Consider the following 72,089-nt stretch of genomic DNA (forward strand, 5'->3'; position numbering starts at 1 on the left):
AGTTACAGGACGCGAAAGTAAGATGGCATGATTAATATATAATACACAACACAAGCCTGTCAAGGGAAGACATGTAAATATCGTATCGTGACATTGCCCTGTTAAATTGATGTTAGGAACTTTATCATTTGGTGTGGTTTTAGGCGAGTATTTTCTTTTGCAAACAAAATATAGGTAAACTTATGTAACAACACATATATATAACAACATCCATAAATATGACATATATTTCCATGCTGTAAAAACGCTAAAAACGCTAAAAATATGAACGTTAAAATAAGAAATAAGTATGGTCCGCACAATATCACCATCGTAATTTTTTGTATGTGAAATACTTAACCATAAATATTTCAGGTGTGAAAATTTTAAAGTGGTGATATTATGCGGACCTATTCAAATATCTTTAAAAGTGGTTAAATGTTATGAAATTTTCCGGAAATTTGTATTCCGTACGTATTTTGGCTACGTCAATGTAGTAGAAATGTGACACATTTTCAAAGTTTCGTTTTATTTTTGAGACAAGTGTATCTCCGTCAGTATTTTGCAATATAGAAGTTTGATTCAACATGTACTAATGGTCATCAATATTAAATTTGATCAGTGATAACAATACATACTTGTGAATCTATTCCCCCTCCTCCAAGGGGCCATTATATTGAATGTACTCGTAATAGGACGTTTCTGTTGAGACAGTTTGCCACAAAACCCTCGTGATCATTGATGCAGGACACGCCCATTCCTTCAAGCATCGGTACAATCGTACTGAATGTACATTTAGACTCCCTTCTTGTGGGCAATGCTATGCAATTACCGCACAAGCACCTGTTAGAAACATAGCAAAATAGTTTTACAAATGAAAGCACTATTGAGCATTGAATACTCGTTTCTTTACTATTTTAAAAGAGTTTAATAGAGTACTTGTGTAAATTAACAAACCAGTGCATATCAGATGGTGAAGAGCATTCGTCCGATCGATCATCGCTGTTTTCTGACTCACTATCGATTTCCAGTAGTGGGTATGTGTCGCGCAGTACAACTGGTTCGTACTAGTAGGGCTGTAGATTAACTCTAAGTGATATATCTATATCAGGAACACTATCGTCCAAATCGCTTTCATATCGTACCGCCATATTGAAATTTCAGGCTCCCCTAAAGGGCAGATAACTCATACAATAAAATTTTTCGGGTTGAAATTAACGATGTTGTATCTACCTGGATGATCGAAACAAAAATTATTTTTATGGAAAAAAAACATTTAAGGAATGGTATTTTCTAACTAAATTTATAAGAAAAACGAAAATCGTTTCAGTTGACCTTTAACGAAATACATTGTTGATGAAAGGCAGAGTAAGCCGATGTGTGACTCATGACTATGTATTGACGTATGTCATAATAACTCCGGCAGTGGCGGATCTAAATGCTTGTTATTTCTTTTTGTAAAAGTAGTGCTATCGGGACACTGAATGTAAGTATTAGGCATGCGCAATATATCATCGAATATAAATTGTGTATAATCGTTTGCAAATCACAAATCTGATTTAAATAATACAATCAAAAGGAATTCATTATTCTAACAAGAAGAAAACAGAGACTAATTTGCTAAACTGCATATGTGAGGGAGCACAGGTACTGAATTTGAAAAAAGACTGATATAAAACTGCATCGCAGACGAACTGTCAAAGAAAAAACAACCTATGTACATTCAACACCAGAAACTTTTCCCGCGAATATTGGGATTCACATGTTTTTAAAGTTATTATGTCAAACTATGAAGCTACATGGACTGCATTTTCCACTCTAACAAAATAAATAATACATTGGTTAAACTTTTTTTTCAATATCAAGGCTTTTATGACACATATTAACACAACTAATGCGTCTTTATATTCCATTACTTTAAGACATTTAAAGAGATTACCAATAAAGCAAAGAAATTTGCCAAAATTATATAGTTTTATTAAATTGTTTGTTTTTTCCTAATATGAAGCTATATTTCCTTGACAAGTTCGGAATCACACATCACGATTACCCCGCCCCCATATCATGATAACCAATCGTGTTGCTTGCTATTAACGACTGAAAATAATTTCATAATTCTAGTTTTGTGAATAAAGGTTTATTAATTTATTTTTACAAAGCAGTGGAGAGGGGTTATTCATTTATTTGATGCAATTTATTCAATGATTACATGTGATGCTGAAATATTACAGCATTATGTTAATATTAGGATTATGTATAAAATTATAAATATTGTTCTAAGTTTCTTTTCTGAAACATGTCATTGCTACAATGGGATCTTTAAAGAAATATTCTGGATTCGCGCATGTATGTGCAATAATGATGAATTTATCGATTTATTCAAAATTATCACTATATTGAAAATTCGTTTTATGTTCAAAGGCAGTAATGTTCACACAATTCTACACATTTGAAAGGTTTGCAATGCGATACGATTTGGATATTTCATCACACAATTAGTGACTTGACTGAGGGTAGAAATAAGGAAAGCAGAGGCATTAGAGAACATTTCGTGCGTCAAATATTCAGCAGGTCACATTGAAGTCAACAGAAATGAAATGTATACAGTAAAAAATATTTCAATCACATTCATGTATAATATGTTTCAATGCTATAATAAAAAAAAATTCCGGGAGAAAACTAAATGGGTGCCTAATTTCATTCATGTACTGAGTATTTGGCAGATAAATATTGTTCAGACAGAACCTGATCAAAGCATGAACATTACAAAATGTGTGTACATGTAGATGCGCTCGCTCAAATAGTGGAATACAATATAAAACTTATACGGTACCAATTTTGTTGCACCAGATATCATTCCCCAGAAAATAGTTTCTGTAAAATTAAGATGTATGTATACTTTTGTTGTATATTATTAGATATATCCTGTTAGTATATGAAAGGTGATCAATGTAAAACTTATACCTGTACACTGCCATCTAAAGGTGTGTTTACTCGAATGAAATATACATATATGTAAAACTTATACGGTACCAATTTTGATGCACCAGATGCGCATTTCGACAAATAATGTATCTTCAGTGATGCTCAACCGAAATGTTTGAAATCCGAAATAACTATGAAGTTTTAGATCTAAATATAGCCAAAAACAGCGTGCCAAACAAGTGGAGCCAAATTCGTTCAAGGATAAGAGTTATGCATGAGGGAGATATTCCTTAATTTTGAAATGAATTTCTCTCATACCTCTTATAAGCAATACAAGAACACGGATCTTGGATATACCAAGGGTGGAATCAGGTGCTGATGAGCAGTAAGCATCTGTTGACTGGTCACATGGTCCACCGTGCGCCCTATATCTTTATAAGGTAAACGGAGTTATCCACAGTATCCACAGTCAACAGCAGCGTCCCAACAACGGTCTAACAAACGGTATGTTATAACTATACTATTGAATAAAGAATTTACACATGCATTATGTCAGTGGGTTACAGAATAAGTTTCACTCTTTTGATTTAATGACATGTTTTTGAAAGTTTAATGAACATTAGAATTACAAATTAATGCTTTAAAGTAAAGTAAAGTAAAACGTAGTTGTGATGCTTGTTGTCAAAATCATATTTAATTGTCCACTTTATCAGGGTAAGGATAGCATTCTTTCGCTAGTGAAATTAAACTAAAATCATGAGATGCTTACTACTTCTAGGCACTTGATCCCATCTCTGGTATATCCAGTGGTCCGTATTTGCCCAACTTTCTCTTTTGCATTTTGTGTACGAGTTGTGAGATTGATTGCTGTTCCTTATCTTCATCTTTCATCAAGGAAGCAATAGTCTGAAAGCTAAATTTTAATCATCGGTGTGTTTGCCTTGTAGGGTGACTGTCTAGGTTTTATCTGGATTTTCTTTTTGGAAGGGGTGCACTACAGAAACTATTTGGCAGAAGTGGGGCACAATACGTGACAATAGATTTCTGCATTTAGGACAATTACTGTGTACGCAATTTTAGTCACAATATGTAATTCTTAACAACAGCGTACAACCTCATGTATTTTTATTTCATCACATCCTGATGAGGCATCTGATATTCATTATTTTGAGTTTTTCTATTTCCCTCACATTACGTTGTTTTATCATGTGATTTTCCGAAATCTAGATGACTAATCATACAAATTGTTCTCCAAAACGCAGATTTGTCTCATCATGTTCATTTTGATACAGCATCAATCACACATCATTATCTAAAAACATTTAAAGACAATTTTATTGAAGATTTTGCAATTTCAATTTTAAAACGCTTAAACATATATAGATAAACCTTATGTATATATTTTGTTTACATTTGTATATATTCCAGCAGAAAGGTTTAATATTTTCAATCATTTGTGATTACTAGTGTAACATTTCAATCGATACTTTTTACATATAAACACAGGTAAATTCCACATTCAAATATTTGTAAGTTCCAACACATGGGTTTCCAAAAACATCATTCGTTGTTTCCAAGAGACGTTTCCTCTTTAGGTGACACCTTTTATCTACTTCTGACTTTGATTTAGATCAATGACAGTTCAAATCATTCATCAAATGGGAGCCTGCTGGACATATTGCGCTGTTCTATGTCCGTCCATAGTTTGCCATTTTGATATCAACAACTGCTCAAAACGGGGCATCGTAGGTAGGTGTTGTGTTACAATTCCCCTGCTCTGCACCACAATATAAACAACATGATTATTAAAAGTATAAGGTAGAGGAAAAAAGAAATGATACCGTGATATATAGAGGAAAAGTATGCATTGAATGCATGTGAAGATTTGGAATTTTCTAATACGTTTCCTTTTTGAATGATATACAACTGTCTTTCAACATACATTCGATGCAATAAATAAGGATAACGTTATAAAAATTTAGAACGAAATTTCCTATTACTTCTCTTACCTGAAAGTGGATCTGATATTGATATGATTGCCAATATAATTGACCAATAATTCTCTATTTTCATTTTTCTGACGCAGCTTATGCTTAATAATTATGCTATGATTGAATGTTGGGCATTTATATAGTTATAAGTGTCACGTGTTACAAATGTTAGAACAAATATTTGGGAGAGTGTCTAAAATGACGTTCACCGTATCTAAGCAACTGCACATCATTCTTAATAAGGTTTACTGAAATTGCGTCTTCCAACATTCCCATAATTTTCAATAATGTTTTTGTATCCGCAGCGCCTTTTGTGGTTTTTCTCCTGTCTTTATTTCCGATTGAAATATATTCATTGTTTTATTGTGTTTTGATTTCTTTGATATTTAATTTTTTAAATTTGATATTAGACTATGAACATTGTGTTTTCATTTCTTTGGTGTTTAAATTTCTAAATATGATATTAGACGATAAATCTTGGGAAAAAAAGATCAATAATGTACAACTGTAATACTTACAAAATGCGGCACACTCTATAATAGTCTCTTTTTTTGAATGTGTAGTTTTACTTTGGTAAGCAGATAAGTGGAAGGCTATTGTCTTCTAAAATATTATTGAAAGACAGTTTTAAAACGCATGTCATTTAGATTAATGTATTTACAATCATTATAGGCAAGGAACGGTAACACGATATGAGTTATAAGTTTATAATATTTTCCAGCATTATCTATACTTAATTAATAATGATTAATGAAACCGTGATCAGGAAGATAACCAATAAAATAAAATGAATTGCATGATACTGGAACAGGAAACAAATAGTGAGAAATTTGAGGAAAGTGTACATTATTTTCAAGGGGAACACATTCAGTGTTATATCCTACCTGCTTTTAAACTATATTTCAATGAGTTGATATAACTGCAGAATGATTTTAAACCACCTTATAAAATACTCGATAATTTGTATTCTTTTCAATCAGATGAAGTTTTCTGGATTACCAAATTGTGGAGGGTAAGTAGAGGATAAATTCTCATTATTTTTAAGAGTTAGCAGATTCACATGTAAAAAATGTTTTACTATTCATTTGAAACTATGCATTCTTTATTAAATAATCAGTGTTTAATATCAAGTGAGACTTTCTGATCAAACTTCGTTAACTGTCTGTATATAGACTGTTCTTGTGCTCTATTTTCCTCTGAAGAAAGAAAAAGTAATCTTGACATAACGCATTCATTGATAAAGGCAATTCAGGTATTCTCACATAAAGAACAACTCAATTTCCGACAGGAAACGAGGAATTATCTGCAAAGCATCAACGGGTGTTTAAAGCATCATTTTCGTGAAAGTTGCCGCGAACAATGAATTTTTTTTACATCTCCATATCATAATCGCTAGAGCTAGACGGAGATCAAATTAAAGTCAAAGAATGTACAAAGACCCGGGGAGGAAATGTTTTGAAAACCTTCCTCTCGATCACTACAAGGATGCATCCCATGCACAACAAAAGATTAAATAGATAAATTCATATACTTAGATTAAGATGTATCCACTGTGTGGCCGCAGGAGTTCTCATAGAACCATGCACAGGCGGCGTTTTAAATTCTATATTATAAGAATGTACAGTTCCTTTAATTTGTTTTGTTGAGGTTCAATGTTTGTGTGAATATTTGTTAATCAAATTGAAATAGGCAACTTCTCTGAATATCTTCTCATTATGACACACTCTGCCATTAGTTACATATACATTTGTAGATATCACGATATTTGAGATAGTTTTATCAATACCCTCATGTATAATTTGTTCCCACCGCTATTCCAAAGATTTAAAGTGGTAAGAAAAGGGCGTTTGATTTTTTTTTTGATGGGGTATCGAAAACAATGTCTAGAAATATCTTTTAGAACAGCATGGTACATTCGCTCAAAATATGTGCAAGCAGATGATGTGTATATATATGGTTTGCTCACACCATAACTAGCAAAATCTGGGTACAGAAGGGGATTAATATTTGACAGAAGAATTTTGAGAATACTCTTGGAGAAATTTCCCAAGAAACTCAAAAGTGCAATCCAGTTAATTGATATGCAGAAGTCATTATTCAATATAATTTCAAGTTAGTTGATATCGAGGTTTTCTTGGATACAATCATGTCATAATTGATGTTCAACTTTTTACAAAATCTATTTTATGAGTTGCATAAATTACATGAAAGGTGAAGATAACGAACAGTGATTAATCTCAAAGCTCTTAACAGGAATACAAAATAGAGAGGTGGGAAAACACGAATTATTGGAAGTCCATGTACTACGTTTTAGATGTGTATTGATTAGCATTTCATTAGTGGTTAGTGTTCGTTTCTTGACCGGGATCAAACCTTGATTGATTGATTCAATATCGTTTAACGTCCATCTCGAGAATATATCACCCATATGAAGACGTCACCACTGCCAGTGAAGGGCTGTAAAATGCAGGGCTATGTTCGGCGTTTATGGCCTTTGAGCAGGGAGGGATCTGTAGCGTTCCACACCTGCTGTGACACGGGACCTCAGTTTTTCAGGGTCTCATCTGTAGGACCGACTCTTACAACAAGCATGGGGTACTGAGGACCTATTCTATCCCGGATCTCCACGGGATTCAAACCTCGATCGTACATTGGCCTACATCAAACTTAAGAGGCAAACATGACAGTGTCTACTCCGTCGTGAACTGCTCCCATATAGAAATAGTAGTGACTGATGTATTGAACGTGATTTTAAACCCCCGTGTTGCAGCAGACGTTGACACGTTAATATACCCTCATCGCTGTGGCCCAAAGCAACATGAATAAGTCTAAATTATACCACTCCTTTCAATACTGGTAACGTTTTAGTGTAAGTGCGACGGAATTGAATAGACCAAAACAAGCACACAATCTTTAGTGACTGCTTTTTAAATATTTTAGGGCAAACGGATCAGTTTGTTGCGTTGGATACGCTTGGAATAAACTTCTAAAGAAATGTACACGTACGTAGCACTCGGTCACGGTGATCCAATGTTGATATTGTAGAATAATAAATGAAGCTTTATAGTGAGATTTTTTATCTTAAACAGCGTGCGATATCGGGTTCCATGGACCTAACTGCTCTAGGCCCTGTCCGTATCCAGCATTTGGGAAGGACTGTCGGTTTATTTGTAACTGCAGTATACATTATTGTCATCGTCAGCATGGTTGTGGAGAATGTGAAAAAGGTACTTATATTGTGTTCATTAAACATAGTGGGGCATTTAATGCACAATAATGAGAATTTACAAAATTTCGACCGGTTATAATCCGGTGAAACGGTGTTAATTTGGGAGAAATCATAATCCTTAGATAAACTGCATGCTGTACTCCTGATGTTAAAATAAAGTTAGGCACCATAGTATGAATTTCTTAAAGGTTATATCCTAATGAATTTTCCCCAGTTTACTTTCAGAAGGTCGGTGGTCTCATCCCAGGTACATTGTATCTGGGTTCCCTCTTCCACCAATAAAAACGGGCACCACCAGATAACTGAAAAATTATTGAGTGTGGCGGAAAACTTCAAAACTATTTTAATTAATTCATGTACATTTTAAAATGTTTTTGATTGATATATTTTTTTTTCTAATTCTTGTCATTCGGATCTATTTCCGTCTGTTGTGTTGTTAAAATTGTATTTCGTAAGATTTATGTATATATCAAAATTGTTGGTCAATTGTTTTCATCAAATACTAATATTGCCATGGGTGTTTGATGCGATATAGTGTTCCATTCGAAACGTATGGTGCCTCTATAGACAAAATGTCCAAATAAATTATCATGTTTAGAAATCAGTTTAACTAATTGTGATATCTGAATTCAGTTTGTGAAGCTGGTCTGTACGGATGTAACTGTGAAAACCCTTGCCAATATCCAACCTATGGAGAAGAATGTCAACAAAATTGTGAATGCGAACAGCAACTGTGTAATTCGACAACGGGGTGCAAAGGTATCATATGCTTGTTAGGCTATATAAATGTACCATTTCTTGTCTCCCTCTTACTCTTTGCATTGTATTATTGATGGTATCTAAGCGCTGAATGCACCAAATATTTACTTTTAGACAACAATGGAACTAAAGTAGCATCCACATCAACAACTGTAAAGAATATCCAAGTTAATGAGCACACAGTAGCTGTTGAACCTTCCACACTAAGAAGTACAGGTAATTATGGTGAATAAACAAATAGCCACTCTCAGTCGGTATATCCCTATAAAATTCATATGTTAATTATAGTATCAAATTTATACTATAATCAAACAGTTCACCTTTGTTACATGTGTGGTGGTTTTACTACAGTCAGTCATAGAATCAAAGGATACTCTTACAATTTGTACTAAGTTCTACTAATATAATCCTTTTAAATATGGTCAAGCGTATGCACAAACTTTCGTAGGTCATTTCCGTTGATAAGATGCATGTAAGTATCATTTCACCTTTTTTTTTTCTATTGGTAAATCAAGTTTCCATATCTATTTATTATCAATTTACCATGTCTTTTACTTGATTATATACTTGGCAATGGTGATACATCTTTTGCATGTGATATACGGATCAAATGTCAGATAGGTGTGCAAAAATGGATAATTATCAAATTAATAAAAAGAACATATGCTACCTATAGTTACTCGGAATCGAATTGATTAGATATTTGAAAATGTTCGATATATCCTTATATCCCTTACATAAATGTATCTGCCTTACTAGGCCTATTGAAAGTACGACTTATGGGTGATGATGGATGCAATTAATGTATAGATTCAATTCCAAAAGGAATGACACGGACTGATATGACATATGATCTGTATTTCCTCATGTGATAATCTCTATTCAATTAAGAAATCTGTTATTTTGTATTACATGTATGTAAAACTTATACGGTACCAATTTTGATGCACCAGATGCGCATTTCGACAAATAATGTCTCTTCAGTGATGCTTAACCGAAATGTTTGAAATCCGAAATAACTATGAAGTTTTAGATCTAAATATAGCCAAAAACAGCGTGCCAAACAAGTGGAGCCAAATTCGTCCAAGGATAAGAACTATGCATGAGGGAGATAATCCTTAATTTTGAAATGAATTTCTAAATTTTATAACAGCAATTAAATATACATCCGTATTTTCAAGCTAGTAACGAAGTACTTAGCTACTGGGCTGTAGAGACCCTCGGAGACTAACAGTCCACCAGCAGAGGCCTCGACCCAGGGGTCATAATGTAAAACTTATACGGTACCAATTTTGATGCACCAGATGCGCATTTCGACAAATAATGTCTCTTCAGTGATGCTTAACCGAAACGTTTGAAATCCGAAATAACTATGAAGTTTTAGATCTAAATATAGCCAAAAACAGCATGCCAAACAAGTGGAGCCAAATTCGTCCAAGGATAAGAGTTATGCATGAGGGAGATAATCCTTAATTTTGAAATGAATTTCTAAATTTTATAACAGCAATTAAATATACATCCGTATTTTCAAGCTAGTAACGAAGTACTTAGCTACTGGGCTGTGGAGACCCTCGGGGACTAACAGTCCACCAGCAGAGGCCTCGATGTTAGACATCAACACATATCACATTTCGATTAAAGAAAGGCGGTTAATTTTATTTGTACTTGAAGGAAATGTGATTTCAAACCATACATGAGAGTCAATTACTTTGAATGGATATCTAGAATGAATATTTTCTCATTTCTACGTTGCAAGAGAATGTTAATGCAAAAGGAAAGTATAGGCAGTTGTGTTTGTTATTAAACTGCAATGGGACTTGACAATTTCAAAATTACATATTTGAAAGACTTATTTATGTATTTGTTTCCTTTTAAACACAGCATAATGACAAAATGTAAATAATTAGATAAACACACCCTTATGCTTTCCAACAAAATGCATGTAAAACATTTAAATGCAGTTGACTGAAAATAAATATTGATCTATTGACACATATATACCCAAAAAGAAAACATCAATTAAAAATTCAGAGTTTAAAAATATAAAGGAAATATCTCCTAACAACATTACCATTTCTATAGCTTACTATGATTTGATTTATAATTAAATGTGAAACATGAAACGTCAGTTATGGATATAACTGTTTTAATGAAATGCTCATAAAACAAGTTGTGTTAATTCTTATACTAATAATTAATAAATAACCAAATAAATTAATTCACATGTTTGGACTGTAAGTATGGAGAAATTCACAATTTATGTCATCAATTGCAAAAATGGCATTGGGTATAAATGAGGTATAAATGTTGACAATACATTACGTGACATGAGAACGGGGGTGCAGTATTATTGGTACACCCTTCTGCTTCCAAAACATGTCCAAATAATTTGGATTAACAAAAATAAATGCAACTACATGGGGTTAAATATCAAGCAACGTAATATGATATACCTAATATAACATTGAATTTACTAGAATATGTACCTGCTTGGTTAAATTATCTTACCCTTTGTCATGAAATAATGAGGAATGGTGGATTCCCTTATAATAAAACAGTAACAAAAGGGGTAATATTCCATAAAATATATAATAGGTTTTGTTAATTGAATGTATGGAATGTGTAGCGATGTTCAAATGATATAGTTGTATGATATAGTTTAACAGTTTTAGAAACATATTTTCTACCCTATTATACACTTAATACCAATCTTATTCATTTTCCAACAGATTCGTCATCACCTGTAAGTCCGTTAACGATAACCGACACGTATCCATTGAATAAAGCTGATGAACATTTAAGTAAGGCATCATACAAAATTGTCTTGATTCCATTTTTCCTCTTTAAAAAAAGCCACCACAAACATTAAGTACCCTTGATTAAGAAAAAAAAAGATTAATGATGGAATAACTCCCCTTTATCGAAGCTGGGAAGTGAGTATATAAATTCTACTAAATATTATGCGGATTCAAAGGGCTTATGCAATGTTTGTGACTGGGTCAATCATACATATGAATAGTTTCCTCCTTTTAGATGAACTAGATGTAGAGAGTAACTCTTGTAGTGGATAGACGACCACTGATAAAGGGAAACACAGCAACTTTGCAATATGCCATTCTTGGACTTGGAGTGGTCTGTTGTGTATTTCAGATCTTCTACATAGGACTATGCATTGTTGTCCACAGATATAGACCGAAATTTAGGAATAAACACGGACACGAAAGACAAATGGGTGTCTAAATTGGTGTCTAAATTGAAAGGGAAACAATCATAAGGAAGTTGCGGAAACTGTTTCAATGACATATTCACGATATATGATGCATTTCTCATAAAGTTTGAAAACACGGAAATCATCAAATTGAACGCTACGTGGACTTTACACATGCTTTCTAGATGACAAAATTAAAACTATTTCGCATATCAGTATTCATTTGTTGCGCTCGCCTATCACTACATAACTAATAGTAAGACACAGTCAGTAATTCAGAAAAAAGTTTGATATTAAACCTTAATATAAACAATGCAATTCTATTAAAATCATCTTAAAAGACAAAGACAACATTCATAAAGCACTCTCAAGGTTACATATGTTTAGATTTAACGTGTTGTTACGTCGAATCATATTCGGGAAATAGTGTCTTTAGAATGACTCTAAACAAGAACTTTAACATTGAAAATGGAGACATGCGTCCATTGAGTCGAAAAACAGGAAAGCGAAATGGAATTCTTTAAAGGTATGGATTGACGTCATATTCTATACTCAGCTGTTTTGCGGTGTCAAATAACATCACTGGTAAACAATCCTTCAAAATTATTATTTGAGTATGTACATGATGATATTTACATTCCCTAAACCATATAAAGATCTGGGTATATCAGTGAAGAAAAAGGTTAACGAGGTTTTGTGTGTGTGTGCTTGAAGCAGCAGATGAAATAACAAGATTCATTTCTGTTACGAAATAAATACAGTTATCATATTGATGGTTAATGTTGCGCCTAAGATTTAATGCTCGTAATGTCATACTGTAAACAACACTATTGCTGTTGAAGTTTGACGTCACAGTATTTGTATCAGTTGGATTGAGAAGTGGGTGTATTTTTCCTGTATCTAAAACATTTATGTAACTTTTAATTTTGGGAATGTTATATCCCGTTGTTTTTATAAGTCAATAGAATTGATGTGTATACCATATCATTTCAAAATGTAAACATACTCATATACCTATATTGTCAATTGCTTAGTATCAATAACTTTATACATTTTATTTTGTTTTTCTACATCAGAATTTACAATGTTTATATTTTACTATTTCAACAATATATAACCTCGACAAAAGTCACATTCCATTGACCAAGGGGGAAGGCATTGAAGAATAAACGCAAATTCACTGGGAGGACAGGTTGCCGGGCGTGAACAAAATGTGTCAAAGGAGTAGAACACAGCGCCACCTCAAGAACCGGATCCTGGGACAAACAGTAAGTCAATCAGCTTATCATAACTGGATGACGTTGTCTCGTCAGTAGCGAGAAAATGCTACCAGAAATCAACGAAAGGATAGAGACAATTATTTCTCAACGCATTGATATTTCCTCGTTTAAACGTAGCAAAACATCAAATAGTACAGCAAATACACATGTATCAAATTTATCTGATTCATATCAAATCGTTTATTTTGACAAAATTGCCCCTTCATATTCATCATCTCAGAGCATAACCATCGTGCATGAGCGTTCGCCCCGCATGTGGAAGGCCGGGGTTCGAATTTCGGCCGCGACAGACCAACGTCGTTACAACAGGTAGTGGCAGTTCCATCAACAAACGCTCGGCATCAGGTGTGAATGTCACGGGTCCTTGGAGATGACCTTAAAAACGGATGCCCTGTGTCACAGTAGGTGTGACACGCTAAAGAACCCTCGTTGTTCAATGACCGTAAGCGCCGAATATAGTCCTAAATTTAAAGTCCTTCACCGGTCTTGGTGACCTCTGCATATTTGAACAGCAGGCAACGGAAACATCGAAAAAGCAACGCGTAAATATGGTGTTATGTGCGGCCCCAAACTGCAATGTTCAAAATGGACAGGGATTAGCAATGTTCAATTTCCCTACAGACACAAAGAATTTTGAAGTTTGGGTAAGAACATTAAGAACAGTGGATTATTGGCCGTCGAACACTCCAAGCTGTGCGAACGTCATTTTACAGAGGATTGTTTCGTAGTTGAGCCGTTTAAGGCACGGTCTTTGGGCTACTCAAGACTGCAACTAAAGATAGAGGCAATTCCAACTGTATTCAATTACACGCCGTTACATGTACCTAAAGACCAAAAACGGAAAACGGATTCAGACCCTCCCCTTCCAAAACAAAAAAGCAGAACCTCCAGAGCTGTGGAGAAAAGAGGAACCATGAACGTATGTTTCAATATAGATCATATTAAACATATTGGCTATTTTATTGACATTAATACAGTAATAACTCGGTTCATTTTATTTGTTCTTTACACACAACCTTACTACCACGGAATTCTTTTAAAAGGACTACAGTTTACTTTTATCACCCCCCCCCCCCCTTTGCCAGTCACACGAGTCGTTCTTCACCGAAACTTACTTTTATTAATGTGTTTGTAGGAGTAAGAGATTGATGAGAATGTACAAGTCATTCTTCCTCCACCTCCCCAATTCCAAGATAACCAAGACTGCATCTACTGGTGAGTCTACCATTGACGATGACATTGGGACAGACACATATGAAATGGCTACACAAACCACATATGGATCGATTGTAAGATTTGTTGAGCTATATATGCCATGAATTATAATATTTTATTTGTTTTAAACAGATTATATGTAATTTGGTGTAAATTGAAATGGATACCTTGATTATAACATAAAACACACATATCCATAAATGCTAATATATATATATATACATGTGCCATGTGTATATTAGAAATTGATTTGATACAGTTGTAAATAGTTTATCAAAATCAGAATGACATTCTTTAAAAGGCAATCGTTTACTGCTAGTGCATATATCACATTATACGGATGTATATTTAATTGCTTGGCACGCTGTTTTTGGCTATATTTAGCTCTAAAACTTCATAGTTATTTCGGATTTCAAACATTTCGGTTGAACATCACTGAAGAGACATTTATTGTCGAAATGTGCATTTAGTGCATCAAAATTGGTACTGTATAAGTTTTACATTATCAGTTATTTAAAACTTAGAAAATATGTCTGGTTTATTTTGTGTTGTTTTTTTATTCAGAAACGCAGCATGTCTCACTACAGACATATATAAGAGTCGCTGTGACATCTACGGGTACCCAAACAGAATCTGAGGCAGACTATTTACCTGTCAATCTGAATGAAAGCATGGACTCAATTTCTAGCCTCAAGTCAACAGAGTCAGAGTGGATCCCAGAAGAGGAGATGGACATAACAGAAAATGATGAAAACAATAATCCCCATCATATAACCGTACTACCACAAAATCACCAAAGCAGAACATTTGTTGTTTTTGAAGAGTGCCTTGATCAGCTTTTGAACCAATGTGTTGCATGTGGACAGAAATGTGTGACTAACAAGACTGTTGTTCGGAGTATGCTGTCTGTGTCAACAATATGTGCTTGTGGTGAAAGTTTTACGTGGGAATCTCAACCTCTCATTGGATCAATCCTGTCGGAAAACTTGTCCTGTTTGCTACAATTCTGGTAAGTGGGAACTGTATAGTTCAAAGTTTGATGATGTTTAATCATGCGAACATAGCGTGCTTTTCAGAAAGGAAATTTCATAATTTCAACAACGTTACTTGGTGCCAGCCGTGGAGCATGTATGGAACGCTCATTATTTATCATTTTTTAATGTAAAAAAAATCAATAAATACGAATGTTTTTAATACAGAGTAATGAAGTAAAAAGTTTCCACTGTATGGAATTGGAGGGCCTAAAGAAATGTTTTAACACAGTGGAGGATGATGTCATTACATACTTAATTACTGACAGACATTCATATGTCCAGGCTTTCATGAAGAGAGAAGTGATGTAAACCACTGGTTTCATGTGTGGCATGTAGCCAAATGTATCTACATATATAAACATAAAGATGTAATTATGGTTAAAAGATGTAAAGCATGGAAAATAACATGTATACAATTTCTTAAAAATATGAAGTAAATAATATTAATAAGGCTAGAAATATGTATCAGTAGTACATGTGTTTTAATAATATTTATTTATTTAAAGAGTATTCAAGAAATTAGAGACCAGTGGCAAGAAATGCAAGAAAGTGGCTTACTGGGCTCGATCAGTTTCGAATCACCTATACTGGTGTGCTGCTACAGTGTAGTATGGGGAGTTGGTCTTGGAGAAATGGTTGTCTGTACTGAACCATGTTGCCAACATTGATGAGGGTTATGGAAAGTCGTTTCTTTCCTGTTTACTTGAGGACAGAGACTGGATTAAGCAAGGTTAATTATTTAATTTAATGGTTTTATTACTTTATCAGCTGTCTTGTAAACAGTAAAAAATAAAAATGAACATTGAAGAAAAAAGCTTATCATTTTAAATGAAAAGTAGTTGATAGGTAGTTTGGCTTTCATCGAAATGGAGAAAGTTGTCAAAGGCAGACTTTTGGTGAAGGATATTAAGCAGATATCTCCAGCTGAACAAACTTCAGCACTTGAGGCCTACCAAAAGATAGTGTGTCACTTTGCATCCAAGTCCCTCCACTTCTTTTATGCACCAATGAAGGCCAGGTATGTATTATGTTGGTTAGGAATGTATTGTAATATTGCGTTTTGTAATTCACATTAGTAGAACTAATACATCTATGCAGTCAAATATGCATGTAGATACTTATAGAAAGAAAGAGACCCAGATTTAGTAGATATATATTTCCTAGGTTGTACATAGCAGCTTTGTATTTCAATGAGAACTCTTATCGTGATCAGGCCAAAAACAGAAACGGAGAACCCATATTTGCTGTGTCCTACCCAGAAGGAAGACATAGAAGTGGTGTTCCTAAGGAAGTGAAAGTGAAACAAACATATAGTGAGTAAACATGTGACTTTATTATTCATGTACATGTATTGAAATGTTGTACATGTGACTGGATTATTTATAATACTAGTAAATGACATGTACCTGTATTGAATTGTTGTGATTTATTATTATTTTGAATTATCAAATGCATAAATGATTGCGTATTTCAGATTATGCCGTTGAATTGATGCAGGAAGCGATCAATGTGAAACTAGAATTTGGTTCCCACATAAACTCCAGGAAGTTTATAGTGGATATGATTGGTAATTATCCTGTTCCGATTACGAACTCCTATAAACATGTGTCAAAGTCTGATCTTCTTACCAGCCAGGTCAGCCGGTTCAATAAGAACTGGTGTTTTAGTGTTTTTGAAATACAGTGTACATGCATGTCCATACAGTCTATTTTTGATGTCCATGTATTTTTTTTTATACATGTTTGTAACTTTTGATTTTGTTGTCACAAGCCACTCAAGTGACCTATTGCATTTGGTCTGTGTTTGTCGTTGTTCATCAACAATTGAACATTTTTAATTTTCCTTGATAACTATCTTTCCAATACTTTTCAAATTCTGTATGAAGTATATTTTGGATGTGTGGGACAAGACAACAACTGCCAAAAATTTACTAATTTTAAAAATCCCTGTTCTCTACAACCTCACATGTGTAACAGGTTTAAGAATAACTGGAGGCATAGCAGAAAAACCTCTACCAAAGTTTTAAATTTCATTATCCCTGATTAGGTAGATATGAAAATTACAACAAAAAAAACTATAGATTTCAAAGCTCTTGGGGCTAGTAATACTTTTAATTAAAACGCAGAAGACTGATGGGGCCTGTGGGTCTTTTGTGTTTAACCCAAATTAAATCAATGATGATTTATATACATATATGCACAATATAAAAACTGAACATCAAACCATGTTGTTGATATATATTTCTATCAATTATGAAACATGTATCAAACATTTATGACATATAAAAATCAAGTAGGGTGTTTAAATCCACAAAACTGTTGTGATGGAAAGCAATTTCTAATCTTAGTCACAACACAGGATGTAAGAACTTTCCGGTTGTTTTTCCAAGCCGTTGCCAGATCCAACGAACGAATCTCCTCTATGCTAGATGTCTGTAAATTCTGCTTTAAAAAAATGACAAAAATTTAGATTTTTCAAATGTAAATTTTGAAATTTTATCTTAAAAAGGAATACTTTGAATATGAATGCTTTTTCAAGAACTAACTTCGGAAACATTTGCTTAAACATAATATGACATAAATATCATAAGATAAAAGTAAACCTGGTACATGTACTCTTACTCAATTAGTTCCATGTACATGTTTATCCAGTAGAATATGTAAAGGACAAGAAGAAAAGAATTCAAATAGTTAAGAGAGAGAGGGAGGGAGATGGCTCCCACAAGTTTAAGTCGTCCGACATCTATTACTCTGGTCGAAAAGACAAGTGAACCCCCCCCCCCTCCCTAATGGTCAACAATATTAAATTTGATCAGTGATAACAATACATACTCGTGAATCTATTCGCCCTCCTCCAAGGGACCATTGTATTGAATGTACTCGTAATAAGACGTTTCTGTTGAGACAGTTTGCCGCAAAACCCTCGTGATCCTTGATGCAGGACACGTCCATTCCTTCAAGCCTCGGTACAATCGTACTTAATGCATGGCAACATTTAGACTCCCTTCTTGTGGGCAATGCTATGCAATTACCACACAAACACCTGTTAGAAACATAGCAAAATAGTTTTACAAATGAAAGCACTACTGAGTATTGGATACTCGTTTCTTTTTTATTTTGATACAGTTTAATAGAGTACTTGTGTAAATTAACAAACCAGTGCATATCAGATGGTCAAGAGCATTCGTCCAATTGATCATCGCTGTTTTCTGACTCACTATCGTTTTCCGGTATAGTGGGGATGTGTCGCACAGTACAACTGGTTCGTACTAGTAGGGCTGTACATTAACTCTAAGTGATATATCTATCTCAGGAACACTATCGTCCGAATCGCTTTCATATCGTGTCGCCATATTGAAATTTCAGGTTCGCCTAAAGGGCAGATAACTCATACAATAAAATTTTCCGGGTTTAAATTAACGATGTTGTATCTACCTGGATGATCGAAACAAAAATTATTTTTATGAAAAAAAAAAAAACATTTAAGGAATGGTATTTTCTAACTAAATTTATAAGAAAAACGAAAATCGTTTCAGTTGATCTTTAACGAAATACATTGTTGATGAAAGGTAGAGTAAGCCGATGTGTGACTCATGACTACGTATTAGCGTACGTCATAAGTCTGGCAGTGGCGGATCTAAATCCTTATTATTTCTTTTTGTAAAAATAGTGCTACCGGGACACTGAATGTAAGTATTAGGCATGCGCAATATATCATCGAATATAAATTGTTTATAATCGTTTGCAAATCACAAATCTGATTTAAATAATACAATCAAAAGGAAATCATTATTCTGACAAGAAGAAAAAAGAGACTAATTTGCTAAACTACATATGTGAGGGAGCACAGGTACTGAATTTGAAAAAAAGTCTGATATAAAACTGCATCGCAGACGAACTGTCAAAGAAAAAACAACCTATGTACATTCAACACCAGAACTTCTCCTGCGAATAATGGGATTCACATGTTTTTAAAGTTATTATGTCAAACTATGAAGCTACATGGACTGCATTTTCCACTATAACAAAATAAATAATACATTGGTTAAACTTCTTTTTTTTTCAATATCAAGGCTTTTATGGCACATATTAACACAACTAATGCGTCTTTATATTCCATTACTTTAAGATATTTAAAGAGATTACCAATAAAGCAAAGTAATTTGACAAAAATATATAGTTATATAAAATTGTTTGTTTTTTCCTAATCTAAAGCTATATTTCCTTGGCAAGTTCGGAATCACACATCACGATTACCCCGCCCCCATCTCATGATAACCAATCGTGTTACTTGCTATTAACTACTGAAAATCATTTCATAATTCTAGTTTTGTGAATAAAGGTTTATTAATTTATTTTTACAAAACAGTGGCGAGGGGTTATTCATTTATTTGATGCAATTTATTCAATGATTACATGTGATGCTGAAATATTACAGCATTATGTTAATATTAGGATTATGTATAAAATTATAAATATTGTTCTAAGTTTCTTTTCTGAAACATGGCATTGCTACAATGGGATCTCTAAAGAAATATTCTGGATTTCTGCATGTATGTGCAATAATGATGAATTTATCGATTTATTCAAAATTATCACTATATTGAAAATTCGTTTTATGTTCAAAGGCAGTGATGTTCACACAATTCTACACATTTGAAAGGTTTGCAATGCGATACGATTTGGATATTTCATCACACAATTAGTGACTTGACTGAGGGTAGAAATAAGGAAAGCAGAGGCATTAGAGAACATTTCTTGCGTCAAATATTCAGCAGGTCACATTGAAGTAAACAGAAATGAAATGTATACAGTTAAAAATATTTCAATCACATTCATGTATAATATGTTTCAATGCTATAATAAAAAAAAATTCCGGGAGAAAACTGAATGGGTGCCTAATTTCATTCATGTTCTGAGTATTTGGCAGATAAATATTGTTCAGACAGAACCTGATCAAAGCATGAACATTACAAAATGTGTGTACATGTAGATGCGCTCGCTCAAATAGTGGAATACAATATAAAACTTATACGGTACCAATTTTGTTGCACCAGATATCATTCCCCAGAAAATAGTTTCTGTAAAATTAAGATGTATGTATACTTTTGTTGTATATTATTAGATATATCCTGTTAGTATATGAAAGGTGATCAATGTAAAACTTATACCTGTACACTGCCATCTAAAGGTGTGTTTACTCGAATGAAATATACATATATGTAAAACTTATACGGTACCAATTTTGATGCACCAGATGCGCATTTCGACAAATAATGTATCTTCAGTGATGCTCAACCGAAATGTTTGAAATCCGAAATAACTATGAAGTTTTAGATCTAAATATAGCCAAAAACAGCGTGCCAAATAAGTGGAGCCAAATTCGTTCAAGGATAAGAGTTATGCATGAGGGAGATATTCCTTAATTTTGAAATGAATTTCTCTCATACCTCTTATAAGCAATACAAGAACACGGATCTTGGATATACCAAGGGTGGAATCAGGTGCTGATGAGCAGTAAGCATCTGTTGACTGGTCACATGGTCCACCGTGCGCCCTATATCTTTATAAGGTAAACGGAGTTATCCACAGTATCCACAGTCAACAGCAGCGTCCCAACAACGGTCTAACAAACGGTATGTTATAACTATACTATTGAATAAAGAATTTACACAAGCATTATGTCAGTGGGTTACAGAATAAGTTTCACTCTTTTGATTTAATGACATGTTTTTGAAAGTTTAATGAACATTAGAATTACAAATTAATGCTTTAAAGTAAAGTAAAGTAAAACGTAGTTGTGATGCTTGTTGTCAAAATCATATTTAATTGTCCACTTTATCAGGGTAAGGATAGCATTCTTTCGCTAGTGAAATTAAACTAAAATCATGGGATGCTTACTACTTCTAGGCACTTGATCCCATCTCTGGTATATCCAGTGGTCCGTATTTGCCCAACTTTCTCTTTTGCATTGTGTGTACGAGTTGTGAGATTGATTGCTGTTCCTTATCTTCATCTTTCATCAAGGAAGCAATAGTCTGAAAGCTAAATCTTAATCATCGGTGTGTTTGCCTTGTAGGGTGACTGTCTAGGTTTTATCTGGATTTTCTTTTTGGAAGGGGTGCACTACAGAAACTATTTGGCAGAAGTGGGGCACAATACGTGACAATAGATTTCTGCATTTAGGACAATTACTGTGTACGCAATTTTAGTCACAATATGTAATTCTTAACAACAGCGTACAACCTCATGTATTTTTATTTCATCACATCCTGATGAGGCATCTGATATTCATCATTTTGAGTTTTTCTATTTCCCTCACATTACGTTGTTTTATCATGTGATTTTCCGAAATCTAGATGACTAATCATACAAATTGTTCTCCAAAACGCAGATTTGTCTCATCATGTTCATTTTGATACAGCATCAATCACACATCATTATCTAAAAACATTTAAAGACAATTTCATTGAAGATTTTGCAATTTCAATTTTAAAACGCTTAAACATATATAGATAAACCTTATGTATATATTTTGTTTACATCTGTATATATTCCAGCAGAAAGGTTTAATATTTTCAATCATTTGTGATTACTAGTGTAACATTTAAATCGATACTTTTTACATATAAACAGAGGTAAATTCCACATTCAAATATTTGTAAGTTCCAACACATGGGTTTCCAAAAACATCATTCGTTGTTTCCAAGAGACGTTTCCTCTTTACGTGACACCTTTTATCTACTTCTGCCTTTGGTTTAGATCAATGACAGTTCAAATCATTCATCAAATGGGAGCCTGCTGGACATATTGCGCTGTTCTATGTCCGTCCATAGTTTGCCATTTTGATATCAACAACTGCTCAAAACGGGGCATCGTAGGTAGGTGTTGTGTTACAATTCCCCTGCTCTGCACCACAATATAAACAACATGATTATTAAAAGTATAAGGTAGAGGAAAAAAGAAATGATACCGTGATATATAGAGGAAAAGTATGCATTGAATGCATGTGAAGATTTGGAATTTTCTAATACGTTTCCTTTTTGAATGATATACAACTGTCTTTCAACATACATTCGATGCAATAAATAAGGATAACGTTATAAAAATTTAGAACGAAGTTTCCTATTACTTCTCTTACCTGAAAGTGGATCTGATATTGATATGATTGCCAATATAATTGACCAATAATTCCCTATTTTCATTTTTCTGACGCAGCTTATGCTTAATAATTATGCTATGATTGAATGTTGGGCATTTATATAGTTATAAGTGTCACGTGTTACAAATGCTAGAACAAATATTTGGGAGAGTGTCTAAAATGACGTTCACCGTATCTAAGCAACTACACATCATTCTTAATAAGGTTTACTGAAATTGCGTCTTCCAACATTCCCATAATTTTCAATAATGTTTTTGTATCCGCAGCGCCTTTTGTGGTTTTTCTCCTGTCTTTATTTCCGATTGAAATATATTCATTGTTTTATTGTGTTTTGATTTCTTTGATATTTAATTTTTTAAATTTTATATTAGACTATGAACATTGTGTTTTCATTTCTTTGGTGTTTAAATTTCTAAATATGATATTAGACGATAAATCTTGGAAAAAAAGATCAATAATGTACAACTGTAATACTTACAAAATGCGGCACACTCTATAATAGTCTCTTTTTTTTGAATTTGTAGTTTTGCTTTGGTAAGCAGATAAGTGGAAGGCTATTGTCTTCTAAAATATTATTGAAAGACAGTTTTAAAACGCATGTCATTTGGATTAATGTATTTACAATCATTATAGGCAAGGAACGGTAACACGATATGAGTTATAAGTTTATAATATTTCCCAGCATTATCTATATTTAATTAATAATGATTAATGAAACCGTGATCAGGAAGATAACCAATAAAATAAAATGAATTGCATGATACTGGAACAGGAAACAAATAGTGAGAAATTTGAGGAAAGTGTACATTATTTTCAAGGGGAACACATTCAGTGTTATATCCTACCTGCTTTTAAACTATATTTCAATGAGTTGATATAACTGTAGAATGATTTTAAACCACCTTATAAAATACTCGATAATTTGTATTCTCTTCAATCAGATGAAGTTTTCTGGATTACCAAATTGTGGAGGGTAAGTAGAGGATAAATTCTCATTATTTTTAAGAGTTAGCAGATTCACATGTAAAAAATGTTTTACTATTCATTTGAAACTATGCATTCTTTATTAAATAATCAGTGTTTAATATCAAGTGAGACTTTCTGATCAAACTTCGTTAACTGTCTGTATATAGACTGTTCTTGTGCTCTATTTTCCTCTGAAGAAAGAAAAAGTAATCTTGACATAACGCATTCATTGATAAAGGCAATTCAGGTATTCTCACATAAAGAACAACTCAATTTCCGACAGGAAACGAGCAATTATCTGCAAAGCATCAACGGGTGTTTAAAGCATCATTTTCGTGATAGTTGCCGCGAACAATGAATTTTTTTCTACATCTCCATATCATAATCGCTAAAGCTAGACGGAGATCAAATTAAAGTCAAAGAATTTACAAAGACCCGGGGAGGAAATGTTTTGAAAACTCATATACTTAGATTAAGATGTATCCACTGTGTGGCCGCAGGAGTTCTCATAGAACCATGCACAGGCGGCGTTTTAAATTCTATATTATAAGAATATACAGTTCCTTTAATTTGTTTTGTTGAGGTTCAATGTTTGTGTGAATATTTGTTAATCAAATTGAAATAGGCAACTTCTCTGAATATCTTCTCATTATGACACACTCTGCCATTAGTTACATATACATTTGTAGATATCACGATATTTGAGATAGTTTTATCAATACCCTCATGTATGATTTGTTCCCACCGCTATTCCAAAGATTTAAAGTGGTAAGAAAAGGGCGTTTGATTTTTTTTTGACGGTGTATCGAAAACAATGTCTAGAAATATCTTTTAGAACAGCATGGTACATTCGCTCAAAATATGTGCAAGCAGATGATGTGTATATCTATGGTTTGCTCATACCATAACTAGCAAAATCTGGGTACAGAAGGGGATTAATATTTGACAGAAGAATTTTGAGAATACTCTTGGAGAAATTTCCCAAGAAACTCAAAAGTGCAATCCAGTTAATTGATATGCAGAAGTCATTATTCAATATAATTTCAAGTTAGTTGATATCGAGGTTTTCTTGGATACAATCATGTCATAATTGATGTTCAACTTTTTACAAAATCTATTTTATGAGTGGCATAAATTACATGAAAGGTGAAGATAACGAACAGTGATTAATCTCAAAGCTCTTAACAGGAATACAAAATAGAGAGGTGGGAAAACACGAATTATTGGAAGTCCATGTACTACGTTTTAGATGTGTATTGATTAGCATTTCATTAGTGGTTAGTGTTCGTTTCTTGACCGGGATCAAACCTTGATTGATTGATTCAATATTGTTTAACGTCCATCTCGAGAATATATCACCCATATGAAGACGTCACCACTGCCAGTGAAGGGCTGTAAAATGCAGGGCTATGTTCGGCGTTTATGGCCTTTGAGCAGGGAGGGATCTGTAGCGTTCCACACCTGCTGTGACACGGGACCTCAGTTTTTCAGGGTCTCATCTGTAGGACCGACTCTTACAACAAGCATGGGGTACTGAGGACCTATTCTATCCCGGATCTCCACGGGATTCAAACCTCGATCGTACATTGGCCTACATCAAACTTAAGAGGCAAACATGACAGTGTCTACTCCGTCGTGAACTGCTTCCATATAGAAATAGTAGTGACTGATGTATTGAACGTGACTTTAAACCCCCGTGTTGCAGCAGACGTTGACACGTTAATATACCCTCATCGCTGTGGCCCAAAGCAACATGAATAAGTCTAAATTATACCACTCCTTTCAACACTGGTAACGTTTTAGTGTAAGTGCGACGGAATTGAATAGACCAAAACAAGCACACAATCTTTAGTGACTGCTTTTTAAATATTTTAGGGCAAACGGATCAGTTTGTTGCGTTGGATACGCTTGGAATAAACTTCTAAAGAAATGTACACGTACGTAGCACTCGGTCACGGTGATCCAATGTTGATATTGTAGAATAATAAATGAAGCTTTATAGTGAGATTTTTTATCTTAAACAGCGTGCGATATCGGGTTCCATGGACCTAACTGCTCTAGGCCCTGTCCATATCCTGCATTTGGGAAGGACTGTCAGTTTATTTGTAACTGCAGTATACATTATTGTCATCGTCAGCATGGTTGTGGAGAATGTGAAAAAGGTACTTATATTGTGTTCATTAAACAAAGTGAGGTATCTAATGCACAATAAGGAGAACTTACAAATTTTCTACCGGTGAAACGGTGTTAATTTAGGAGAAACCATAATCCTTAGATAAACTGCATGCTGTACTCCTGATGTTAAAATAAAGTTAGGCACCATAGTATGAATTTCTTAAAGGTTATATCCTAATGAATTTTCCCCAGTTTACTTTCAGAAGGTCGGTGGTCTCATCCCAGGTACATTGTATCTGGGTTCCCCCTTCCACCAATAAAAACGGGCGCCATCAGATAACTGAAAAATTATTGAGTGTGGCGGAAAACTTCAAAACAATTTTAATTAATTCATGTACATTTTAAAATGTTTTTGATTGATATATTTTGTTTCTAATTCTTGTCATTCGCATCTATTTCCGTCTGCTGTGTTGTTAAAATTGTTTTTCGTAAGATTTATGTATATATCAAAATGTTTGGTCAATTGTTTTCATCAAATACTAATATTGCCATGGTTGTTTTATGCGATATAGTGTTCCATTCGAAACGTATGGTGGTTATTTGATTAATAATGCCGGTGCTTCTATATACAAAATGTCCAAATAAATTATCATGTTTAGAAATCAGTTAAACTAATTGTGATATCTGAATTCAGTTTGTGAAGCCGGTCTGTACGGATGTAACTGTGAAAACCCTTGCCAATATCCAAACTATGGAGAAGAATGTCAACAAAATTGTGAATGCGAACAGCAACTGTGTAATGCGACAACGGGGTGTAAAGGTATCATATGCTTGTTTAACTATATAAATGTACCATCTTTTGTCTCCCTCTTACTCTTTGCATTGTATTATTGATGGTATGTAAGCGCTGAATGCACCAAATATTTACTTCTAGACAACAATGAAACTAGAATAGCATCCACATCAACAACTGTAATGAATATCCAAGTTAACGAGCACACGGTAGCTGTTGAACCTTCCACACTAAGGAGTACAGGTAATGGTGGTGAATAAACAAATAGCCATTCTCAGTCGGTATATCTCTACAAAATTCATATGTTAATTATAGTATCAAAGTTATACTATAATCAAACAGTTCACCTTTGTTACATGTGTGATGGTTTTACTACAATCAGCCATAGAATCAAAGAATAGGCTGAAAATATAACTGTTAATACATGTATTACAAAATGGTTCAAATAGTAGCAAATTCTGCTAACTACAGAAAAAGTTAAACAGTAGTAAATTACGTTTTGTAAATACAAAATTTCTCAAATTCCTTTTTGATAAAATGTTAATTTACTGAAACTCAATATGAAAGTTTGGCTACTCAGCACAATTCAATTTAACGCCACGTCACACTTGGCACCACCAGACCTCCATACACAACATAGCGTTAACAGCCCCTCTGCTTCCAGTCCCGGACTCACAGATATCCTACTGGACAACGAAACTGGGTAATGCCGACTTCAACTAATGCGAACACTAGGCCCACAAAATAATTACCGAGTCCACCACGTGGAACACCCATGTACAGCACGGCGGCACGTGTTCTGATTCCCACGCCAAGCACCTTCTGAAACGCTGAGAGTACTGCCTGATATGGCCCAGATAGCTTCTTAAATCCCCTCTGCACTGAAATAGCAATTGCTTAACCTAAAACCTATACACAAAGCGACTTGATTAACAACTAAATTGAAAACTTAATACACGAGAAAATTAACCCGAAACCTCGCAAATAATTCATACAAAATATAGCTTACCGGCTGGGGAAAACCAATGCCCACACAGTAAAATGTTTGTCTCTCTGGCTACCCATTTCCCAGACTAACTTCTGGAATTCGCCAAGAAAAGACCCCTGCTGTACAGTATGAAAACGTGGCCGCACCCTTGACAAACAGTCGCTACTCTGCCTGACCAAACCGGTATACTAAAAATAGCCTTATCGACCAACATTCACACTACGAAAACACCTTACAAGCATAAACAACTATTTACAGACAACACCACAAAAACTAACTAAAATGATAATTAACTTCATCACAGCATGTAAGTATCATTTGACCTTTTTTCTATTGGTAAATCAAATTTCCATATCTATTTATTATCAAATTACCATGTCTTTTACTTGATTATATATTTGGCAATGGTGATACATATATTGCATATCATATACGGATCAAATGTCAAATAGGTGTGCAAAAATGCATAATTATCAAATTAATAAAAATAACATATGTTAACTATAGTTACTTGGAATCGAATTGATTAGACATTTGAAAATGTTCGATATATGCTTCTGTCCCTGACATAAATATATGTACCTTACTAGGCCTATTGGAAGTACGACCTGTGAGTGATGATGGATGCAATTATTGTATAGATTCAATTCCAAAAGGATTGTATTGACTTAGTTTAAACTCAAAGGGAAAGTAAAACACATATGTATGCAACAAATATACAAATGCAAATATCGTAATGAATAGAATATTGGTATTATGTAAAATCCACTTCTTGAACCAATATAAGATAAAATATTCCTCAAACACACAATGGTGAAGGTACACAATACCTTCAAAGGGAAAGTATAACACATATGTATGCAACAAATATACAGATTGCACATTAATCTACCTTTACAAGAAATGCAAATATCGTAATGAATAGAATATCCGTATTATGTAAAATCCACTCTTTGAACCATTATAAGATAAAATATTCCTTAAAAACACAATATTGAAGGTACACAATACCTTCGTATCTAATGAATAGAATATCACATACTAAAATTCGTAAAATGTTATTGAAGCCCTTGGACTGCATATCAGCACTCGAGTATTCGACCCTTGGTCTGATATTGGATGACACTGACTGATATGACATATCATCTGGATTCCGTCATGTGATAATATCTATTCAATTAAGAAATATGTTACTTTGTATTGCATGTATATGATAGCACCAATGTTCTTAATGTAGAACGGACTTTGTGTGTATTGTTTGATGTTACTATTGACTGTCGCATTAGCCATTAAGTTCGTTCACTTCAAGCTTGTTATGCATTATTATAAAAGAACATGTCTGCTTGTACATTAAATAACATCAATAATTCAATAAAAAAATCAATGCATTAACTATTTTTTCTTATATCTACATGTTTAAAACATTGTTCCTGTTCATCCAGATGTCTCTATTCATCTAAGTAAATGCAACCTACAAACTAGTTGAGGACGTTCATTTCATCTTACGATAAAATAATTCATGATGAACCATGCAGCAAGGGATGTTAGAAATACACATAATGTTTCAGTATTCATTCAATTAAATGCTGAGTTAACTGAAAAGAAGCATGATATATACATGTGAGAAATGAAATGAAATTGTAAATTATCATTTGAAAATTGTCATGAAATTGTATCACTTTTATAAATAGATTCGAATACAACCGTTTCGTAATTTGTTATTTGATTGGCTAATCCAATAATGTTTGAGGCAGCTGGACGAACATTAACAATACAAAAATAATGCAGTTGTGACATAATAGAGTGAAAATATATTTAACATCAAGCGTAAACATTTATTTCATATACCACAAAGAACCAAACAGCAACAAGATAAGACGTAACCACACCGAATAATGCATAAATCGCACTAGAGTGGGAATAAATATCCTCTCATCGGTAAATTTTGTCCGTAATGCAGTCGCGAAGTCGGTAAAATGAATGTTCACAACCGTTAAATGATCATCATGCATAAAAGGTCACAAATAACAAATGAGAAGATAGTTATTCATTAACCTAACTACTAATTAAATTGATGAAAAATATCGCAGAATAAAACGTGTAGTCAGTGAAAGCTATACACGCTCTAGCATGATATTGGGTATGTATTGCGAAAATATTAAAGTTTTATAGATCACTGGCCGATCCAAATAGGAACTAGTCACGTGATCGGTAAAGTGAGTAATTACCCCTATCAAAAGAGCAAAGGACATTGAACAGTATTATATGAACAAACATTTTTTCTAATCTTTAAACATGTCATATGTTCCATTGGCAATTTTCAGAATATAATGTCAATCCGGATTGTTCGAATGAGTTATTCTTCTTTGAAACTGGTTTATTTTCCGAAAATGTCAATGTCCGTGCTGCATCGTCAAATATATATGCAACCGCACCGAAACATCGGGGTGAACATCAATCAGAACAATGGTAATAGGATAGGAAAGATGTCTTCCTTTATATGTATTTTCATTGCTTTCATGCGACTACAGTGAAAGAAGAAATCGCTAATTTTCAAACATCAAACACGTACGTTCCGATTTCACATGTTGACAAAAATGGTGCACACAAACTACTATACTCCTTACTGGAAGTCACATACAGAGGTAAGATATGAAAAAAATAATCTTAATGAATGGAAAATACATTTCTTGTACATGCAAGATTAGTACATAACTTGTACATGTATCAGTGATATACAGATAGAAAATGGGCGGAACAGGCATGTTTCATGATATGAAATCGTTCGACAATAGTGCCAGTAATAATGTTAGTTTTGTGTTTTGGATATTTATTTGTGTGCAAAATACTTTTGTGTAGATTTTGCTTATCTATAAATTGAAGAGAACTAATTTCATAATCATTGCATGCATTACATATTATATTGGTTTGTTTCGCTTCTGTTAAAGATGGTTTTTTAGGTTTTAGCAACTCAAACAAACAGGTTCCAAGCGATGGTTGGATTACAAAAGCTCCACAAACACGTGAACTGGACTCTAATCGGTACCAACACCAAGATTCCCCACGACTCTCAGATGAGGAACTCGATAGCGTAGTAATGGGGAATCACCATATTCCAATATATCTTTCCTGAATACTGTATTCCTTCGGTAACATTACTGGTTGGTATTGACAGTGCCGTGCTGGCGCAAGAGTGTATATGCATTTGCGACATCAGTCGTCTTGTACCTTTGATCTGCAAGGCAGTTTGATTATGTTTGCACTGACGTCCATCATTGGTTCAACTTTTTGGATATTGAATCATTACTGCTACAACTGAAGGAAGGTTAAAACAGTGATGGAAGAGAAATTATGTGATTTCTTAAAAATACATGTGTTATAATAGCTCGAATTTGATATGGACGTGTTTATATATGTGATAGTGTTATTTGATGTTGATTTGATGTTGATTTTAATTTCTTTCAGATGTCATTAAAAGTTATGAAATAACTTTCAACAATATGTAACTATTTTAAAAAACAATTAACTTCGCTTAAAATTATAATTAAGCAGTCAGATAAACATATTAAACAAAGTCATATTTAAGCATAGCCTAGCAAATATAAACTTTAACCTTAAACTCTTAGCCCTTTATTAATTAAATATTCCAAAAAGCCCATTGGTTAGTTTTTTCCCGCCAAGGCCTTTAAACCCCTTGTCTATGAGTAGAGTTCCACATTTGGTTAGACTGTACAGGTAGTGGTAGAAGGATATTTCTTACGGGATTTTGAATCATTGACAGTAAGTTAAATTTGACATTTCATACTTTTAGCATTTCAGATATAACTAATATAATGCTAATCTATGATAAATAGTGTGAAAAGAGATGTCTGAAAGAGATACATTAGTTACTGTTTTAAACATTTTATTGTCATGGGGTTTCAGTGATCAATGATATTTTTATAAGCTTGTAGATACGTTTGTATTATAAGACACTGTAATAAAGTATATGATATTGCTTGTAGATCGTATTACATATAGATATTATTACCAATATAGCACTCGAATCTATTGGAAAGGGATTCAGCCCATAGTTGGTAGGTTGCTTGTAAATAATCATACACTTGTATCTTTGTATTTATATTAAGAACTAATATAAATAATGAAAGTTATTTCCAGATATGTAAATAAGTAAACTATAGTATTTGAATGATATTGTGTAAAGGGGAATAACTTTAGCGTTACTGTTTGTCTAGTAATGTATGTGTCTATGTTTTCATGTAAATTAGTCGAAGATGTAAATATATATTATATTCTTTCTATATACTGATTGATATACTTGTACTTAATTTCTCTTTATATGATGTTTTGCAGAATCCAAATAATAAGTAAACATGCCAGAATAAACCAATAGAAAATACCAGTTCGTCTTATCGATTACCACTACAACCCCGTTACACACACACACACATATATATATATATATATATATATATATGATACTCTGTAACGAATTATGAAAATAGGCCCATGTTTACTTGGATGAAATATAGAAATATACCCTTTTCAAAACTGTATTAAAGAATTTTACGACAATCGGGACTCAAATGAATTGAATCATGATCCTATTTCTTTGATTTTGTACACTGCGGATGCTTACTCCTCCTAGGCACCTCATCCCACCTCTGGTGTGTCCAGGGCTCCGTGTTTGCCCAACTATCTATTTGTATTGCTTATAGGAGTTATGAGATTGATCACTGTTCGTTATCTTCACCTTGCATTTTGTACACTGAACTATAAATTATAACAACTTGTTTACTTTTATCAAATGTTGTATGACACAAGTTACGAAATGTGTTCTGATATATGTAATTTTTCGCCACATTTCTTCGGGTTTCCCTAGAATCAGGACTTAAAAACAGTCCATTAATTTACGAGTATAATGATTTTCTTTTCACGTTTTGAACTTGACCATAAACTGCACGTTGTTTACTTTGGTGAAATGAATGTTATATACGAAATGGGATCGTAACGCTGTGTTCGATTTCAGTGATTTCCTTTCGATGTTTTAAACTGAATTGTAAAATGCCTTGTTTTTTGTTTAAATGTGCACTTAACAAACGTTCAAAATATTTTCAGACTTCTATACATCTTAAATGAAACTATGACGTTATCCTTAAAATGGAATTTAAATCGAATTAACCTAATCTATTATGAGGTTCATTTAATGTTCTAAACTTAACTATAAATTTGGTATTCTACTTACTTTATTTAAAGCTGTCTTGTCAACTAATATATAAAATAAGTTCAGAAATTCAAAAAAAGATCGGGTTTTTTTATGTGTGTCCCTTGATGGTTTAAAGAAACAAATATTGCAAAATTTTTGATATTGCATCACAAATCATATTTAATTAAACAATCCAAATTTAACTATTTTTAATGTTGGCCAGAAATCAGCCCTTTTTGTTTCTTCTTTGTTAATTGTTTTTCCCTTTTTTCTTCAAAGCTGGATCAAATCTTCCCAACAGGAATGCAAGTTGTGAAAACGAAAACCAGGATACAAAAAGCGGCAAACAATCAAGGAGGGCTAATATTGATCGACTTACTGCAGGTATAATTTGTCTAGCAGTAATTGCTGGATTGCTGATACTGATCAACGTGGGAACATATTTATTGACAATGAAACCCAGAAGCAGAACAATATTACAAATCGAGTGAAAAGTTTCGCGTGAACTTATTTGCATAAATTAAACGCACTCACAATGTACATTGCAGCTGATATCAATCACTCTAAAGTTATATCGATAAGTGTCTCATGATGTGTGGCAACGAATAAATATATCCTCTAGCTTCAACAAAATTACTATGCTGACTGGAATTATATTTGATTTTATATTTCGTGTTGTTATCTATGTTGATGTTCAGAACTGATAATATACTCATTATGTTCGAATTTTCGTGTATTTTCAAATGTGAAAAGGTGGATAACGAACAGTGATCAATATCATAATTCCTTTACAAAAATGCAAGTTAAAAGTATGATAAACACGGACCCCTGGACATACCAGATGTGAAATCAGATACCTAGGAGACAGCGTTCTCTGTCGACCGGTCACACCCACCCGTAGCTCTATATCTCGTTCAAGTAAACGGAACAATTCTAAGTCACTATCAGTGTGTAAAGAATGGTTTATCAATTGCTATGAGAAATGCGTCGGAAAGCATTTGAGACAATGATATGTTGTGTTACCAATCTAGACTATTATAGCGACCATGAACTGTGAAATACTGGCTCTAAATAAGACTTTGGAACTCCCTATGGCATCGTCATGGCGGGTGTGACCGGTCACCAGGAGATGCATACTCCTGTTAGGTACCTGATCCCACCTCTGGTGTGTCCGGGGTCCGTGTTTATCCAACTCCTTATATTGTATTCCTGATGGACGTTTTGAGATTGATCACTGTTCCTTATCTTCACATTTTATTACCATTCGCGTAGATTGTGCCTTGCTCACTGTCCTCGAACGTGTTCGAATTGTCACCATTTTGGGTTTTTACATGCACGTGATCAAAACAAAATAGTTATCAAAATGGAAAACATGCGAGTAGTTCAAAGAATGTAAGTGTCTCTATTTGCTTGTCTTTTAAATTAAATTAATTAAATTTTAATGCAATACTTTTATAACTTTAAACCTTAGTGAATTAATCCTTCAAAATGCAGATTACAAAAAATACTGCATCAAAAGTTAACGGGCATTAACAATACAGAAAACTTTTGATGGTGATGTCAAAATACAATGGCACAAAACATAACCTCAAACATACATAATTTGTAGCGTATTTCACAAACAAAAAAGCACACCAACGTAAACATCAGATAGAATGGGTAATTGCATTACATTGGGGATAAGTATCCTCTCAATTGTTGTTTTTTGACCGTTGATGCTGATTTAACAGTCGGAAAATCCGTTTAACCTGGCATTACTTCTTTTACGTGCTCCACTAAAGCGACCGTTTAATTACCGTTAACAGTGGACAATAAGAAATAGCTATTATCTGAGTGAATGTCAGGACAAAGCTATGCAAACTGCCGGACGTTGGAAAAGTCGTATCGGCCTGATAACAATTCGTCAACATTTCATTTTAAGTTTGACCATTTAACAGGGCCAAATTTGACCCTGCGTTGGTCTACTTTTTTAAAATTAAACGCTAAATTCCTATCAATGGAATAAATGTCATCAGCATATGCAATATTTTTCGCCATAACAAAGTTCAGTCTGGTATTCCACCATATTTCAAGTTCAAATCTACATCCTGTATTTTCTACAAATGCATGGAAGGTTAAGATAACGAACAATGACAACGAACAGTGATCAATCTCATAACTCCAATAAGCAATATAAAATAGATAGTTGGACAAACACGAACCCATGAACACACAAGAGGTGGGATCAGGTTCCTAGCAGGTGTAAACATCCCTTGTCGACCGGTCACGCCCGCAGCGAGCCCTAAAACCTGATCAGGTAAACAGAGTTAACCATAGTCAAAATCAGTGTGCCAAGAACTGCATGTAACACGTTAGACAACACTTTACCTGATGAATAGGTTGTATTGACGAACTAAATTGTTATAACGACCATAGAATTTGCGAACTGCTTACTTCAATGGAGACTGCTGAAATCGTTGTACCATCAACTTGTTTGTCAGTAGCTTGCCTCGATTTCAAAACTACTGATGGCCAGAACACGAGGGAACGTTAAGTCAGGTTATGAAAATCTTTACTGGGAAAAAATCCGCTGAAACATGATGTCAGAATTGAAATAACTGCATCACCAAGTATATATTAAATTTTGATTTTATTTTTATGTAAGTTTTATTTATGCATAAAATAAACCATGCATTTACATATGTACTAATGATCCAAACAAATTGGAAATGTTATACTGCTGTCGTTTAATTTATGTTGTATCAACATGAGAGTAAACTGATGACGTCATGACTATACATCGAGTGATGTTGACACATGGAAGGAATTTGTTAATGGGTGCCATGCAAATATATAGACAAAATGTGGAATATTTGAAATATATGACATGGGATATAATGAATATGTGTGTGAAACACTGATAATTTCTTGATATTATGAAGGTATGTTAAATTCATTCATTGACAATTTTATTTAATGGAGAAAACATTCTATTTAGCATGTCGATCCGGTTTTCCTCTGCCACACACTGAAATAAGACTGCAAAAGTACCACACTACGCTGCATACTTGTAGATACTTTTCATACACCGTGTGAAAGGTTATAAAGAAATGCTACGATAACGAACAGTGATCAATCTCATAACTCCTATCAGCAATACAAAATAGATAGTTGGGCAAACACAGACCCCTGAACACACCAGAGGTGGGATCAGGTGCCTAGGAGGAGTAAGCATGCCCTGTCGGCCGGTCACATCCGCCGTTAGCCCTATATCTTGATCAGGTAAACGGAGTTATCCGTAGTCAAAATCAGTGTGCCAAAAATGGCATAACAATCGGTATGAAACACCTCAGACAATATTTGACGAACTAGATCATTATAACGACCATATAATATACACTAATGTATACGACAATTACTGATAGAATCGCCTGTTAAGAAAACTTTTAAAGAAAACTGCATAGCATCAGTGCAAAATGTAAAAACATGGGCTAAATGGTTTTATGTTTAAATGTTTAATAATTATTTCTTACTGAAAATGGTAGGATTCTATCAGTAATTCTGATATATTATGGGTGCTTTACCGTCATTATCGCCAGTTAGACCAATATTTAAATCCTGGGGTAGTGAGCGACTTTTCCATTTTCTAAGATACATCCGTGATCTATTTATAACAGTCATGCAATGACGTCATACGGAAGCACATGTTTGCCATGTTGCTATTAAAGAAAATGTTCGCATGGAAACAACCAAAATAGTTTTTAAGACTTGATATCTCCCTCTCTCTGTGTAGAACATATTTTAAAAATTATGTAGTTTACCTGCATAAATGGAGCATACCCTGCCTTAACATACCCGCGCAGTTGAGATATATAAACACCACATGCAGGTGATAATGGGGTAGTGCTACATAAATATGGAAAATTGAAGATAGAGAAGGTGAAATCATTCCGTTTGTCGTACAGGTGAGTTGTCAATTTGTCGTTAATGTCTATTTTCAACGAAATATATAAGTATGAAGCAGACGTGGACAACTCTGTGGTGTCTCTCATTTCAAGCTCACAAGGATATGTTGATATGTATAAAAGTTATAATTGTTAATGGACAAAACGTCGTCGAGATATCTAGATTTCAAATTGAATTCCACAGTAACATATTTTTTTTTATCATGTAGAAGTCTTAGAATAAATTCTGCTTCATATGAATACAGAAACAGATCAGCTAACAAAGGAGCACATTTTGTGCCTATGGGAATTCCAACAGACTGTTGAGAGATCTGATCACCAAAGACCACGAAGATATTGTCAATGAGAAACTATAGCATATTTTTTTATTTCAACTCTAAAGCATTTCTTTGTGGAATCAGAGTGGTGTTTATCAAAGTAATTGTTTGGATGACTAATCTTTAGATATGAAAATTTCCGATTTCCAATTTTGTTGAAGAAGCAACTGTCTATGATGTTAAGAATTCTAGTCTTTAATTCATCTTGAGGAATGGTCGTGTAAAGTGTTAAAAGGTCATAGATTTTGATCTTTTTGATTTGGGAAAAGTTTTGCGATTTCAAGTTTACGAAAAGGTCTCTAGAATTTTTTAGTCAATGGGATTGGTGTATATGAGTTACCGTACCTGCAATGGATTCCCGAAATTCACAAAAATTCTTACAAAGATAAAATTATGGATCCAGTCAATGTTTCATCAAGTCCATATCGTTGCTCCTCAATAAAATATTAACACTGAAATGATGATTTATATATGTACCACACTATAATTACTTTCTAAAGGATATTCTCAGTTTTCTTTTACATGCAGATGTTTCAAGCATGTAATTAAGAGAAAGTTGATAAATTTGTAAAGTAATTAATCTGCTTTAAAGTAACATCGGGTCATACAGATTTAATACTGTCAAGAAAAAACCCAAACTTAATATGACAGAAATGGTGTAGATTCTAATCAGTTCTAAAGCATCTAAAGTAAAATTGATTTTTTTCTCTCAAATTAACAACATCAAAACGTATTACATTTCAATACAACCATCAAAGAAAGTATTCTCTATTGATATCAACTTCTACAATGTGTACAGTGTATATACAGAGCAGAGGGACCCTATTATTTCAATTCAAATGTAGTAATAAAAGTTGAATATAAATATCTGGAAACATGTACAGAATACACTTTGACAGCTGTCATTCATTTCAACCTACAGAAAAATATATATCACAACAACGCAGTAATTCTAGTTGATTGTTTGCAAAAATATAATTAGGGGTTCCCATCATACATGCGTTAAGAAGAGTGAAAGAACGCTCCTCTTTTTACAAGATCGTTGTAACAACCAAAGAATCTGCAAAGTGTCTTGTGCTATAATTTGATTAATTTGAGAGGTATAAATGTAAACAGCATGATGCAGGTCAGAAATATGGGGAGTTGACGATGGAAAAGCTGAAGACCTCACTTTTGTTATAACGTTGAGTTGTCAGTCTGACGTTATCATCTCTGTTCAATAGCATATAAAAAGCAGTTACATTGTATGAAAGACCATTTTTTGCCTTCCGCTTCAGGTTCACATAGATATATCGAATGAACTGACAACTTAACGTTATAACAAAAGTGAGGTAATTTACATGCATAAATCAGCATTGTATCATCATGTAAAGCTGAAGACAACGAGCAGTGATAAACATGTCAGGAAAATAATTAGCCTTAGTGGTGCTGTGCACGATGAAGCATTATTAGAAATAAAGAAAAGAACAACCGGAAAAGGTACACCATCTTTAATTTCTTATCATTTATTAGCGTGGTCAGTGTTCATAATTGAACTTGACAATGATTTGAAATAACATTTCACATCATTTGAACATTGCTGATTGTTATGTTATATACCAAACCAGAGTCATTATCAAAATTAGATTAAAGATATGGTCAAGTGTAAAATATGTGAGTTATGACTAAATATTTGCAGATATTGAAATCAAGGAACCTGTTTCATAAAATTGGCAACATAGACATCAAATGCTGTGACAAAAAATGCTTGCATGGTTTCGTGCATTTTTGTGAACTTTGGAATGATTTAAAACTTGGAAATGATTTAATTTCAAAGGTTTAACGTTAGATGTTGGCAATTTAAAACAGGATATCTATACTCACACACTCAAACCCAGTGCATATACATGTAATAGCATGACTTTAATTATCAACGGGAAACATTCAATAATCGTATTGGAAATACAGATACAGAAATGTTTATCAAGATGGCTGTGCACATCGTCATTGTGTTTTGGTCACTGTCTATTTTACACCCGCGTGTCTCTGCTATGGTATGCTCAGGGTATGTATGTTATCTTAATTACTTATATTTTCTGTTTTGCTATGTTGCAAAGAGGAAGACATACTTGAATCAGAGCTAGATACTTGATTATACAGCATTCATTTCTTTCATATTTGGGTAAAGAAGTTTAACAAAATTTTGTTGTAGAGAAAATGGACCTACATGTTGTTATGGTTATGTTGGATATGTTTGGAACGAAACAATTCACAACTGCACAAGTCAGTAATTTTGCAGATATGTAAAGCGAAGAAAGATGCGTGCATTTAAAATCTAAGGAACATAAGATTTTATTATGATACTTATATATGTAATGATATGTTATCGTTGAAATACATGAAATAAATTGCAGGAAACAGGTAAAATCTCACTATGCGCAATGTATAGAAGTATTTTGAATTATGTCCGAATATTTCTTGCTGATGAAGTACCATTCCTGTTGAATTCCCATAACCTATTTCCACATTTTAGATCTAAATTCAAACACTGATTTTACAATATACATATTTACAATGCACACTCAATTTATCCAATACAGGTTGTATGCCTGGGTTTTTTGGACCGCAATGCGCATCCTCTTGTCGTTATCCGCATTATGGCTTTCGATGTACCTTAATCTGCAATTGTAGTGAAGAGGATTGTCATCCTCAACATGGCTGCAGAAGAAGTTATGGGGGTAGGATTCATATCATCAGGCAATATCTATGTATCTCAATATTTAGAAATGAAGTACCATTTGATTTGTCTTTAGGTTTAGATGCATGCATTATTGAATGATAAGTACATATATCTGAAGGTATGTGGTTTTACTTGGCTTTGATAGATTGTGATCCGGGACTCTATGGTCCATATTGTGAATCAACATGTCCATTTCCAGGATTTGGAAAGGAGTGTCAAGTGACATGTGAATGTAAAGAGTCGGAATGTAACCCTACTACGGGATGTATATTAGGTAAATAGAAGCAATTAGGGCGTGTCATAAGACCCTATGGAGACAGTAGTGTGTGTAAACACTTCAAACGTTTAGTATCCCTTCAAACACATAACGGGTTATAGATATTACGGGAAGTATATTAGTTAAATGAAAACACTTCCAGATTGGCATAAGACCCTATGGGGACAGTAGTTTGAGTAACATTTCAAAGTTTTAGTATTTCTTCAAGCATGTATAGTGGCATAAGAATTTGAAATTCAAAACTCCTTAGATAAACCTATAAAGACCCATTGCTGATAAGCGTCCGATATGGAGGTACCGATGTTAGACATAAACACCTATCATATTTCGATTAAAGAAAGACGTTGAATTTTGTTTGTACTTTAAGGGCATGATTCCAAATCATACATGAGAATCAATTATCTTAAATGGATATTTAGAATGCACATTTTCTACATTGCAAGATAATGCTAATACAAAAGGAAGTTATGGGCAGTTGTGTTTGGTATTAAACTGCAATGTACTTGACAATTTCAAACTTACACATGTGTAAGAATTTTATGTGTATATTTTTTTTTAAATTTTAAACATATCATTATGACAAAATGTCAGTAATTGCATTCTATAAACGCACACATATTTTTCAACAAGATGCATGCAAAACATTTAAATGTAGTTGACTGAAAATAAATATTGATCTCTTGGCACATATATACTTCAAAAGAAAACATGAATTAAAAATTCAGAATTAAAGAAATAAAATATACGCTAACAACATTACATGTAGCATTTATATAGCTTGCACATACGTTGCTATGATTATAATTAAAGGTAAAACATGAAAGTCTAGTTATAGATATACCTGTTTTAATAAGAAAGAGTTGTGTTAATCCATACACTAATAATTGGTGTGTTTGGATTGAAGGGTTTAATAACAAAATAAATGAATTCACGTGTTTGGATTTTAAGTATGGAGAAATTTAATATTTGTGTCATCAATTGCAAAAATGAGATTGAATTTCTAGGGTATAAATGTTGACAATACGTCACATGACATGGAAAGGGTGGGGTGCAGTATTATTCATTTTTTAATTGGTGCATCCTTTCGCTTTAAAATTTAATACCTTCTAAAACATTTTCAAATAGTTTGCACTAACAAAAATAAATGCAACTTCATGGGACGAAATAACAAACATGTAATATGATATGCCTAATATAACATTAAATTAACTAGTATATGTACCCGATTGGTTACATTATCTTATGCTTTGTCGTGAAATAATGAGGAATGGTGGATTTCCTTATACCGAAACGGTAGCAAATGAAATAAAATAGAACATTTCCATAAAATATATAATACGTTTTGTGAATTAAATACAGGGGATCTCTTGTGATGTTAAAATCATATAGTTGTACGATATAATTTTACAAATATTTTCTACCATAATATACATTTAATATCAATATTATTCATCTTCCAACAGATTCATCATCACCTGCAAGTCTGTTAACGAGAACTGACGCTTATCCGTTGAATACAGCAAATGAAAATTTGAGTAAGGATTCATACAAAATTGCCTTGTTTCCATTTTTTTTCTAAGAAATCCCCCACAAACATTGTGTACCTTTGATTAAGATTTTTTTTTATTAATGATGGTATAATTTCCCTTTATCTAAGCTGGGAAGTGAGTATATAAATTCTACTAAAAAGTCATGCTGATTCAAATAGTTTATACAATGTTTTTGACTATCTATATATAGGTCAATCATACATATAAATTGTTTCCTCCTTTTAGATGAACTAGCTGCGATGGGTAACTTTTGCAGTGGAGAGGTGAATGTCCCCACTGATAAGGGTAACACAGCAACTTTTCAGTATGCCATTCTTGGACTTGGAATAGTCTGTTGTGTATTTCTGATCTTCTACAGAGGACTGCACATTGTTTTCCACAGATATAGACCGAAATTAAGGAATGAACAAGTACATGAAAGACAAATTGGTGTCTAAATTGGAAGGGAAACATTCATAAGGAAGTTGCGGAAACTATTTCAATTCACGATATATGATGCATTTCTCTTACGTTTGGAAACACGGAAATCATTAAATTGAACGCTTCATTTGAATTGAAAAACATAAAACTATTTTGCATATCATTATTCATTTGCTATGTTCACCTATCACTATATACAGTAACTAATATTAAGATAGTAAGATATGCAATCTAACACAGTCAGCAAGTCAGAAAAAGGTTTGATATTCAACTTAAATATAAACAACGCAATTCTATTAAAATCATCTTAAAACACAAACACAACATTCATAAAGCACTTTCGAGGTTACATATGTTTAAATTTAAATTGTTGTTATGTTGAATTATATTCGGGAAATACTTCATTTAGAATGACTCTAAACAAGACCTCTAACATTGAATATGGAGACATGGGTCGATAGAGTCGAGGAACAGGAAAATGATGGTATAGTTTGACGCCAGATTCTATATTTAGCTGTATTGTGGTTTCAAATAACATCACTGATTAACGATCCTTCAAAATTATTATTTGAGTATGTACATGATGATATCCAAATGGATATCTACATTCCCTAAACCATATAGAGATTTGGGTATATCAGTGAAGAAACGTTTAACGAGGGGTATGTGTGTGTGTGTGTGTGTGTGTGTGTGTGTGTGTGTGTGTGTGTGTGTGTGTGTGTGTGTGTGTGTGTGTGTGTGTGTGTGCGTGCGTGCGTGCGTGCGTGCGTGCGTGCGTGCGTGCGTGCGTGCGTGTGTGTGAAGCTGCAGATGAAATAACAATATCTATTTCTTTTACAAAATAAATACAATTATTATAGTTATAGTTAATGTTGCGTCTACGGTCCACGTCTAAGATTTGTGTGTGTAATGCCATACTGTAGATGAAGTTATTGCTGCTGAAGTTTGACGTCATGGTATTTGTATCAGTTGGATTGAGAGGTGGGTGAATTTTGTCTCGTAGCTAAAACATTTATGTAACTTCTAATTTTGAGAATGTTATATCCCGTCGTTTATTTCCCATATCACAAGGATGTTTTTTTATGAAAGGCGAAAAAAACGAACAGCGATCAATCTCATAACTCCTATAAGCAATACAGTCGTTTGCCTAGTTCCGGATCACATATTCATTAATGATTGCTAGCGGTATAATCCACGAAGATACTATAGGTTTTAATCGTCTTGTGAGAAGATCAGAAGTTACTAAAATGAAAAATAACAAAAATCATTTGAAAATCGTGGTAAATATCACCGGCCTTTGCATTTTCCATAACTGTGTTCATGTGTCAGTTCCGAATCACACTGCCAGTTCCGAATCACGGGGATGTTGGAAACGACTGCAGGCCGATTTGTACTTTCAGTGACCCGATCCGACTTTCAATCGTTCCGAAACTTAAATCAGTATGTGTGTATGTTTATTTCGCTTAGTATATACCTAGTTTTGTAGAAATCAAATCAAACACTAGTTTAAATTAATCTTTACATTATTGAAGTTATATATATGCAAGGTGAAGATAACGAACAGTGATCAATCTCATAACTCCTACCAGCAATACAAATTGGATAGTTGGGCAAACACGGACCCCTGGACACACCAGAGGTGGGATCAAGTGCCTAGGAGGAGTAAGCATCCCCTGGTGACCGGTCACACCCGCCGTGAGCCCCATATCCTGATCAGGTAAACAGAGTTATCCGAAGTCAAAATCAGTCAAAATCAGTGTGCCAAGAACGGCTTAACAATCGGTATGAAACACGTCAAACAGCATTTGACCCAATACGAGGTTGTATTGACGAGCTGGATCGTTATAACGACCATAGAATTTGCGAAATGCTGACTTCAATCGAGACTGTTGAAATCCCTGTACCATCAACTTGTTTGTCAGTAGCTTAACTCGATTTAAAAACTGACTATACCCAGAACAAGCTCTTGCATATCGAATCAGTTGAGATATATAAACACCATATGCAGGTGATAATGGAATATTGCTACATAAATGTGGAAAGTTGACGATGGAGAAGCTGAAATCACCCCGTTTGTCATACAGTTGAGTTGTCAGTTTGCCGTTAATGTCTACTTTCAATAAACTCCTTTATTTCGAGCTAACAGGGATATATCAAATCGACATATGAATGAAAGCTATCATTGTTAATAGACAAAACGTCATCGATATATCTAAAAGTCGAATTGAAGGTCACAGCAAGAGATTTTTTCTTTTCACGTAGAAGTTTTTGAATAAATTCTGCTTCATATGAATATAAAAACAGGTCAGCTAACAAAGGAGCACAATTCGTGCCCGTGGGAATTCCAACAGACTGTTGGAAGACCTGATCACCAAAGACCACGAAGATATTGTCAATGAGGAACTCTAGCATATTTTTTATTTCAACTTCAGAGTACTTGTGCGTGGAATCAGAGTGGTGTTTAACAAAGTAAGTTTTTGAATGACTGATCACTAGATATGAATATTTCCGTTTTCCGTTTTTGTTGAAGAAGCAACTGTCTATGATGTCAAAAAGTCTAGTTTTAATTTATCGTGAGGAATGGTCGTATATAGTGTTGAAAAATCATAGGTTTTAATACTATTGATTTGGGAAAAATTCTGTGATTTCAAGTTTACTAAAAGTTCTTTGGAATATTTTAGAATCCACATTTGATTAACACCACTTCTGGCATATGTAGTCGCACAGTAAGTTTGAAGTTTCTCCTTCACAGCTGTTAACATTTTCGTGAGGAGCAAACAATTGAACAATATATTCAAAGCTTCATATTTAGGCATTGGCATAGCCAAAACTGCGGCATCAAAAATTCTCTTAATCAACATTAATTTCAATTATCTTTCTCTGAGTGTGGTTATGATCTAACGTTATATCTACCCGGGATAACAATCCTTCGGCATTTTCTTGTGGAGTTGGCGGGGTTGGGAAGAAAAGATAACTACAGTCATACATGCATATTAATATGCTTAAAATTGAATCGATTACAGTAGGCCTATACTTTTTAAATATCAATTTCAAGATGTAAATCTAGATGCAATACATGGTATATTTACTGTCACGATGTTCTCATTGTAATGTATTTACGGGGGGAGGGGGGTATCCATTTTGGTAATCAGAAAGAAATGTGTTTATAAAAAAATGTGTGCGTATCATAGGTGACACTACTTTTATAAAACGAACAGTGCATTTAATATAAACTGAGCTCAAAATTTAAAACTAAGTTCAACAAGTCGTGTATGACGGTATGACTGATCCGGAATTAGACAAACAGATGGTGTCTCTTTGGTAAAGCATCTGAACTACAATAATGCATTCACTGATGAAATATTTATTGAAGCATTTGCTGAAAGATATATCAATTAAATGCATTAATTTTTTGTGCAAAAAAATTGGTCATTCTTTAGCAACAGACAACTTTTCCCTCCAGCGCGATTTTTCCCAAGCGTGTAAGTGACCAAGATGTCGAAGTCCTAATGTATTAAAGAAGTGTGACAAGTAATAAACCTGGGTTGGATAAAAGTTACAATAGTATTGTATCCCTCAGTAATCATTTTGAACATAATTTACCTTTCTAAGTAAAAGTTATTTCATTAATTAAGTATTTTTTAATGATAATTACAAAGTGATTCGGAACTGGCAATGATCCGGAACTGGGAAAAAGACTGTACAAAATAAAGAGTTGGGCAAACACGTACGGACCCCTGGACATACCAAAGTTGGGATCAATATATATATATATATATATATATATATATATATATATATATATATATATTTGATGTAAATTCAAAATGTAAACATACTTTTAGATCTATACCATCAATTGTTTAATCTCAGTAGCTTTATACTGTTTATTTTCTTTTTCTACAATTTAAAATGTTTATATTTTACTATTTCAACAATATGCAACCTCGACAAGAGTCACATTCCATTGACGAATGGAGGGATCTAAGAATAAACGTAAATTCGCCAGGAGGGCCAGGTTACCGGGCGTTTGTCAGAAAGAACACAAAGCCACCTCAAGAAACGGATAATGGGACAAACAATGAATCAAACATCGTGTTAGAACTGGAGGAAGTTGTCTCGTCAGTAGCGGGAAAATGCTGCTAGAAATCAACAAAAGGATAGAGACGGTTATTTCTCAACGCCTTGCCACATTGTCTTCTGAAGATCACAAACTCCCATATAGTATATCAAATACGCATGTATCAAATATATCTGATTCAGATCAAATCTTTTGTCTGGACAAAATTCCCGCTTCATTTCCATCACCTCAGAGCATAACCATTGTGCATGATGATCTACGTTTGCATGAGTTAAACAAAAATCATGAAAGGGGAGTTTGTGGAACTAGATACACTTAAAATAAGCAAACAAATATGGTAACACGAGGAAATAATTATATTCATGAATGGTCAGCTTACATTAAAACCTGCAAATACAATCAAAATTACAAAATTGACACTCGGCTATACGCATCTTTTATCTATATGAGAATATATTTGTCAGCAAATATTGATCAAACTCACAGCCTTATCAAGTATATAGCAACTGTCAAACACGGTGTCAACCGAGACAACAGTATTGGGGGGTGGGGGGGGGGGGGGGCAAAATTGACCCATAGGTATGACTTCGTTATATAACCATTAATATTCAGTCAGTATATAAGATTTCGCAGCTCCGCTCAAAATTTTGTTATGAGTACAACAACAAAGCTTATTGCCAACTACAGAATTGTCAATATCAACACCAATGTTTAATGTGTCGAAAGAAACACCCTGCTATTCATTGTCCTGATGAACAAGCTGTACAGATGATCTCATCCTCAAAGATGTTTCCAGCTTCCTCATCAATATTTTTCCTAGTCAGATTTATTATTAGAAATCTGAAGAAAATTATCGAACTGGATATTTCACAAACAACAAACGTTAGACAGAGAATTCCAATGTTTTGTAGATTCTCTTAGTTCTAGTGCAAAAACTGTTCCATCTGCTAGAACCTTTAACAGAAGATTTTGTGATGTTATATGTGGAATAAGATATTCAAGTCATTAGAAAAAGAGCGCTAAACAAAGGAAAGATATGAACAATACGTTTGCACTTACATGTATAAAACCCATCAAATTATTTAATTATTTCTCCATCGTCAACTTCCCATACTTATATAGCAATATTCCATTATCACCTACATATGGTATTTACATCTCTCAACTGATTAGATGCGCAAGAGCTTGTTCTGCTTATGGTCAGTTTTTAAATCGAAACGGACTACTGATGGTGCAAGGGTTCCAATAGTCCCGATTCAAATCAGTATTTCGCAAATTATATGGTCGTTATAACGATCTAGTTGGCCAATACAACCTGTCATTGGGTTAGATACTGCCTGACATATTTCATGCCGATTGTTAGGTCGTTCTTGACACTCTTATTTTGACTACGGATAACTCCGTTTACTCCTCCTAGGCACCTGGTCTCACCTTTGGTGTATCCAGGAGTCCGTGTTTGCCAAACTCTCTGTTTTGTATTGCTTATGGGTGTTATGAGAATGATCGCTGTTTGTTATCTTCGCCTTTTCTTCAAACTAATTCTGCTTGATGATAACATTCAAACGGGGTGTATGCAGATTTTTACCTTTTTATTGCTTTTTATTAAGGCATTTTCCGCTTTGAATTGTAATCCCTTTCAAAATAATTTAAAATATATATTGGTAGAAGCAAATGCAAATATATAGGATGAAAAGCGAGCGGGATTCGAATCTGTGAGGTGAGAGACCGTGTGATTTTGAGGGCGATTCCTTAACCACTCGGTCACGGAGGCCCTTCAATATAAGATGGGTAATATATATATATACTATATATATATATATATATATATATATATATAGACAAAGATAACGAACAATGATCAATCTCAAAACTCCTATAAGCAATACAAAATAAAGAGTTTGGCTAACACGAAACACGGACCCCTGGATATACAAAGATAGAATATAATATAATTTATGCGGTTAATTGAATACATGGGGATGTTCCAATGGTATAGCTTCACGGTTGTACAGACGTATTTTCTACTCTCATCACTCTATACACTTTCAAAACACCAATATTTTTACCAGCTGCGTGTCCATTAATGACAAAAACTAAAGCTTATCCATTGAATACAACAAATAAATATTTTAGAAAGGCTTCATACTAAATTGTCTGAATCCCAGATCGTTTAAAATCTTCGTTAATCAAGCAAACTTGATTTATGGTTGTATGACTTCCTTTAGTGAGTACACAAGTTCTGCGAAGAATTATGCTGATGTATTGTGATTATTCAATATTTCACACTAGGCTAAACATGAATGTAAATAGTTTCCTCCGTTTAGATGAACTAGCTGCAGAGATTAAATCGTGTGTTGGAAAGGGGGATTGCACTACTATAAAAGGAAACACAATAACTTTGATTTACATGTATGTTATCAAATGACTCGGAGTTGTCTGTTATGTATTTCTGATCTTCCATATACGACTATAGATCATTTTCAGCAGAAATATACCGAACGTAAAACATACACAAGAGCAAGGAAGACAAATAGCTGTTTAAATTGGAATAGAAACATTATTTAGGAAGTTATGGACGGAAATGCTAATGCGGAAACTATTTAAATGACATATATTCACGTTATGTGATGCATTTTTGTTATGTTTCGGAAGACGGAAATCATTAAATTGAACACTTTACTTGAAAACTATGCACATGTACACCTATATCTCTGAAACTTATACGAAAGCTTGAATATATTAATGAAAAAAATGTTTTAAGAGGTATTGTGTTTATATGTTTTCTCCAGAAGATGAAATGAACCATAAAATTGAGGTAGCTTCAAATAACTAAATAGACAATTAAGAACAGAATGTTAAAAGAGACAATGTTTGAATCGCGCGTTACAAGGTAAGAAATAAGATTTAATTGAATCCTAAAACCTAAATATAAATATTGAGAACCAGTGTACGGTATGTGAATGAGAGAAAGAGTCATTGTAAATTGTTAATATCATTCCAATAATACTCTGTAATAAAAATAATTGATGGAAAGACGGATGAGAAAAAACCTTCTAAACTGACTTTTACTTTTCCTCTAGATTTTTAATTCAAGTGTTAAAACGACACACTGCGTTTTGGAAAATACCATAACGTGGTGACTATCCGGAATCTTGCCATATTCCTATCGTACGTATAAAAAACCCAATTAAAATAGATATATTATTGAAAAAGATTGGAGCAATGAATTATGTTATAATTGTGTTATTTTTGTTTGGATATGCCTTGCCTCAAAAAGTCTGAAGGGTAATTGAATCTATATAACAAGTAAATGTTCAATGGTTTCAGCTATCTTTGCTGTATAGGTTTCCTCTGTTAGTAGAAAGAAGTAGATAGGTATTCATTTGAATTACACATTAAAAAAATAACACTGTTATGACTCTCCAAAATCAAATGAAACATTATTCCGTTTCTTTCAAAATGAGATGCTTGTGTTTGATTTTACTAGAACGTGTTGTCTTTTACATTGAACATTCCAGTTAATGGGTTCATATTTCTGTTTAGCCTATGATTATGGGTATCAAATAGAACATTACACAAAACATGTACAATTTATATTTCGGCGAGGTATTCATGAAAGGTGAAGATAACGAACAGTGATCAATCTCATAACTCCTATAAACAATACAAAATATATAGTTTGGCAAACAGTAACCCCTGAACACACTAGAGGTGGGATAAGGTGTTTAGGAGGAGAACGCATCCCCTGTTGACCGATCACAACCGCCGTGAGCTCCATATCCCGATCAGGTCAACGGAGTTATCCGATATTCTATAGAATATAATTTGTTGATTCCAAATTTGCACTTTTTATTTCACAATGATTACTGATTAATATCGAGTTAAAAGGAATTCAGTTACAAAACTATTCCGATGAAACATAAATAATGTTGTAAATCATCTCCTTTGGATCTTCAGCGATACAATATTTCAAATATATCCCTATATCTATAAGGCCCGCGTGGTACTTGTAGTCCCGTTACGTGGATTGTTGTCATATAGTTTAGAACTGTACTCGCGTTTTGTTTGCAAGTCAGGCATCTAAAATCAGAAAAAAATATAGAACATCTATTGGCAAAACGGTTTTCCAGTTTTATTCCGAAAATCTGAATTATTTGTTCATGCTATTGGTCATTATATATCTTAACTATCTATTTTGACCTCAAAGCTATGTTAAGATCCGACACTTTGAATGTTGAATATGAGATTGGTTTTACTCTCTCTCTCTCTCTCTCTCTCTCTCTCTCTCTCTCTCTCTCTCTCTTATATATACTAATATATTTTATTCTTGTATATACTTAACAACACTTACGATGCGCTCAATGGCCATCAGTCTACACTAAAATCCGAGTAGAACACTACATGTATTATTTATTCCACTTCACTTCTCCTTGTGTCGTCCATATAGCGCACGATGTTGTGATGTGTTTGTTTTGCTGTATGTTTACAAAACAATTTTGAGGAGAATATTCCTTCCAAAATGAATTAAAATGCCATCCTTTACTTCCTTATTAGAATATAGAAATGATAAGTTCTGTGCGGGACACGTGAATACGTTTTGGACGTTGGGAATAGCATTAATGTTCCCGTGTTCTGTAAAGTTAGAGGGTCAATCAAATTATCGGTCATTTCTAAATGAACAGGATGTACTTCTTATTGGTATTTCTTTTTGTACGTGTCTGGAGTCAGATGTGCAAACAGTAAGTCATCGTTTGTTAAATTATCGGAATTTCGCCTGCAAAGATTAAAGTAGATATATGCTCGGCCTACGTCACAATCAAATATAAATGCGGAACCATTTTAACGATATTAGTTTGATTTTACGTGACGATATGGATATCCTATATACATGAATATCAGTTGTGATCAAATTTAAGTGGATATTTTGTAATGAAAATGGGAAGGGTTGAGAGACCTAAAGATGATTCAAGGTTTAGAAAAAAAACTCACTGAAAGAACAAACGATATTTTGGAGGATGAGAGCGTGCCAATTTCATTTTACATGCCCGTAAGGCATTCAGTATAATGACTAGTCATGAATGTAAAAGGTTAACACTAAGTGTTGATCCACATCTTCAACCTATGTAATTACAGAGGCCTCAGAAAGTTGTGTAGACGGCTGGGGAAGAGGATGTCGATCCTATTAACATTCTCATCAGCAATATGATGACATTATACATTTATTGCATGATAGTGAGGGAAATGTGAAGATTTATTCATCCAAGAAAAATCATATTCCCCGAGGGCAACGCCCCGGGGGAATATGATTTTTCTTGGGTGAATAAATCTTCAGATCTCCCTAACATTCATGCAATAAATTCTTTATTATACCGAAACAATTAAAAGACCACAAAATTGCATTTGAAATTGGAGTCCGCTCATCTATGCATTGTACATGTATGTAGCTGAGCTTGCCCTAACGGTAACACCGCGCCTCAACGAATTAGAAGGTACAAACAGCGAAATACAGTGATATGATAACCAGTTTTTGTATTTCTATTCTCCTTGAATGCTGATTTACTTGCTTGTTTTTTCTATCAACCCAAACCAGGCGATTTAACTGTGTATCAGAGACCTGCATAGTTTGTGCCTTACGAATTATGGAAGTAGAATGACTCGGACTTATTGTGACGTCACAATACATATCGTCGTCTTTGACGTTAAATTTATGGAAAATGCACGAGGCTGCCCAAGCGGTAAATATGATAGGGATATATGATGTTTGAGAGGGAGATCAAACTTCCACCAGAGTTCCTTTGCTCACAAACCAAACTCTTCCACTTAGGCATTATGGGATAGCGATTTCTTAGGCCGCGTATACTGTGACGTCAATGTAGAATGACGAAAAAACATAACGTCAAACGTAAACAACTTTCAAAACAAGAACGTAAACATCAAATTCATTACTTTACACAATAATTTGAACAGAGTCTCCCTACTTTTTAATGATATTTTGATCACTTTATGTTTAAAATAAAATCCATACTTTTATATTAATGCTCTTAATATTAATATCTTCAAACTTTTAACTGCGAACTACTTCTTTAGTGTAATTTGTCTGTGTGATAATCGCGGACTCACAATATACAAATCTGTATATTGTGGTGCGTCACATAGGAGAGGTCTATTCGTAGGTGACGTAATGAGGCCTCGACGGGGAGTTTGAGAGGGAGATATCAAGTTTTGTTATCCCTGGTATGTGACAGTCTAGACCAATCAGATTACTCGTCGCACAGAAGTCTCATACTGAGGTATAATAACATTTCTTTTGTCATTAACCTGATGACACAGTATAGAATAAAACGAATTATGATTTGATGTGTTTTATTGACATTGTATATGCTGATCAGAAAAGTTTTGATACATGATGCATAACCATTGCCCTCTGTTCAAATATCTAAGGAAAGGTGTCCAAGTATCTAGGGTTAAAAGAACACTGTTCTTGATTTCTTCATGTCAAATAAACGCTAAGGAAATTTTAACTGAAAAGGTTGATTAATATATTTAACCCCCGCCCCCTCTTTCTAGAAACTGGAAGGAAAGCGAACATATATGTTTGACAGTAATGATTCTAATAATCCATGGTCTTATCTTGTGTATGCAAGGTGAAGATAACGAACAGTGATCAATCTCATACTTCCTACAAGCAATACAAAATAGATAGTTGGGCAAACACGGACCCCTGGACACACCAGAGGTGGGATCAAGTGCCTAGGAGGAGTAAGCATCCCCTGTTGACCGGTCACACCCGCCGTGAGCCCCATATCCTGATCAGGTAAATGGAGTTATCCGCAGTCAAATCAGTGTGCCAAGAACGGCTTAACAATCGGTATGAAACACGTCAAACAGCATTTGACCGAATGCGAGGTTGTATTGACGAACTATCTATTTTGTGTAAATGGGTTCATAACCAGCAGATATTCATATAAATCATTGTATCAGGATATAACATATATCACGCATTACACATATGCAGAAATCGTATAAGCAAGGTCATCAAAATACAGTTTGTTACTTTTGTTTATTTTTTACATTGTGAATAGTCTTCTCTAGAATTTGTTTGGGATACAATTTTTTTTAAATTTGCAAACCACATTCATCATGTGATAGCTATAGGATCAAAAAATGCATATCTTTTAACGTTACCAATACTCTCGATAATTTTCACTATACGCTGTGTCATCAGGTTACATTGTAATGACAAAAGAAATGATATTATCATATTGCTGATGAGAATCTCGATAGGATCGACATCCCCTTTCCCCACCCATCTCCCCAATTTTGTAATGCCCCCGTAATCCCATAGATGACTTTTCACTTTCAATGAAGATGTCACCATTACCGGTGAAGGACTGTGAGATTTATACCTATATTCGGCGCTTGTAATGGAATTTATACAGAGGAGGATCTTGATAGTGCCACACCTGTTGTGACACGGTACCTCGGTTTTTTTGCGGTCTCATCATTACAACAAGCAAGAGGTACTAAGGACGTATTGTAACCCGGATCCCCGTGCAATTATTTTACCGTAATTCTAGTGTAGCATAGTTTGAATTATTATCAAAACGTTGTAAACATTCTCAAACTTCATATATTTGTTTGAAAATATGATAATGTTTGATATGTCAAGATTCTTGGGTGGGGGGGGGGGATACTTGTTGTAGAGTTTATAGCTTTTAAATAATACACCAACATATAATTCTTTTACACTATTCCTTAAAAATGTTAATCTGTAAATTAAAAAAAATCATAAAAGTAGAATATCATAAAATGGTAATTTCAACAGTATTTTTTCTTATTATTTTCAAGCTTGGGGTCACAGAGTGTACATTATAAAGCTATATATTCCAATTTATCAAAATAAACTATTACATATAATTAGATAAAGGGTATATGGTATATTGCTTATTAAAAAGATAAAGTAGGAGAAATACACTTTCAGTAGTGTTGATTATATGTGTATGGAGTACTTACTTTTGAGAAGCAATAACAATGAAAATAGCATGCCATCAATGTATATATCTAGATGGTATATATATATATATTATGAAGGCAGAATTTTTATAATTGAACCCATTTAAGGCCGAGTATAGTTCTCTCCTAAATTTCAAATAAACTGATGAATTGAAATGTACTAATAGAAATATTTTAAGTTAGTTTCTCGGTTGAATGCACTTTTACTTATTTACGATATTTTTTATCTACAGCGGTTGTTGCCTAAGATTTGTCTGGAATGTGGAGCTAAGTAGATGCACACGTGAGTTATCTACATGCACATTCCTTCGGCTTAAGAATTTTAAAAGTTAATCAGTCCCATGACGTGCTTTATGATCTACATGCGCATTGTTTACTAGAACAAGGCATATTTTGCATCGATCATTTTATGAAACATACATGGATTCAATACAAACATCGAAGCCAGAATTATATTTTCATTTTAGCTTGCGGGGATGGATATTACGGATAAAATTGCACCAAGACGTGTACATATCCCTATTTTGGAGAGGAATGCCGTGATAAGTGTAAATGTTCCGTTGACGATTGCAATCATATGTATGGTTGTAAAACATCTGAAGGTAATCATCCATGTGTATCGTGGGGTGGGGGTAATTTTTATCTTGTAATTAAATAATTTCAGTCCATGATCATTACTTTGTCATTATCACCATTTAATTAGCTATACCTTTTATCATTGACTCATTTCAACCATTTTGTGAGATCCCTAGATTTGAGGGTGTTGATTTTCATATTGAAATAAAGCTTTTTCAAGCAAATATTCACGATTCGTGATGTGTTTCATTCAGTTAAAATACATAGTTTTCGCAAGTTATATGTTCAATGAATCAAATACACGTGTTAATGAACAACTTGATTAATAACCTTGGGTCAAAAATCAGCCTTCAAAACGATGCTTTTAAAATGAATTAAACAAAATTATGAAGATGATATTATTAGATTGGTTTTCCGTTCAATCAAAAGTTAATTTGCTCTTGCAGATGCATCAGAGGCATGAAAGTGAAGATAACGAACAGTGGTCAATCTCACCTATTAACTATACAAAATAGAGAGTTGGAAAGGCATCCTATATGTCGTGTAAAAACAACAATAGAATATATATCACAAAATAAGAGGAATATCACGACTTCCGGAATAATATTTCTGTGTATTCTAACGGTCTTACTTCAGATTGCATATGTCCTAATTCGCATTAAACCACATTCTTTGCACTCATGTTAAATTTAAAACAACTGGCGTGACTAATCGACAGGAATTGCTTACTCCTTTTAGGGACCTGATCCAACTTCTAGTATGTCTAGAGGTACATGTTGCCAAACTCTCTATTTGTGTATAGCATTGATCTTTGTTCGTTATCTTCATCTTTTCATAGGCCCATACAGGTTTAAACAATGTCAATGCAAGGTGAAGATAACGAACAGTGATAAATCTCATAACTGATAATGCGATGCCATTAAATGACATGTTACCGAATGGTTATTGAAAAGTTACCAGTCAATCACATTTCCAGACCTTTCAATAAATCACCAGCCGATTGAATGGCGTAGTTTCATCATGTGTCATTTCAAGATTATAAATTAACTTATTGTCATGTATTTCACTATGATTTCAAAATTGTTAGATAGTAAATGCAAATCTATCCTATTCAGTAAGAATGCAGTGTGACGAAATGTGAAGATAGCGCGCAGTGATCAATCGCATAACTCTGGTGTCCGGATAGGATCATTTGCAAATGAGTGACTGCGCGTTAGTCACAACACGCTGTTACGCCAACAAACAAGTGCCTTCGCACTCTCATGCAAACAAGCAACCCGCCTTCGCGCATATAAGCAACGCGCCTTCGCGCCATCACACCAACAAGCAACGCGCATTCACGCTCTCACGCCAACAAGCAACACACATTCGCGCCGTCACGCCAACAAACAACATGCCTTTGCGCCGTATTGCTTATTGGCGTGACGCCGCGAAGGCACATTGCTTGTTTTCGTGGGAGCGCGAAGGCGCGTTGGTAGTTGACGTTACGGCGTGTTGTGACTAACGCACCATCACGCTTTTGCAAATGGCCCTCCCCGGACACCATACATAACTCCTATAAGCAATACAAAATAGAGAGTTGCGCAAACACGGGAAATTTGAAAAATTCTCATCATCTACATAAACAGATAAATATATTGATACGTAATGCCGTTTTTCTTCTACCTGCCTATCAGTGGTTATAGACCCTGGTCGGTTTTCTCGGTTGGCTTGAATTCAATAATCCAGTAGATATACATTGTAACACCCGATAGGTCAAAATACGTTGACAGTCCATCGGTTTACGGATGCACTCATTTGTTGTGCAATTACTCGAATAACTCTAATCAAATTACTCTGGCATAAAAGTTCCGGTTTTTGTTTTCGTTGACTTCTGGACATTCCTAATATTCAACAATAATTACACTTTCTATATGCTTGCAGCAACGAATGTTAGATAAATCTTACCGATAACATGATATACGATTTGCGAAAAAGTATCTATCCCAAAGGCAAAACCTTATTCATCTAAAAATAGAGATAGCTAGTACGAGTGACATTTGTAAAAGTCGACGAAATCCGTGTGCTATACAACTATGATGTTGAGATCCATGATATTTTTACACTTTTCATGAAGGACATATTAGGGATTCCGTGTCTGCTTCGAACTATATTTTGTTCAACACAGAAGTTAACGGTAACATAACAGCTCTGTTTTGAGGCATGAGGAATGGTTTAGGCTTCTCCGTCGTTGCCTTCCCTTGTTTGTGTGGCGGTACACCAATGTCGCTTGCAAGTGGTGTTTCTGTCTCTCGGCTGGTTCGATGTGCGAGGTCTTGTTCTGCATATGGTCAGAGAGGCGACAGACAGGCGAGTTGATGTTGCAGGGGATTCAACAATCTCGTTTAAGGTCAGCATTTTATACTTATTATTGCCGTGGTGATCTGGTTTGCCGATACAGCCTGTCATTTCGTCATTCTGACGCGTTTCATTCCAATTGTTAGGCCAATCATTGCAAACAGCTGTGATGTATCCAACTGCCTAAGTCAGTCCAACTCTTGAACATATTAAAATCCTATAAAGAATACAAGTTCGCAAGTAGGGAAAACATTCACCGCTGGACACACCAGAAGCAGGATCAGGTGTTTAGCAGAAGTAAGCATTCATTTTAACTTTCTATCTTTATCAAGCAAACGGAGCCATCCGTAGTCAAATTGCATTGCAACTCTGAAATAGTTCTAAAGATTTTGCGTTTGATCCTTGCAGTTAACACGCTCACCAAACATTAAAAGCATGAACTGTAACGATTGCGATCATCCATTGTAGTGTGTGGATTTTCAGGGACCAGTTCTGGTATTAGGGTAGGGACAGTCATTTTGTTTAGTAAACTTGGTGCAGAGATAGCCATCACAATTAGGAATATTGACAATTTGGCCAAAAACAGCTGCCGAGTGTGAAAAGGGAAAGGAAAAAACAGGGGAGATCCTACTGCTAATTTATTGCCATAGCCAAACAGATAAAAGAAGCCTGGCTAGAATCAACGAAATAAAATTTACTCTAGTTGATCTTTCAGCCGTTTAGTCTTAGTGGTGATTTAGCTAATGAAGATTTTGTGAAGCAACACGTGGAAGAAACAATAAAAAATTATGGAAAGTTGAAAATACTGGTACGTGAGATAATAACACTCTGTAGATTGGGACATAAGTACGGTGGTTTTAGTTCCACTATGGTTTCTCATTTTTTCGCAAGAATAACGAAGTATGAAATAAAATTACTACATTTATGATGAAATGAAATGAAATTATTTTAATGAAGTTGAAACAGTTATGTCTTTTCTATTTAAAATGGCTTGGGTTTTAAGATTCTGTTTAGTTAATTCTTGGACACATAGGTAGATCAAGCGGGAATTATGAACTTATGCAGAATTAAGCAACAACATTGGATCAATACGATGAAATCATGAACGTTAACGTCAGGTAATATTCACATGGATGCTGCACGATTTATACAAAACATTGTATGTATTATTCCGATTTACAGTGTTATCCAATACGCAACTTCCGAGATATCAGCTCTTCTGTCATAGAGGTACGTTCAGTATTCTATTGAACGCTTGGGTGGGTACAAGATGTATATATATATATACTATAGACTAGCTATGTAAATACGGATAACAGTAATGAAAGTGTAAATTTTGTTTATGTATCAGCCGTTGGTATAGTATTTGATTGAATTTGGCCATTAAATCAAATAACTTTTTTTTTTATTTCCTCCTCTTCACGAGTGATAGTTTAAGCAAAGAAAAATGGTGATTATTTTCTTTGAGCTATTTTATCTTCAAATACTAATACACTTACTAATATTGTATGTCCCTGCAGTTTTGGTGGTTGCATATATAATGTCTGATAGTGGGTCTTTAGGCAATATATGAAGGCGGCGATAAGCATTTGTACCCACCGCATGTGGACGTTATTATGATTTGCGTCTCACTGTGCGTAAGAGTTTCACAACGCGATAAAAATATTTGACAATTCGGAAATTGCGTATTCCACAGTATAAACCAATGACTTGATGATAAATAGTATCCCTATAGTTTTAAGTAAAACATGTACGTTCTGATAGTAAAACATTTTCTTGAATACGTGTTATCATATCGATAAAAACGAAAGTGATTCTTGACATTATCTAACATTTAGAACTCAATAAAGATATACTGTATGGATTGCAATCTCCTAAACAATAAAACAATAATTGAGGATAAGTTTTTACTATGATTTGAGATAATATGTGTTTTCAGAGCTGGATTCGAGATATCCCCGTGAACTCGAAATAATAGTCACTACAGAGTCCTCCACGTATGCTATTGCAAATGAATATGAAAGACAAACTAACAACTCAACTTTATGATAAACGGGATGATTTCAGGTTCTCGTCGTCAACTTCCCATATTTATATAGCAATGTAATAATATATTTTTACAAGAATTACAAGCTAAAGAGTTAGAAAAACACGGACCCCTGGACACACCATAGGTGGGATCAGGTGCCTAGGAGGAGTAAACATCCCCTGTTGACCGGACACACATGCCATGAGCCCTATATCTTGATCAGATAAACGGAGTAATATGTACTCAAAAGTCAGTCTGTAAAGAACGACATAACAATTTGTATCAAACACGTTAACTAGATTGTATGATTTAGTACGGCACCTCTTCCAAAGTTTTCCTTCATTTACACAGTGTAAGGAATGGTAAACCAAATCACAAAACAAAATGCATGAAAACCAGGATTATTCTTAATATTAGGAACTTCATTCACAAAAATATATATAAATGCATATATGCAGAAACATCGCATGCATGCATTGTAGGGCTATAGCACATGATGAAAAATGCAGTTTCCGCAAGGCTGAAACACTGCGGAAACTTAGGTATACATAAGGTTTCTGCCAAGTTTCCGCTTGGAAACTTCAAGTTTCAGCAAGATTCCGCGAGTTTACGCAGCCATAAACCATTGACATACATATGGTTTATCATCAGTTTCCGCAGGCGTAAACCATCAACATGCATATATGGTTTATCATACGTTTACGGATACATAAACTATATTGGTTTATATATGGTTTACGTCAAGTTTCCACAAAGTTTACATCAAGTTTCCGCATGCATAAGCTACTGATATGCAAATGGTTTCTGATTACATGCATTTGATATCAAGTTTCCAACTTGATGCTCAAAGACCTTCTACTGTATAGAGAATACAAGCCACAATTTGACAGTTTTATTCATTCTTAAATATTATAATATTCACACAAATGAACTTGATGTAATAATACTGATACACTAGTACTAAAGCAGAACAAATCTGTATAAATATATCAAGGTAACTCCATACTTGCAATATTCTCTGATAAAAGTATCAAAAATGCATTTATTTCAATTTATTAAAGTTAAAATTAATAAATTATCAAATGAAATATATAGGTCATCACACTTTTTAAGATGCTAGACATACTTAAACAGTGTCAATTATAAACATCCGAAAAATTGCAATTCTCCTTCAACAGCATTATTAAAATTTCATAAAAACTGGTTATAATGGTATAAAAGTATTAATTGTGACATTGAGCCTTTGGCTCAGGTGAGCTAGAAATGAGGAAATTAAATATAACTATTAACAGTAATAGCATCATTTATAAGTAGAGGAAACGGCCCACTCTTGAATGCTCCTAGGTGGTGGGGTCATAGTCATTTCCGTTCTACTTCTAATGGCCTTGGCTTTTTGTCTCTTTCATTGAAGTCGCAAAGATTCAGCATACTCTCTGTCCAGGTCGTACTTAACATTACGCAGCAGGGATGACTCCCATATAAATGATAAGACCTTCCTCTGGGTGGCTTCCTCAGCATCCGTTACTTCTGGAGACGTTGCCTCCTTAGTCAGCACCTTTTTAAATTTTTTTTTGTCCTTGGTCGAGAAATGGGAATTTCTCTCCAGCTGGGCCTTTCGACTCTTTAGTTTATGTAAAAAGATGTGCAATGAATTATAACGATACTGATGGTGAACTTATACTAGCAATATTCGTATATAGGATACTTCTACATAGAATCCAAAGAAATGTCATTCTAGCACTCAGTATCTTGTTTAACACATCATGTGTACTAACACTTCTTTTTATACAGTAAATTTCATATTATATCTGACTGTCCTTTACACAAACCTAATTTCTATGAAAATAAATTGTTATATAATTCTCAATTGGGATCTTTACAGATGTTCCCCAAACATCAATGAGTACAGAATCCAAAAATTTCAAAACTATTAATTCAAATCCAAACAAGAGATGTTTGTAAAACATATATGCCCCCATGGTGCAAAATTGAAAAGCGTTATACACATGCATCATCTAATTTTATAGTAGTATCACCAATTCAAAATATTGAGAAGACAATATCTTCCTATGTCAGGAGTGGATTGACCATGTGACCTAAAAGATATTGAGTGGTCAGTACTTTCTATGTCCAGTTTGACCTTTGACCATGTGACCTCAAAATCCTTTGGAGTCATCTGCTTCTTAAGATGTACCAGTGTATCAAGTTTGATGTCTGTCAAGCAAAGGGTTCTCGAGATATTGAGTGGACAGTACCTCCCTATGTCCAGTTTGAACTTTGACCATGTGACCTCAAAATCACTAAGGGTCATTCATCTTAAGATGTACCAGTGTAGCAAGTTTGATGTCTGTCAAGCAAAGAGTTCTCAAGATATTGAGTGGTCAGTATCTTCCTATGTCCAGTTTGACCTTTGACCATGTCACCTCAAAATCACTAAGGGTCATCTTCATTTTAGGATGTACCGGTGTACTAAGTTTGATGTCTGTCAAACAAACGATTCTCAAGATATTGAGCAGACAGTGTATTCCTGTGTCCAGTTTGACACTTGATCTTTGACCATGCTACATCAAAATCAATGGAGGTAACTTACTCCTTACAATGTACTTGAGCACCAAGTTTGATGTACAACGGACTGAGATAAAATTCAAACTAGATTTGTAACTTGTTATGGCAAAGCAATGTACTAAATATCAAATGTATATCTGTAAGAACAGAGCAAAAAGTGCTTAAAACTGATCTGACAGACAGACGGACGGAGTGCAAACCTAAAGTCCCCTTCCATTTTGTCGGTAGGGGACTAAACACAACCTCTAAGATATCGTATCATAGTGCTTTGTGAAAGAGAGGTGACTTTGACTTAAAAATGCTCAATTTGTTTGAAAAATGCAAACATTAGAAAATATATGTATGGCCTTGACCTTTGACCCTAAATTCAAGGTTAAAAGAGTAATAACCAGAATTAAGAAAACCTAAACTGAGTACATGTAATAGTATCAAAGATATTCAAGTCAAAACATAAAATTAAAGGGATGGTAACTGGAGTTGACAAGAATTCAAGGTCACAAAACATCTACTGTATTTGAGAAGAGCTAGCGCTCAAACAAAAAAACTGCAGACATTCAAGGACAATAACCAGGTTTAAGGGTCTTCAGATTCCTTCGATTGATCTCTCACTGGATTTTTTTTTAAAGTGAATTCATGAGTAAATGTTTTGTGTCTCTGTATCTTTCGATTTGGTAACTAAGAATAGCAATAACAATTTTTTTTAAAGCAAGTCAGTGTTTAGCAAATGTTTGATGTTCATAGAATTTAAAGTTAGAGAAAAGTAATAAAAACAAGGATCAGATTCAAAATTCAAGTATGTAGGTTGATATCTGATTATTTCTCAAAAAGCATTGTATTATGAACTAACAAGAGGCCCATGTGCCACATCGCTCACCTGAGTCACCTTGGCCCATATTTGAAGACTTTCCATATATATTTGCATGTAAAACCTTAGTCCCTATTATGGCCCCAACTACCCCTGGAGGCTACGATTTTTGCAAACTTGAATCTACACTACGTCAGAAAGCCTTCATGTAAATGTCAAATTCTTTGGCCCAATGGTTCTTGAGAAGAAGATTTTTAAAGATTTTTTCTATATTTGTATGTAAAACTTTGACCATCTTACCCTCGGGGACCATGATTTGAACAAACTTGAATCTGCACCATGTTAGAAAGTTTTCTTGTAAATATCAGCTTTTCTGACTCAGTGGTTATTAAGAAGATTTTAACTATATATTTGTGTGTAAAACTTTGATTCCCAATTGTGGCCCCATCCAACCCCCGGGGCCCATGATTTGAACAAACTTGAATCTGCATTATGTCAGGAAGCTTTCATGTAAATCTCAGCTTTTCTGGCTTAGTGGTTCTTGAGAAAAAGATTTTTAAAGTTTTTTCCTATATATTTGTATGTAAAACTTTGATCCTATCCCCGGGGGCCATGATTTGAACAAACGTGAATCTGCGATATGTCAGGAAGCTTTCAGGTAAATTTCAGCTCTTCTGGCCCAGTGGTTCTTGAGAAGAAGATTTTTAAATGACCCCACCCTATTTTTGCATTTCTTTTATTATCTCCCGTTTGAAAGGGACATGGCCCTTCATTTGAACAAACTGGAAAGCCCTTCACCCAAGGATGCTTTTGGCCAAGTTTGGTTGAAATTGATCCAGTGCTTCTGGAGAAGAAGTCGAAAATGTGAAAAGTTTACAGATGGACGACGGACAAAATGTGATCAGAAAAGCTCACTTGAACCTTCGGTTCAGGTGAGCTAAAAAGTGTTTCAATATGTCTTAAAGAGTGATAGCATTTTGATGGTAAGAAAAAATAATAAACAGAACAATATCAATATGACTTTCAACAGAAAAATGGAAAGCTCTAAATACATGGACCCCAATGCTCATTACAATTGTTCCATTTTCTTGTCATAGTGACTATCCTTCAACTGTTCAGTAATGAATCCTTAAATGGTATGCTCACATAAAACTGGTATCCTAGCTTCTTACTTCTGTGGTGCTTTTAACATGTTTAATCAAAATGGTCTTCTGACACCAAAACTTGAGTCAATATGGTCCTTGTCCAAATCCGTCTTGTTGCTTCCTAGATAAATAGACTACCACTTTACTGAATCAAGATGGACTTGTGACAGGAGGAGTGTTCATCCATTGTAACACTGAAAGTTGGTTCCATTCTCATGGGCTCTCTTTCATATCATATGGGGAGTCAGTCATGGACTGCATCTTCTGCTCATCTAGTTCTAAAAAAAAAGTAAACAAAAATTAATCCTATGTAACATATGGTATATCAAGACTGAGTAGACACATCGTTACTTTGCTCAATTCTGTCTTCAATTTGCCAGTGGCTGATTTAAAAACGCACACTCATTGAGACCAAAAATAAATAAGAGGCCATTGGGCCACATAGCTCACCTGAGTCACCTTGGCTCATATTTTAAGATTTTTCCTATTCGCATGTAAAACTTTGATCGTTATTGTGGTCCCAACATATTCCCAGGGGCCCTGATTTTTACAAAATTCAATCTACACTATGTCATAAAGCTTTCGTGTAAATGTAAACTTCCCTGGCAAGTGATTTTTAATGATTTTCCCTATATATTTGTATGCAAGATTTTGATCCCCTACTGTGGTCCATCTTACCCCCGGGGACAATGATTTTTACAAACTTGAATCTGCACTATGCCAGTTAGCTTTGATGTAAATTCCCACTTTCCTGGCCCAGTAATTATTAAGAAGATTTTCCCTATATATTTGTATGTAAAATTTCAATCCCCTAATGTCGCCTCATCTTACCCCCCCCCCCCCCCCCACGGGGCCATGATTTTCACAAATTTAAATCTGCACTAAGTCAGGAAGCTTTCATGTAAATTTCAGCTCTTCTGGCCCAGTGGTTCTTGAGAAGAAGATTTTTAAATGACCCCACCCTATTTTTTGCATTTTTGTGATTATTTCCCCTTCGAAGGGGACATGACCCTTCATTTGAACAAACTTGAAAGCCCTTCACCCAAGGATGTAAAAAATGTAAAGAGTTTACAGATGGACAGATGAAGGACAACAGTCGATCAGAAAAGCTCACTTGAGATTTCAGTTCAGGTGAGCTAATAAAAGAAATAGTGGTATAGGATTTGACATTATATATATATATATATATATATATATATATATATATATATATATATACAAGCACATGAAGATAAGCAAATCCATTACTTATTATCATATAATAATTCTATTATGTTGTACATGTATTTTTAACTAGAATAAACCTTACAAGTTACCTAAAAAGCCTCAAAACCCTGGAGCCCTATCCCCCCTTTAACAAATCCTGAATCCACCACTGCATGCATTTACATGTACAAGATCACTTCAGGATTCTAAAATAGCAAATTTTATTGCTGGTAGTGTTTTTGGTACAGTAATTTTAATTAGATTTATTTTGTGTACATGTGACATTGTTTATAAATGCATATATGTGTTTATCTATATGCACATGATTGCATAAAAAACTAGCAGACATCTGACAATTTCAAATAAAATTATATAATACAGGACACATTATTTGACTAGAGGCCACCAAGATCATTATGACTATATACACCAGTTTATGTGTTAGATTTCAGAACTACTACCTTTCTAGTGGTCTAACTCAATGCATTCGAGTACCTAAATTCATCAGTATAGTTAGACAATAGCAAGTGAGTAGATTAATTAATATCTAGGGTCACCAAAAAATGTAGGTTGGGTGGTGGATTGTATTTTTATGAGAAAAGACATTGATGACAAAAGTAATTTTTGTCAACAGATGGGTGTCAATTAAGAAGGAATGCTACACCAGAGAAATTTGATGAGGATGAAAATGGAGAATAAGTACATTTTGAAATTGAAAACTTTTAAATTTACTTTCTTTAGTCAGAAAATGTTGTTTTAGTAAAAAGTAATCGAGGGAAAAAAAATTAAAACCCCTGATATTTACCGTGCCAGGAAAACGTCAGAACCGGCTCCATTACGTAAACTGGAAATTCACCGCCTCCTTTTGGAGGCGGCATTCTCGGGCCGATTTTAAATACTTTGGAGTCAAATTCAATGTTAAACTCATAATTAATCAATAAAACGATTCCAGTTTACGTAATGGTGCCGGTTCTGACATTTTCCTGGCACAGTAAATATCAAAAGCCAGGAAAACGTCAAATATTTCGGATTAATACAAACTATATATATAGATTACGGGTGATTTCAACGTCATAATATCATATGAATAATAAGGGGCCTCCGTGGGCGAGTGGTTAGAGCATCGAGCTCAAAATCACGCGGCCTCTCACCTCTGTTGGCGAGGGTTCCAATCCCGTTCATGCCGTTAAGTGAGAAAATTTCCCAGTTTACTTTCGGAAGGTTGATGGTCTCTTCCCAGGTACATTGTATCTGGGTTCTCTCTTCCACCAATAAAAACTGGGCGCCACCATATAACTGAAAAATTGTTGAGTGTGGCGAAAAACATCAATCAATCATATGAATAATATCTTTGCACATGTTCTATACTGAAAATTTGAAATTGCTACAATACCAAAGAGAAAAATATATCATATGACAGAAAATTTTAAACAAATTTGTATACAGCTTAGAACTTGATAGCCTTGGTCAATACAGCTAAAATATTGCAACATTTTCCCAATGATATGAATATATAGCCCTGTGCGTTGTGCCTTACTTTTTCATTGTGACATTGTATGGTGTGAAGTGCATTGCTCAACTTGAAGGTAGATTTATGTACAGCACTGAGACTTTTGGAGGGATTAGCCTTAACTTAGTTGTGTAGCAGTGAGGGTTCTTTATCGTGCCAATACCTACCGTGATATGGGGCATTTGGTTTTAATATCATGCCTAAAACACCTGTGCCTTTCACTTCTAATGCTGAGGGATTGGCACAGGATTTACTTCTCATCTTTAATTTGATGCTGCACCATAATTGAGAATAGAAACTATTTCTAGGACTAAAAAATTCGGATGGTTAACTGGAAATAGTTTGTAGATATTTGTATGGCTAATATGCAATAGTCGTAATATCATTTGGTCCCTACATACATCACTGTATACAGTATTATACGTAATAACCCCCCCCCACTAAATTTCTCAAAGACTACAATGCAAAACCATTTCAAATTTCACATAAACTAAATCTATATAAGGACCTTGTAATCACAACACAAAATCAAACGTAAAATGTAAAACCTTTCACCACTTACTGGAACATTCCATCATTGTTTGTATAAGGCATACTGCATGCTTGGAGGTTGTCCTTGCATTTCGTATTTCCTTATCATTAGAATGAATATTCCTGCATCGACCTGTTCATCCTTTAATCCATAGATTTATCGTTTAGAAGGCCACACACAACATATGCACTACCCCATGCAAATGTAATGATGAATTCGCAACATCGTAAATGAAAACGTTTCAAGTCAGCACCGGAAATACCTACAATGATATATAGAGAGAAAGAATAGGTTAGATAACGTCCTGTTTCCGAATCGGGACAGGATATTTTTTAATATTTTTTTTTGTATTCAAAATTCTAAAAGGTGAATATCAAGCATGTTTTGATGTGTTCTGTTGTGATTATGAAATGAATATTAAATATCATTGCTCTTTTATGAGAAAAGGAAAATTTGTATAATCAGAGACGTCAAAAATCGTTTAAATGAGACGGCAATTGCCAGTATTGGCTATGGACAGACTCATATTAAAATATTCAGTGAGGATGCATAATGGAAGATTGTTTTAAAAAGTTCCAGAAATTTGTACTCAACACCCTCTAAAAGACATACCTGAATGATGCCCAACAACAGTAGACGTCTCCTATTCTCAGAAAAATATTTGGATCTTCCATTCAATCAAAACATGACATGGTTCCATTTGAGTCACGCTAGGTTTTCTCTCACAAACAACAATCAATTTTGCCCGCCGAAAATTACAACCAATCAGCGATCAGGAGAGGATTTATGGGAAAACATACTTTTATAGATATATAATTTATTTTGTGTGTGAATTGTTTCACAAACGTCTGAATTTAAAAAATCATGCATGTGTTAAATTTCTGCATCGTTTTTCTATATCATAGGATTTTCTTAAATAGCGTCCCTGCGACCCTAAGTTCAAAATGGCCGCCCTTTGTTTACAATTTTAAATGTAAATAATCTGTAGTGTGCTTTATGTTGTGTTATAATGAAAAGTTTAAGTTTATTAGAGGTCTAAAAATCATGAAATAAACTCAATACCGGTGTAGCATACAGTCACACAAACTTTCTTCTGCATCTTTATGGGGTATTATAAGGTGCCCCTCTTCTGCCCGACTTTTCTCTGTTCTCACAATATGAGCTATAAAGCAAGGGTATATACAAGACTGGACATTCTGCATGTGAGATAACCAAATGCATGGAAATGTTTTGAGGAATGAATTGCTTTTTTCTTAGCAACACATTAATTTCGCCTCGCAATTGTCAAGGATATTTGTAAACACATGTACATGTATGTGTGCCCCTCAACCATCTACTTTCATTTAAAGTGCTTTCTTAACTACTGGAGTCTCAATTTTTACTGAACTAAACCGTTGAAATCCTTAGATGATAGGTGAAACACAGGAACTACATACTAAATTCAAGTAATTGCTTAAGTTTCTTTTTCTCTAATTAATATCTCAGTCGGGATGCATGTCAGTAAAAATAAAATATTGATTCTACAAATGTATAATAAAAATCAACAGTTAGACATTCAAAATTTGATTTGCTTGTAGTAAAACAATATATTTTTTCTTGTAAATATCAAAATAGTCCGCAAGTACATATATCTGCGATTAGAAAAATATATAGTTACGGACATAATTGTGGTTGAGAAGTACTTGCTGCTAAGAAACTGTAGACATGATGATTATGAAATTCACTGGCAGAGAATATGTGAAAACTCATATGCATGATCAGTACATACATGTGGGTCTATAGGTACTTTTTCATCAAATACGATTGTGTTTCTTTTTTCTTTCTTTTCTTTTTGTGTGTTGTTTGGTTTGATCAATAGATACATTGCAAATCATATCTAGATCTACATGTACATGTATTATAGTTATCAAAATATGTTACCAAGAAAATAATACTTATGTACCTCTCTCTCTCTCTCTCTCTCTCTCTCTCTCTCTCTCTCTCTCTCTCTCTCTCTCTCTGAAAAAGAAGTTTACATCATATATATGCTTACATTAAAGAATAAGATGAATATGATATGTAGACAGTATACCTTATGTTATTGAGTTCGTATTTCAAAATGAATATGTGTGAAAATATCCATGTAACCTATTTCCCATATGTATGCAACAGTGATATATGTATGAAGTGAAAAATTCGTAAATATTTTTTTTTTAAATCAACAGTACACATTTGAGAGCTTCTTAGTTTGCCGATTATTGTATGCTTATATCATGTTCATTTGTATGATATCACTTCCAAAGTGCATGGATATATATTTTTTAGGGTTATAATAATATAGAGATGGTGAAGATATTATCTAATTAAATTTGCTTTAATTTACTACCAATACCCGAGTTCTAGATCGAGTTGTGTAGAATACATCCCCATAGAACTTATTGTCGAAATAATGCACACCAAATTGTATTGTTGAGTAGATGCAGATTTTGCAAATGTTGTAGGTTTAGATTCAAACTTCTAAATAACAGTAAATAGACTTTCAGGTTACAATATGTACTCTAAGGAACTTAAATTGAGAAGTGTTCATCAGTGCATGTTTGTATTAGAATGCTGAATTCATTTCTAATGTGTGAAACTTTGCATGGTTTCAAACTGCACTGCATTAAATTCATATTATAAGATATGCTGATTCCAAAATTAACTAGTCCTGAATTTTGTGAACAAGTAATATATGCGACAAATATTCGCATACAGTTTAGTGCCCAAATGTTACAAGCATGCGAGGTAATCGAACACAAATACATCTAGGAATGTAAGTAGGTAAGTAAGTAAATGATTTATTATAGTGAAATGTGTTTTATACATTACAGAATTGAAAATATATTAAACAGAATAATAGGAATTTAGGAATTTAAACACCCGGCCCATCGGGCCTATATGTCACTTTTAACAGAAACACCCCCCCCCCCCACATTAAATAATAAATACAGTGGTACATGTATTACGCATGACTTATACTATTATGGTATATGATAGACTGTCTGTAGGTGTATGCGGAGAACAGGAATTTTGCAGTTTGTCTTGGGAAATTTAATAATAGAAATTTTGTTTTGTCTAAATCTGACATATTGATCACAGTGGGGTTAAATCCGATACTGGTAAAAAAGATTACTCTAAGATTTGAATAAGAGGAACAATGAAGTAAAATGTGACATTCATCTTCTACACTATCTGAAGAACATAAAGTACACAGTCTATCCGATAACGTCTCCCCCTTATACCGTCCTGTTTCAATTCTTATAGGTAAGACACCACATCTGAACTAGGCAAGTATAGAACGATGACTTTTTGGAATATCCATGATTACATATTTTTCTGTTTGAAAATCACTCATATTTTTACGGTCGGTAGGTTCTAAGTTTTGGAACGTTATGGACTTCTTCATTCCAGCCATTCATAAAATCCAGACGAAGTTTTTCTTCCACTGTGTTCACGTTACAGACCATACGATTTAGGAAATCTACTGTCATATCAAGAGATTCAAAAAGGAATTTGACTGTATTTGACCAATTTATGTTGTGTGATTATTCCATATCCCACATGAATTTTTTTTTTTCGTAAGCCTGTCGTCCGGATTTGTAACGAGTCGATTCCATAGGCGTAAAATATTCATTTGATGTCGATAAAATGAAGGAAGCATTACATCCTTACAGGTCAACTGCCTTTCTATTGGTATTAGAAATGCTCATTAAATCTCAAATTATAAAACAAAAATAAAGCGGCAAGCTAAATTACCACTTATAGTGGTACATCTAGGTATTAGATTTTGTCATAATTGTGTACTATGAACAATGATCTATTACTGCAACCTCGTTATGTTCATGTGAATGTTATAAGTATAAGATGCATACCATTATTTTTTCTTCTGTCCGAAATTCGCAAAGACTAGGAAGGATTTCTTCGGTCAATTTTATGGACTTGATAAAACTCAAACCGTTGACACCATATGTTTTATGAGACGATGATTCGTATTGTGTTAAATTATTTTGTATTTTTCAAAGATATATTAGAAAACCTGACAGATTCAGTTAAGCTTTGAATTGAAATGTTTTTAAACAAATAATATTAATATTATTACACATGTATAATGTCCTAAAATGTAGTGTGACTAATAATGTATGTACACATGTCATAATCTACATGTACACTGTATGTAGAGAGAGGGCAACATAAGTTTTCAGAACATATGCCTATAATCACATTGTATATCCTTGATACTATTATAACATATGATAAAATCAAAACACCCATTGACATGCATGCATAATTATACATGTATGCAAATTACATATTGATTGCTAAATCAATCAATTGAGCATGTTCGAAAAAAATTCCAATTGGCATATTTCATGTAATTACTTGCATGTGCGAACGTATTTCACACGCAGACATATGTGTCTAATTCTACCACCTGACTATAGTATTAGTGTTTGAAATCTTAATTTATAGTATTCATAGTTTTGAAATTATGAAAATAAAAAAATCTACATTCTTAGCAATGTACATGCAACGTAAAATCTGCGTAAATACATGGCTGTATATAAATGTCCCAGTTGAAGGTTTATGTTCAATTCAACCCCAACCCCACATATGCAATTATTTTTAATTACAATGAACTTCGATCTTTGTTTCTATGCGGTGACAAAGCTGGACATTATTCTTCCAGTTTACCTTGTGTATTTATCTCTATTGTTCCCATGACGGAGGAAAATCCTTGAAATTAATATGGAACTAACAAGAAATACACGGAGGGATTAACTGAAGTACACAGGCATGCTAGCTTGTCAAACGTGACAACACACGGAATATACTTTGTTTTCTGTATCTCATTTCACATCTGTTTTGTTTAACTGAAAAAATTCTTATAATAATATGATGTATATAAAGTGCTTACTATTCTTCTCTCACTTACATTTTAAAGTTTTTTGTGTGCTTTTTAAATTCGCATTTGAATTATTTATTGCATATTAAATAATTACTTTAAAAACCTCCGAATTTTTGTTAAGTTTCAGCATTGCGGAAACCATTAGGAATCAAAGCCTACAGTTTCCGCAGACTGAAACTTGACGGAAACTATATAATCGTTTACGCACGGCGTAAACCATACGGGAAACCTCAACTTCAGGTTTCCGCAGACTGAAACTTGACGGAAACTTGCGGAAACTATATAATCGT

The 72,089-nt window shown here is 34.1% G+C and overlaps 3 protein-coding genes, 2 long non-coding RNA genes and 1 pseudogene across 7 annotated transcripts; 5 read left to right on the forward strand and 1 right to left on the reverse strand.

Annotated features, from left to right (window-relative positions):
• The first annotated feature begins 5,721 nt into the window (after window positions 1–5,721).
• On the forward strand, window positions 5,722–20,474 carry LOC130053139 (multiple epidermal growth factor-like domains protein 11). 2 transcript variants are annotated; one of them, XM_056159794.1, is made up of 9 exons: window positions 5,722–5,907; window positions 7,836–7,897; window positions 7,985–8,122; window positions 8,758–8,883; window positions 8,998–9,099; window positions 11,613–11,684; window positions 11,917–13,359; window positions 19,290–19,308; window positions 20,248–20,474. In XM_056159794.1, the coding sequence occupies exons 1-7, from the start codon at window positions 5,822–5,824 to the stop codon at window positions 11,952–11,954; spliced, it is 624 nt and encodes a 207-aa protein (XP_056015769.1). In that variant the 5' UTR covers window positions 5,722–5,821; the 3' UTR covers window positions 11,955–13,359; window positions 19,290–19,308; window positions 20,248–20,474. The 2 variants fall into 2 exon arrangements, with proteins under 2 accessions (XP_056015769.1, XP_056015768.1); XM_056159793.1 differs by lacking the exons at window positions 19,290–19,308; window positions 20,248–20,474 and adding an exon at window positions 13,592–14,499.
• LOC125676771 (uncharacterized) lies at window positions 14,526–18,271 on the forward strand (annotated as a pseudogene).
• A 3,108-nt stretch (window positions 20,475–23,582) lies between the features above and the next one.
• LOC125676770 (cell death abnormality protein 1-like) lies at window positions 23,583–33,517 on the forward strand. Its single transcript, XM_056159788.1, has 6 exons — window positions 23,583–23,754; window positions 25,623–25,684; window positions 25,772–25,909; window positions 26,557–26,682; window positions 26,797–26,898; window positions 33,129–33,517. The coding sequence occupies exons 1-6, from the start codon at window positions 23,669–23,671 to the stop codon at window positions 33,338–33,340; spliced, it is 726 nt and encodes a 241-aa protein (XP_056015763.1). The 5' UTR covers window positions 23,583–23,668; the 3' UTR covers window positions 33,341–33,517.
• A 5,520-nt stretch (window positions 33,518–39,037) lies between these two features.
• On the forward strand, window positions 39,038–42,242 carry LOC125677036 (multiple epidermal growth factor-like domains protein 6). 2 transcript variants are annotated; one of them, XM_056159792.1, is made up of 7 exons: window positions 39,038–39,154; window positions 39,302–39,372; window positions 39,690–39,827; window positions 39,975–40,103; window positions 41,570–41,641; window positions 41,882–41,941; window positions 42,039–42,242. In XM_056159792.1, the coding sequence occupies exons 1-7, from the start codon at window positions 39,066–39,068 to the stop codon at window positions 42,053–42,055; spliced, it is 576 nt and encodes a 191-aa protein (XP_056015767.1). In that variant the 5' UTR covers window positions 39,038–39,065; the 3' UTR covers window positions 42,056–42,242. The 2 variants fall into 2 exon arrangements, with proteins under 2 accessions (XP_056015767.1, XP_056015766.1); XM_056159791.1 differs by having other exon boundaries at window positions 41,882–42,242.
• An 8,456-nt stretch (window positions 42,243–50,698) lies between these two features.
• Window positions 50,699–54,963, forward strand: LOC130053147 (uncharacterized). Its single transcript, XR_008801642.1, has 3 exons — window positions 50,699–50,896; window positions 54,404–54,453; window positions 54,638–54,963. It is a non-coding gene; the product is annotated as an uncharacterized LOC130053147 (long non-coding RNA).
• Window positions 54,964–63,099: 8,136 nt separating this feature from the next.
• Window positions 63,100–67,328, reverse strand: LOC130053146 (uncharacterized). The gene is made up of 4 exons (XR_008801640.1): window positions 66,906–67,328; window positions 65,985–66,129; window positions 64,944–65,039; window positions 63,100–63,905 (listed from the first exon to the last, which is right to left on the reverse strand). It is a non-coding gene; the product is annotated as an uncharacterized LOC130053146 (long non-coding RNA).
• Between the last annotated feature and the right edge of the window lie 4,761 nt (window positions 67,329–72,089).

The sequence above is a fragment of the Ostrea edulis genome, chromosome 3 (genome assembly GCF_947568905.1).
Source record: "Ostrea edulis chromosome 3, xbOstEdul1.1, whole genome shotgun sequence".
In the NCBI taxonomy this organism is placed as follows: Eukaryota; Metazoa; Mollusca; class Bivalvia; order Ostreida; family Ostreidae; genus Ostrea; species Ostrea edulis.

Excerpts from the sequence above, each read along its gene's own strand:
- LOC130053139 (XM_056159794.1), top strand. The coding sequence starts at position 5,822 with ATGATTTTAAACCACCTTATAAAATACTCGATAATTTGTATTCTTTTC. Across the intron at positions 7,898-7,984 it reads ACTTCTAAAGAAATGTACAC|CGTGCGATATCGGGTTCCAT; the intron begins GTACGTAGCACT and ends TATCTTAAACAG. Across the intron at positions 8,884-8,997 it reads TTCGACAACGGGGTGCAAAG|ACAACAATGGAACTAAAGTA; the intron begins GTATCATATGCT and ends ATTTACTTTTAG.
- LOC125676770 (XM_056159788.1), top strand. The coding sequence starts at position 23,669 with ATGATTTTAAACCACCTTATAAAATACTCGATAATTTGTATTCTCTTC. Across the intron at positions 25,685-25,771 it reads ACTTCTAAAGAAATGTACAC|CGTGCGATATCGGGTTCCAT; the intron begins GTACGTAGCACT and ends TATCTTAAACAG. Across the intron at positions 26,683-26,796 it reads TGCGACAACGGGGTGTAAAG|ACAACAATGAAACTAGAATA; the intron begins GTATCATATGCT and ends ATTTACTTCTAG.
- LOC125677036 (XM_056159791.1), top strand. The coding sequence starts at position 39,066 with ATGTTTATCAAGATGGCTGTGCACATCGTCATTGTGTTTTGGTCACTG. Across the intron at positions 39,373-39,689 it reads AACAATTCACAACTGCACAA|GTTGTATGCCTGGGTTTTTT; the intron begins GTCAGTAATTTT and ends TATCCAATACAG. Across the intron at positions 40,104-41,569 it reads TACTACGGGATGTATATTAG|ATTCATCATCACCTGCAAGT; the intron begins GTAAATAGAAGC and ends ATCTTCCAACAG.